The sequence below is a fragment of the Camellia sinensis genome, chromosome 1 (assembly GCF_055761805.1).
Source record: "Camellia sinensis isolate YWXY chromosome 1, ASM5576180v1, whole genome shotgun sequence".
Classification (NCBI taxonomy): domain Eukaryota; kingdom Viridiplantae; phylum Streptophyta; class Magnoliopsida; order Ericales; family Theaceae; genus Camellia; species Camellia sinensis.
Window position 1 is genome coordinate 19,361,283 of NC_138961.1, and position 72,089 is coordinate 19,433,371.

General features: G+C 38.5%; 2 protein-coding genes, 1 non-coding gene and 2 pseudogenes across 4 annotated transcripts; 3 read left to right on the forward strand and 2 right to left on the reverse strand.

Moving 5' to 3' along the window:
* Nucleotides 1-6,239: 6,239 nt before the first annotated feature.
* Nucleotides 6,240-13,924, forward strand: LOC114294128 (DExH-box ATP-dependent RNA helicase DExH12 pseudogene; annotated as a pseudogene). Its single transcript, XR_014363371.1, has 2 exons — nt 6,240-6,270; nt 7,421-13,924. The product of XR_014363371.1 is annotated as a DExH-box ATP-dependent RNA helicase DExH12 pseudogene (transcript).
* Nucleotides 13,925-27,374: 13,450 nt separating this feature from the next.
* TRNAR-UCU (transfer RNA arginine (anticodon UCU)) lies at nt 27,375-27,447 on the forward strand. Its single transcript has one exon. It is a non-coding gene; the product is annotated as a tRNA-Arg (tRNA).
* Nucleotides 27,448-32,784: 5,337 nt separating this feature from the next.
* Nucleotides 32,785-39,036, reverse strand: LOC114294143 (S-adenosyl-L-methionine-dependent methyltransferases superfamily protein). Its single transcript, XM_028238265.2, has 12 exons — nt 38,660-39,036; nt 38,455-38,533; nt 38,164-38,258; nt 36,980-37,051; nt 36,784-36,893; nt 36,440-36,562; nt 36,250-36,342; nt 35,915-35,983; nt 35,050-35,138; nt 34,847-34,944; nt 33,928-34,113; nt 32,785-33,077 (listed from the first exon to the last, which is right to left on the reverse strand). The coding sequence occupies exons 1-11, from the start codon at nt 38,765-38,767 to the stop codon at nt 33,970-33,972; spliced, it is 1,080 nt and encodes a 359-aa protein (XP_028094066.2). The 5' UTR covers nt 38,768-39,036; the 3' UTR covers nt 32,785-33,077; nt 33,928-33,969.
* A 17,777-nt stretch (nt 39,037-56,813) lies between these two features.
* On the forward strand, nt 56,814-59,888 carry LOC114294149 (3-oxoacyl-acyl-carrier synthase-like protein (Protein of unknown function DUF455)). Its single transcript, XM_028238271.2, has 4 exons — nt 56,814-57,164; nt 57,308-57,427; nt 58,281-58,511; nt 59,363-59,888. Exons 1-4 carry the CDS (start codon nt 56,982-56,984, stop codon nt 59,747-59,749), a joined length of 921 nt encoding a protein of 306 aa, XP_028094072.2. The 5' UTR covers nt 56,814-56,981; the 3' UTR covers nt 59,750-59,888.
* Nucleotides 59,889-60,299: 411 nt separating this feature from the next.
* LOC114294127 (bark storage protein A-like) lies at nt 60,300-63,261 on the reverse strand (annotated as a pseudogene).
* Between the last annotated feature and the right edge of the window lie 8,828 nt (nt 63,262-72,089).

The window sequence follows — 72,089 nt, forward strand, 5'->3', positions numbered from 1 at the left end:
ATTAATTTAATTTTTTAATTTTAAAAATGATATCAAATTTAGTCATTCATTATACTTAATAAAATATGAATAATTTAGATAATTTAACCAATTTTTATCGATAATGTTGAAAGGTGTTAGTTGTTATAGACTGGAGAAAGAATGATATGGGCAGTGGTAGCAGGGAAAGATTTGCGTTGAACGGAAAAAAGTAAAGTTAATTTTTATTTTATTAGTTTTTACAACAATATTAGGTAGTTTAAAATTTTGTGATTTAAATAGCTTAAATCACTCAAAAAGACGTCGTTTTGAGTGTAAATGAGTGTAAAACGATATCGTTTTGACAGATTTGAGCCATTTGAGTCACAAAATTTTGAGCTACCAAACATTTTCTTAGTTTTTAAAATTTCTCATATTATGTGGTGTTTTGAAAAGTTGGTAAAAAATTATTTTTTTTGACTTTTTTGGTGATTTTTTTGGCAAAAAACGGGGTTGTTTTGGATAAAAAAACTGTCTTTTTTGCTAAAAAAATTAAAAAGTAAAAAAGATGACTTTTTACCATTGGCCCTGTTTGGTAGAGCTGTGGAAAAGTGATTATAGATTATAACTTAACATATTATGACTTATAGTTGTGAACATATGCTATTAACCTGTTTGGTGCAGCTGTGAGATTATGGATTTAAGCAGTTTGGTTAATAAGCTGTAAAATAGCTTTTTACTATATAATTGTCCTTTTTACCCTTATATAATATAAAAATGATTATTTTGTCATTTTTTCAGTTTTAATTTTCATTAATAAAAGTTAATATAATTAGTATCAATTAATATAAAAATTGATACATTTGCTAAAAATGAATGGAAGTATTATTGTCACAATTATTTTCCATTATAAATTAATTAGTATTAATTAATTGCTTATTTAATATCAATTAATATTAAAATGATTAATTAGTGTCAATTAACGCTTAATTAGTCTCAATTAATACTAAAATTATAAATTAGTATAAATTAATATTAATATTTAATTTTTATTAGTATCAATTAATATTAATAATCAACAATTGTTATTAATTAGTATCAATTAATAACTAATTCATTACAAAAGTATATAATATTAATTTATTAATAATTAATACCAATTAATATTGATTTTTTTCTTTTTCTTCAGAAATATACAATTTTTTATTTTTTAATTAATATAAAAATATACAATATGAATTTATTAATAATTAATACCAATTAATTTTTTAATTAATATTGATTTTTTTCTTTTTCTTCAGAAATATAAAATTTTTTATTTTTTTAATTAATATTAATAGTAATTAATATCAATATTTGAGTATTGACGATAACATTTAAGTAATTTTAGTCCACCCACACTAGCTGCGCGTTTAAGTAAAAAATTTAAGCACCCCCTGACCAACTTTTAGGATAAGTTGAGAAACGGTTTGATTTAAGCTATAAGTTGGTTAACTTAAACTGCACCAAACACAATATTTTAACTTAAATTAAGCTAAAAGTTGAAATAAACAGCTTGTAAGCTCTACCAAACAGGCCTATTGTTCCCAAAAGACTCCTATATATATATATATATAATGGGGTAATTTAAAAAGATTAATTTTTTAACTTTTCTTTTTAAAGATCATATAGCCTCTTACAAAAATAAAAATTAAAAAATTAACTTTTTATCATTTTTACAAAAACACAACTATGTTTGTTCAAATAGTAGCCGCCCAATCAGAAGTCAAATTTTCTTGGCCGCCACTCCATCCAAACTCTTGACGCCAGTGGGACTCATATTTCTTTCTTGGCCATCACTTCAAATCAGAAGCGGCTAACAAATTAATAACAAATTTTCTTAATAATGCTCTTCTAGATTCTGCTTTTCTCTTCAAAATCTTATATATAAATTTCTCAGTATTAGAAGAAGAAGAAGGAGAAGGAGAGTGAATCGATTGCTTCTGAACCCATGTTCAAGAAAAGGCGAATTCAACAACTGAGTGTCTTGAATTCCATTGATGTTGAAAGAAATAAGAGAGTGATATTGAGAGAGTAAGAAAACTCTTGTATTCAATATATCTGAAAGTGTAAGAAGAGACTCCATATATAGGAGCTGCTTATACAACATCATTATGAAAGCAAAACATTATAATAATAGAAAGTAGCCGAAAACGAAGGCAACCGAATATATAATAAGAATCCTATGCTCCTATGCTCTGTCATCCTATAGCTATTAATATATGATACATTAATATATATAATATATACATTAATATGATACATTAACAGTCCCCCTCAAACTCAAGCAGGACAAACATCAACCAACTGGAGTTTGGAGGCAAGTTCAACGAAGCGGCCAGGAGAATGAGCTTTGGTGAAGATATCAGCAGGTTGATCAACAGAAGAGATCGGATGGAGATGGACAGTACCACGAGTGACGTGTTAACGAATAAAATGGCAGTCAATCTCAATGTGCTTGGTGCGATCATGAAAAACATCATTGTGAGCAATTTGAAGAGCACTGTGATTGTCACAAAAGAGGTCAGTAGCACCAGAGGGGGTAACACCCATGTCAGCAAGAAGCCAACGAAGCCAGAGAAGTTCTTAAGTAGTATCAGCAAGAGTACGGTATTCGGCCTCGGTACTGGAACGAGCAGTAAGAGATTGTTTCTTGCTGCGCCAAGAAATAAGAGAATCACCCAGAAAAAAGTAGAACCCAGTAGTAGAGCGCCGGTCAGTAGGATCTCCAGCCCAATCAGCATTGGAGAAAGCATGAAGCTGGAGAGATGAGCGGGTGGAATAATGAAGACCATGAAACAGGGTGCCTTTGAGATACCGAAGGATACGAACCAAGGCAGCATAATGAGGGGTACGAGGAGCCGACATAAACTGGTTGACAATATGAACGGCATAGGCAATATTAGGACGAGTAACAGTGAGATAGACAAGACTGCCAACCAGCTGACGATATAGTGTAGCATCAGAGAGAAGAGTGCCATCAAGAGGTGTAAGACGACTCTGAGGTTCCAGGGGAGTAGAGGCAGTCTTGCAATCCGTAAGACCAGGACGTGTGAGAAGATCAGAGGTATACTTAGCCTGAGAGAGAAAAGAACCCGTAGAATCATGGAAGATTTCAAGACCCAAGAAATAGCTGAGAGGACCAAGGTCTTTCATCTCGAAATGATGGCTAAGAAACTGTTTAAGGCGAAGAATACCATCGATATCATCACCGGTGATAATCATGTCATCCACATAAAGTAAAAGCAGGGTGGTCCCTTGAGCTGTTTTCCGGATAAAAAAAAGCAGTATCATAAGAGCTGGAGGTGAAACCACATTTCTGAATAGTGGAGTTGAACTTGGCAAACCAAGCGCGTGGAGCTTGTTTGAGACCATATAAAGCACGCTGAAGTTTGCAGACTTGATGCGGGGGATAAGCAGACCCAGGGGGAGGTTGCATGTAGACCTCCTCGAGAAGAACACCATTAAGAAAAGCATTTTTCACGTCCAGTTGATAAAGATCCCATTGTCGGGTGGTAGCAACAGCAATCAAGCTGCGAACAGAGGTGAGACGAGCAACAGGAGCAAAGGTCTCCTCATAATCAATACCATATTCTTGATTGAAGCCTTTTGCAACAAGGCGGGCTTTATAGCGCTCAATAGATCCATCAGAACAAGTCTTGATTTTGTATACCCATTTGCAGCCAATGGCAGTCTTGCCAGGAAGAAGATCAACAATGTCCCAAGTATGAGTTTTTTCTAAAGCCTGCAATTCATCAGTCATAGCTTGCTGCCAAAGAGGATTGGAGCGAGGCTCACGATAGGAGGTCGGTTCATAAGTAGAAAAAGCAGTAGAACCAACAATAAAGTCACGAAGACGAGTAGAAGGTTGGGTTACCCGATGTGGTCGGGCAGAGGGAGGAGGAGCCAGAGGAAGAGACTCAGCAGGAGGGGAGGATCCCGATGGAGCAAGAGCAGGACCATCAGAGGGAGCAGGTGAATGGGACAAATCGGTAGGCAAGGCGATCCCGAGAGAGGTTGGCAGGGGCGGTGGAGTAAGCGTATCAGAAAACTCGAGAGAGGCTGGCAAGGGTGGTGGAGTAAGGTCATCAGAAAACAGATCTGTGGAAGGGTCAGTAAAAAAAAGAGAAGGTGAGGGAACGGAAAAACGGAAGGGAGAGAGAGAGGAAAACATTTTGTGTTCCCAAAAGACCACATGACGAGAGATACGAAGTCGCTGGGAGAGAGGATCCCAACAACGATACCCCTTATGTTCAATACCATACCCCAAGAAGCAACAAGGCGAGAACGAGGTTCAAGTTTGGTACGTTCATGAGGTTGGAGAAGAACAAAACAGGCAGAGCCAAAGACTCTAAGGTTGGTGTAAGAGGGACGGATGCCATGCAGACGCGCATAAGGAGTGTGATTATGAATGACAGGTGTAGGGATACAATTGATAGTGTAAGCAGTAGTGAGAGCTGCCTCTCCCCAAAAATGTTCCTGACAAGAGGAAGACAAAAGAAAAGCGCGAGTAGTGTCGAGAATATGCCGATGTTTCCGTTCAGCACGTCCATTTTGTTGAGACGTGCCGGGACAGGATCGATGAGGTTGAGTACCGTGACTCTGAAGGAAGGAAAGAAAGTCAAAATCTTTATATTCCATGGCATTGTCGGAACGGAAAAGCTTAATAGTTTTAGAAAATTGTGTTTTAACCATTGCAGCAAAATTGTAATAAAGTTGTTTGAGTTCAGATCGATTTTTCATAAGAAATAACCATGTAAAACGAGAAAAATCATCTACAAAAACAAAAAAATAGTGGGCGCCGCCCATAGTGGGAGTAGGAGAGGGTTCCCAAATATCAGAATGGATGAGATCAAATGGTGCAAGAGAAACAGAGTCACTTTTATTAAACGACAAAGCAGGTTGTTTGGCAAGTTGACAGGACACACAATCTAAAGCATCAGAACTTACAGGACCTGAATGACCACTAGAAATTAAAGATTTTAAACGACTAACAGAAAGATGGCCTAAACGACAGTGCCAAAGCTGAAAAGGAGATAAAAGAGGAGCAGTGGTAGGAGCTGTGATCTGAGAGGAATCCGGAACATGAAGATGGATAAGTTCGTAGAGACGTCCATGCTTACGGACTATCCCAAGAGTTTGCCCCGTCCAAGGGTCCTGCACCAAACAATCAGTATGGAAAAGGTAACAGTTAGACCATGCTCACATAATTGACTAATGGATATAAGATTTAAGTGAGAGCAGGCATAAGATAGACATGAGATAAAGATAAGTGAGAGGTGGAAACAGAACCAACATGACTTACAGACAGAGGAGACCCATCAGCAGTATGGATAGAAGGGACAGGAGAAGTAGAAGAGAGAGGAGTAAAAATAATAGGGTCAAAGGTCATGTAATTACAACAAGCGGAGTCAAAGTACCAGGAAGTGTTACCTGCGGTGACAGACAAAGCAGTAGATGGAGGAGTACCAGAATTCTGCCAAAAATGGTGAAACATGGCTTTGACATCTGTGTGAGAGAAGACTGGAGTGGAAGGATCTATAGGGACAGAGGCAGGTAAATCCTCTGAGGCAGCAGCAGCAGTGCGTTGAGCAGGCATTGGTTTAAACGGAGTCCCAGAACGGTGAGAGTTGTTGCGGGAAAAATGCCCGAGGGAGGGACCATTGCGAGAGGCACGGGCAGGGTTGCGGAAGCAATCGTGCTGGAGATGACCAAGACCAGTCTTGTTGCAAAACCGACAAAGACGAACTAGACAATTAACCAGAAGATGAGTCGACGGAAGACTGCGGTTTTGACAGTAGTTGCAGATAGTTGTCTTCTATGAGGAAGATGGTGAAGGAGAACTTCGAATATGGGGAGTAGCAAGAACAGAGTCCACAGGGTGCGGTTGGAGAGTACCAAACCTGGTTTCCTCTGATAGTAGTTCAGAAATTGCTTGCTCAAGAGTAGGTAAAGGAGTGCGATGAAGGAGAGATACGCGGACTGGCTCAAAACGGGGAGTGAGAGCCATGAGAAACTGAACCAAGCGTTGTTGGTCACAGTAAGTAGTAAACAAGGCAGCATCCTTAGTACAATCCCATGGAGGTTCAGAGAAAGCGAGTTGATCCCAAACATAATACATTTGTGAGAGGAAATCATTAATGGTTTGAGTTGTGTCTTGGCGCATACGGTGAAGATGACTCAGAAGCTGATATTGGTGAGCAAGGCCAGTAGTCTGATAGCATTCTTGTAAAAAATCCCAGATGGCTTTAGCTGGAGAGAAAGCAGAGTCAAGTTGGAACCGACCAAACTGAAGGCTGATAGAAGTAATAGAAGTATTACGAAGCCAAGTGATGATCTGATAGTTTTTGCTATCCCAATCCTCCAGACGGTCGACATATTTGGCAGCGGAGTTCGTGGTGGCAGCGGATTCTGTGGTGGTTGGGATGGGTTTGCACACATCCCCAGTGATGATGCGCCAAAGTTTCTTTCCTTTGAGGAATCCAGACATAGCTTGTGCCCATAAGACATAATTAGTTCCGTCAAGAACAACAGAAATAAGGTGGTTAGAGGAGTCCAGGCGATCCATGAGGAAAAAGCAGTACTATCGAGACCAAATCTTAAAAATCTGAGGTTACCAGTGAATTCAGAGGGTCGAAATCAGTGGGAAATGAGTGAACGGACCCAAAAAAAAGATGACCAGAAGGCACTAAATTGGCTTGTCAAAGTTGGTTAACAATTCTGGTCAAAGATGACGTCACTGCTGCAGATGGTGATGTCACAGGCGCGGCGCACGTTAGCATAGACAAGCGCGGCGTATGATAGCAGAGGAAACAAGCGGCTCACGGAAACAGCCAGGGCTGACGTCAAAAACACGCGGCTCACGTTAGCAGATGAGGCCGCGCGCGCACGATAGCACGGGACAAGTGTTAAGGCGCGTAGAGCGCGTCTGAGAACGAGGAAGCGCGTGGATGAAAGTTTTGGCGGCGCGTGGTGGCGCGTGGAACATCGGATGAGGATGAATCTGGTGGCGTTGGATTCGTCGTAAGGAGACAAAGGTTCTGGTGTGGTCCAATCTGCAATTTAGATAAGGGCGAGATATGCAACAATCTGCTCAAAATAAAAATGTGATGCAACGGAGGAAGAGATTAGGCAATACACCTGTACTCTGATACCGTGAAAGAAATAAGAGAGTGATATTGAGAGAGTAAGAAAACTCTTGTATTCAATATATCTGAAAGTGTAAGAAGAGACTACATATATAGGAGCTGCTTATACAACATCATTATGAAAGTAAAACATTATAATAATAGAAAGCAGCCGAAAGCGAAGGCAACCGAATATATAATAAGAATCCTATGCTCCTATGCTCTGTCATCCTATAGCTATTAATATATGATGCATTAATATATATAATATATACATTATTATGATACATTAACAGATGTTGATGAAGAATTGGATTGTTACGAGCCCAAGACGAAGAAAACCAGGGTTCCCTATGAGGCCATGCTTAGCCTCGTATAGCAGCAATTGGGCGATGGTCAGCCTCCGGGAACAGTCGCCGCCACTGTTGATGAGGTTTTGGGTGTTTTGAAGAACAGTAACCCTAACAAGAGGGAGGAGATTGAGAAATTGTTGAACCCTACGTCGAATCATGTTTTCGATCAGATGGTTTGTATTGGGAACCTAATCATTGATTTCCAAGAAGAAGAAGACAATGTTATGATTGATGATAATGTGGGTTTTACTGTTGTGTTTAACGAGGAAGAAGAACAAGAGGAAGAGAGTGGTTTTGATGTGGTTGAGGAGTATGATGAGAAGGAGGGAGAAGATGATGATGATGGGTTGGGATTGAATTGTGGTGATGAGATTGACATGGAGGAGAGAGATAATGAGGGCATTGATGTTAGAGATATTGATGCATATTGGCTTCAGAGGAAGATTTCTCAGGTCTACAAGCGACAGATTGATCCTCACCAGAGCAAGAAGCTTGCAGAAGAGGTTGTTGCAATTCTTGCTGAAGATGATGATGATCTTAAAGTTGAGACCAAGCTTTTGGGTCATCTCCAATTCGATAATTTCAGCCTTGTTAAGTGTTTGTTGCAAAATCGGTTGAAGATTGTGTGGTGTACTCGTCTAGCCAGGGCCGAGGATCAGGAGAAGAGAGAGAAGATTGAAGAAGAAATGTTGGATTCTGGACTGGAATTGGCTGCAATTCTTGAGCAGTTGCAAGCCGCAAGGGTGACTGCGAAAGAGAGGGAAAATAATTTGGTAAAATGTATAAGAGATGAGGCATGCCAGTTGAAGGATGGGAGTGAGATAGATTGGGATAGGGATGATGACAATGGTCGGTTGATGGGTAGGCTTCGATTTCTTGATCTTGACAGCCTTGAATTTCACCGAAGTGGTGTTTTAATGGCGAACACGAAGTGTGAGCTTCCATTGGGGTCTTTTAGGAACCCCAAGAAGGGATATGAAGAAGTTCATGTGCCAACTTTGAGGCCAAAACCACTTGCTCTTGGGGAAGAGCTTATAAAGATATCTAACATGCCAGATTGGGCACAACCAGCTTTCAAAGGGATGACTGAGTTGAACATTATTCAGAGTAGGGTTTATGAGGCAGCCCTCTTTACGGATGAGAATGTCCTGCTCTGTGCCCCCACTAGATTGGGGAAGACTAATGTTGCAATGCTAACCATACTCCAACAGATTGCATTGAATATGAATGAAGATGGATCTTTCAATCACAATAATTAAAAGATTGTCTATGTGGCTCCAATGAAAGCGCTTGTCGCTGAAGTGGTTGGTGATTTGTCAAACCGTTTGCAGGATTATGATGTTAAAGTCCGGGAGCTAAGTGGAGACCAGACTCTTACTCACCAACAAATCAAAGAAACCCAGATCATAGTCACAACTCTGGAGAAGTGGGACATTATAGCCTGAAAATCAGGTGATGGCATCTATACACAACTTGTGAAACTTCTTATCATTGATGAGATTCATCTTCTACATGATAACAGAGGGCCTGTTCTGGAAAGTATAGTTGCGAGAACTGTTAAGCAAATTGAAACCACAAAAGAGCATACTCGACTGGTTGGCTTATCTGCTACACTGCCTAATTATGAGGATGTGGCATTGTTTTTGCGTGTGGATTTGAATAAAGGACTCTTCCATTTTGACAATAGCTACAGACCTTGTCCTCTTGCTCAGCAGTTTATTGGCGTCATGGTGAAGAATCCACTGCAGAGATTGCAGTTGATGAATGATATCTGTTATGAAAAGGTTGTTAGTGTAGCAGGGAAGCATCAAGTTCTTGTTTTTGTCCACTCAAGGAAAGAAACAGCCAAAACAGCCCGTTCAATTAGAGATACTGCACTTGCTAATGGAAGTCTTGGTAGATTCTTGAAAGAGGATAGTGCTAGCCGTGAAATACTAAAAAGCCATACTGAACTGGTCAAGAGCAATGATCTCAAAGACTTGTTACCATATGGTTTTGCAATTCATCATGCAGGGATGGTTAGGGCTGACCGGGAACTTGTTGAGACTCTCTTCACTTGTGGGTATGTGCAAGTGCTGGTTTCCACGGCAACTCTTGCTTGGGGTGTCAATTTTCCTCCTCTCACTGTCATTATCAAAGGCACCCAGATTTATAGTCCTGAGAATAGGGAATGGACTGAATTGAGTCCTCTGGATGTGATGCAGATGCTTGGACGTGCAGGAAGGCCTCAGTATGATTCTTATGGGGAAGGTATAATTATAACTCGCCATAGTCAATTACAGTATTATCTTTCTTTAATGAATCAACAGCTTCCTATTGAAAGTCAGCTCATGCCAAGATTGGCTGATCAGTTAAATGCATAAATTTTGTTCTTGGAACAATTCAAAATGCCAGAGAAGCATGCAATTGGCTCACCTATACTTACTTTTATGTTCGCATGTTAAAAAACCCTACCCCTAAGTTGGTGTGGACTCTGATGATCTGATTAGGGATGTAGTGTTGGAGAAGAGGAGAGCTGATTTGATTCATTCTGCTGCAACAATACTACACAGAAATTGCCTAGTTAAGTATGATAGAAAAAGTGGTAATTTTCAGGTGACTGACTTGGGTCGCATTGCTAGCTACTATTATATCACACATGGAACAATATCCACATATAATGAGCATTTGAAGCCAACAATGGGAGATATTGAGCTTTGTCAGTTGTTCTCCCTCAGTGAAGAATTCAAATATGTAACGGTGAGACAAGATGAGAAGATGGAACTGGCGAAGCTTGTAGACCATGTTCCCATTCCCATCATGGAGTCTCTTGAAGAGCCTAGTGCGAAGATTAATGTTTTGCTTCAACCCTATATTTCTCGGCTAAAGCTTGAAGGACTTTCTCTGACATCTGACATGTTTTTCATAACTCAAAGTGCCGGACGTCTCATGCGAGCACTTTTTGAAATTGTCTTGAAAAGAGGATGGGTACAAGTCGCTGAGAAGGCTTTGAACTTGTGCAAGATGGTTAGCAAGAGGATGTGGAGTGTACAAACACCACTTCGGCAATTCCATGGGATTCCAAAGGAAATTTTGATGAGGTTGGAGAAGAAAGACATTGCTTGGGAGAGGTATTATGATCTGTCTTCCCATGAGTTAGGAGAGCTCATTCGTCTCCCCAAGATGGGAAGAACATTGCATAAATTCATTCACCAGTTCCCAAAACTAAACCTGGCAGCTCATGTCCAGCCAATTACTCGAACTGTCTTGAGGGCTGAGCTCAGAATTACTCCTGACTTTCTTTGGGAGGACACAGTTCATGAATTTGTGGAGCCATTTTGGGTTATTGTGGAGGACAATGATAGAGGGTTTATTCTTCATCATGAATATTTCATGCTAAATAAGCAGTATATCAATGAGGATCATGTACTGGATTTCACAGTGCCAATCTGTGAGCCACTGCCTCCTCAATACTTCATTCGCGTTGTGTCAGATAGATGGTTTGCAGTAGAGTTTATTTTGTCTGTTCCTTTCAGACAACTTATTTTACTGGGAAAGTATCCTCCACAGACCGAATTATTAGACTTGCAACCATTGCTTGTGACTGCTTTAAGGCATTTATCGTATGAAGCTCTTTATCCAGCATTTAAGCACTTCAATCCTGTCCAGACTCAGGTTTTCAATGTCCTGTACAACACAGATGACAATGTCTTAGTTGTTGCACCAACTGGGAGTGGGAAGACCATATGCGCAGAGTTTGCTATATTGAGAAATCATTAGAAGGGACCTGAGAGTATCATGCGTGTTGTATATATTGCTCATTTTGAAGCTCTTGCTAGGGAACATTTTAACAATTGGAACAGGAAGTTTGGAGATGGTCTTGGGATGAGAGTGGTTGAGTTAACTGGGGAAACAACAAAAGACCTGAAGCTGCTGGAGGAAGGTCAGTTAGTAATTACCACTCCTGAGAAGTGGGATGCTTTATCCCGCAGCTGGAAACAGAGGAAGCATGTTCAACAGGTTAGTCTTTTTATCATTGATGAACTTCATTTGATTGGGGGCCAGGGTGGTCCTGTCTTGGAGGTTGCAGTGTCTAGGATGAGATATATTGCAAGCCAGGTCAAGAACATGATCCGTATTGTAGCTCTGTCAACTTCCCTTGCAAATGGAAAGGATCTGGGTGAATGGATTGGGGCTACCTCTCATGGGCTTTTCAACTTTTCTCCAAACGCCCAACCTGTGCCCTTGGAATTATGCATTCAGGGCATTGATATAGCTAACTTTGAAGCAAGAATGCAAGCAATGATAAAACCAACATACACTGCAATAGTCCAACATGTCAAAAATGGGAAGCCTGCCATCGTATTTGTTCCTACTAGAAAGCATGCCCAACTCACAGCTGTTGATCTGATGACATATAGTGGAAAGAAAGCACAGTTTGTACAACAGTCTGCAGAAAAGCTGGAGCCTTTCATTCTTAAGATCAAGGAACCAATGTTGAGAGAAACATTGCAGCATGGTGTGGGCTATTTGCACAAGGATCTAACTAGTACTGATCAAGAAATAGTGAAAACACTTTTTGAAACTAGATGTATCCAAGTTTGTGTATTGAGCAGTTCAATGTGCTGGGGAGTACCCATGTCAGCCCACTTGGTGGTGGTTATGGGAACTCAATATGATGATGGGCATGAAAATGCTCCAACTGATTACCCAGTAACTGGTCTGTTGCAGATGATGGGTCGTGCCAATCGATCTCTTGTGGATAACTCTGGGAAATGTGTCATTTTTTGCCACTCTCCACACAAGGAATACTATAGAAAGTTCTTGTACGAAGCACTCCCAGTTAAAAGCCATTTGCACCATTTCTTGTGCGATAATTTGAATGCGGAGGTTGTTGTTGGAGCCATTAAGAACAAGCAAGATGCTGTGGACTATCTCACATGGACCTTCATGTATAGGAGGCTCACTCAGAATCCTAACTACTACAATCTTCAAGGTCTTAGCCACGGACATCTCTCTGATCACCTTTCAGAGCTTGTAGAGAACACACTGAATGATTTGGAAGCGAGCAAATTTGTGGCTATTGAGGAGGATTTCAAAATCACTCCTTCGAACCTTGGCAGGATAGCATCATATTACTATATCAGTCACACAACAATTGAATGTTTTAGCTCTTCTTTGACATCCAACACAAAGTTGAAGGGTATTCTTGAGATTTTGGCTTCGGCTTCAGAGTATGCACAATTACCAATACGGCCGGGAGAGGAAGAGTTGATACGGAGGTTGATTAATCACCAGAGTTTCTCCTTTGAGAATCCGAAATGCACAGACCCACATGTGAAAGCTAATGCATTGCTACAAGCCCATTTCTCAAGGCAAGTGGTCGGTGGAAAGTTGTCTTCGGACCAGCGAGAGGTGCTTATATCTGCCAGTAGACTGCTTCAAGCAATGATTGATGTCATTTCCAGTAATGGGTGGCTTAGACTATCACTTTTTGCAATGGAAGTGAGCCAGTTGGTGACCCGGGGCATGTGGGAGCTTGATTCCATGCTTCTACAACTTCCACACTTCACAAAAGATTTGGCTAAGAAATGCCAAAAGAACCCTGGAAGGAGTATAGAGTCAGTGTTTGATTTGATGGAAATGGAGGATAATGAAAGGCGGGGGCTATTGAAAATGTCAGATTCACAGTTGATGGATACTGCACGGTTTTGCAACTGTTACCCAAATGTTGATCTTATGTATGATGTTTTGGATAGTGACAATGTGAGGGTTGGGAAAGATGTCAGTTTGCAGTTTACCCTTCAACGGGATATTGAGGGCCAGACAGAGGTGGGACCTGTTGATGCCCCTAGGTATCCCAAAGCCAAAGAAGAAGGATGGTGGCTCATAGTTGGTGATACCAAAACAAACCAGTTGCTTGTCATCAGAAAGGTTTCGTTCCGAAGGAAATCCAATGTTGAGCTCGTTTTTACTGCTCCTGGAGAAGCTGAACAGAAGACCTATACTCTTTATTTCGTGTGTGATTCGTATGTAGGGTGTGACCAGGAATATAGCTTTTCTGTCGACGTAAAAGAAGCATTGGCTCATGAAGATGGCAGTGTAGAAGAATGAGTCACATTTTCTGGTGCCTCGACTTTTTTTGGGCTGCTGCCCTCAATTGAACCAGATTCACACAGTCCTCTTCATTTGGTAAATTTTCTGTTGTCGCATTGTGAGTTTTGGTGCATGCTATTCCTACTATTGTTAAGCTTTGGAATATGTTGCTAGTGGTGCATTGTTTCAGTAGACTCTTCAAATATAGATGGTTTAAACGGTTTAAATTTTGATGCTCATCTTAGCTAGAGAGAGAGGAACTGTACTTTGCAGCAAAATTTTTGCAGTACTGTGGGATCTAATCACTCATGTTGCTTGCTTTTCCTATGTTTCTCTTTTTAATAGATAAATAAATAATTGTGGTATTTCTTATTTTGAGTTTTGTTGTACATACTTGAACCTACAATCTATCGTCGTCTTATGTTGCTTCTTTTCTTATGGTTGTCTTACTTTTTTCCTATTACTAACATCCACAACTCATTTGCACAGAGCTTGGTCCATATACCCTAGATTTTGCCTCAAGTGGTCGGTGTATGGAAGTTGCAGGATGTAAGGCCATTGGCTGTCAAAGACTTGAAAAATATGGGGCCTTATTAAAGAACGTCAGGCATGTCACTGCCATCAACGAATCAAAACAAATATCTATGTAGGGCATGATACAAAACAAGAAGAAAAAACCAATGACATATATGACATTTCTCTTTACTTTTACATGAAAATAAAATAAAATTTAGAATACCCTTTTTGTATTAAATTTAATACACCAGTAGTTGAAATTTTAACTTTCACATTTCAAAGACATAAAACTTTCACATTTCTCTTTACTGTGCTCTGTCCCGTTGCTTTAGTTGTAGATTTCCTGAACAACATGAACACCGTTCTCACAAAATAACGTTCCCAATATTAGAGTTCCTGAACGCTTTAAAATATTTTCCATCGCCAAAGGCGGCATGCCTCTGGACTTTGATTCTCCTCCTACTGAGGCACTTTTAGTGAAGAGTTGTCTGTCTTCTATGGCTTCAAGCTCAACCATATCACACATTCCAAAACAATCCTTGCAATCCACTGCAGGGCTAAGACGGGATGTGAAATGAAAATTTCCCAATTCAATGTCAATGACATTGCACTATTTGAAGAAACATCAGTGACTTCAATATCACAGGTGGTTACTCCACCTGTTACTTGATCTTTGTCCATCTTTTCTAATTCCCAAAAAGGAGTTTCACCATGGAGCCTATAAACAGATCCTGACAGAGCATCCTCCACATGTAGGCACTCAAACCATTTCAACAAAATCTTGCATTAAAGTTGGTATCATTTTTATAGTCTCCAATGATGATGAAATTGCTAAATTGATCTTTCATTATAGTTGTTATCATTTTTGTAGTCTCCAATGATTATGAAATTGCTAGATTACTTTAAAAAGCACACACATGACACGACACCGACACATAAATTTTAAAAAAATACAAGACACGACATGTCGAGAATATGTGCAAAATATATAGTTTTATTTATATATTTGTGTATGTCTTATACAAGGTTAAAGACTTATTATATGTCATGTATCATTCTATTTAATTCAAATACAATAACAAAATGCTATGTAACACTCATTTTTAAACTCTAAAGGAGAAGATTAGATATAAATTTACGTTGTTTTTATTTTATAATTGGATTTCAAGTTATTTTATTAAATTTGTGTATTTTATGTGTTTAACTGATATGCACATGTTTTTAAAGTGTTTTTAAAGTGTCTTAAGTGCGTCCAAATCTAAGAAGAAAAAAAATGTGAGCAATTAATTACCTTTTATAATATAACATGCATGTGACTCTCCACCATTATTACTAGGCTTCTGATATTTTATTATCTGTTGATGTTGAAGACATGTATTGTGTTGTTTGAATTGATAGGCTGTATTTGGTTTCCATATAGTGGCAGTCAAAGTTTTAAAAAGCGGTCATAATCGGTTGTGGTGGTTACTATCACTCGTTACGGTTACTTTTATAGTGTGATTGAGATTCACAAGTGTGTCGGCCGGAGCGGTTTCCGTAGCGGTCATAATGTTGTCGTAACCACGCACCGTTACGTAACGATTCTGAACTACTTCTTTCGGAAAAAAAAAAAAAAAGAAGTTGAAAATGGAGGATAAGAGATAGAGAGAGAAGAGGGAAGATGAAGAAGGAAGATGAAGGAGTAAGAGATAGAGAGACAGAAGAGGGAAGATAAAAAATATGTTATTAATTTGTTGAAGCTGTAAGACCTATACTATTCTATTCAGCTGCTATTACTCAAACTATTTTGTTTTTGTGTGTCTATTTATATATTGTTTAATAATAATAATAATAATAATAATAATAATAATAATAATGTGGTCATTATCTATTTGGCTTGATTAATATATATATATATATATATATGTAGGCTCTTATTTATTCACTTACTTTTGTCATTGTTAATCTTATATATAATAGTTAGTAACTGATTTTTTTTATAAAATATCTAGAAAACATAACACTTATAATTATATATTAATACATATTTTATACATGTCAATTTTTTTTGATTAGTTTATCTTATTTTTATTTACAGGTTATCCAAAAAGAGAATGAATATTCAAGTGATCCAAACCAAAAAAAAAATAAAAAATTTTGTAATTTATTTTTTAATTTTTATATAATTACATTAGCATGTATAATTTATTTTTTAAATTATTCAAGTTAAAATTTGCATATGCTTCCACAAGTATAATAATTAGAAAAAATAATTTTATACATTTAAGTCCAATAAATTTTTTTTTTGCCACAAGTGTAATATGGATTTATGACATATAAAGTCATTAATTATTAAATAAAATATAAAAAACTCAGTTTATAGTGATTTAAAATATGAAATATATTGAATCATATTTAAAAATTTACAAAAATTGATCAATATTTATTTTAAAACCCAATATATATGATTATGGAAAAAAAATATGCGTATCGGTAAGTTTTTTTCAAATTGTGCAAAAAATAAAAAAATTCACAATTCCGGTTATCGCAACCGTTATGCTACGGTCTTTACACCCGCAATTGCGCCACCGCCACCGTTACGACGACTGCAATTGCTTTTTAAAACCTTGGTGGCAGTACAAGATTTGAAATGTTCTTTATTTATCAAATATATATATATATATATATATTTGAACTTTTCTGCTTTGTTTAGGGACATCCAAAAAATATTAAGGGTTTGTTTGTTGTGAGGAGGGAATTAGAAAAAGATATGAGGGATGTAAATGTACATAGAAATGTTATATATTATTGATTTTTATTTTTAATTAGGATTTTTATTTTCGGCTCCTTATTTAGAAATAATCATTATGAAAATAATATCTTGCTATATAGTCCAGCAATATAAAATTGTAAAAATAAAAAATAAAAATTTGATGATATATAACAATTCTCAAAAGAAAGAATTTTTTGAGAATTGTTGTCACGACCCAAACCCGGCCCTATGGGTTTAGCACCGTAACCGGCCAGTAATCCGGGATTACCGAAGGCCTGCAGAACAGTAATACAGTAAAACAGAGTACAGGGCCTGGCGGAAGCCAATACAGTAAGTAAATAGTGTCCATTGAGCTGTGACAATCTGAATGCCAAAAGATTTTTCATGCATTCACATACAACAGTACAGTCTATACAAAATTTACAGTCACACAGTACGGGGACCTAATCCCCTGATAACAGTACGGTAAGCAGTCAGTCTATACAGAACAGTTAGACAGTATGAAGACAGGCGGGGGAAAACAACAAAACGCCCCCGAGCCATAGCATGGCAACTCGGAACCTCGCAGTGAGGCACATAGGCTGGCTTGACAAAACTGGAGTTACCCTGACGCTCCTAGCTCCGATCTGGTGCCTGTACACCTACATATATATATGAGCAGTGAGCTAAAGCCCAGTGAATAACATAAAGCGTAAAGGGGTTTAGAATGAATGTCCTCACAGTAATGAAAACAGTTCAATTCAATCAGTATTTCAGTTGTTCAGGACAGTAAACAGTCATATGTGGTACATCCATTAGCATAACAGTAACAGTAGGTCTTAAAAGACCGAACAGTAATGATGGCCATCAGTCAGTAAACGGTAGTGGTTCCACGAGGGAACCGACAGAGAATTCTGTCGCAGTAACAGTAACAGTAAACAGTAAGTACTAAGGATGCCACAGTACAGTTCAGAAATAAAGGACATACATTCATTCAGTAAATAATACCAGTTCAGTAAACAGTTCAGTTCAGTATTCAAAAGATATCAGTTGAACATATCTTTACACAATTGTTACTCACAGAGTTTGGGCTACGGTATGCTAGAGCGTGTCTCCCCAGTCGCCAACCCTACACAGTTCACAGGTTGAACACACACTAAGGTATACAGTTGGGAAAGATAACAACTTAATCCCTAATGCCTCGGTGTGTTCTACATCTATATCCTCAACAAGATGCCTTAAACTAGGCCTAAGAATGCCTAGAACGGGATGAGGATGCAAAGATGCACATTTAAAAGCATTTTCGGAAAAACAGAGTCCCGCTCGAGCGCACGTTTCCCCGCTCGAGCGGTCATGCAACAAAGGTACACGCTCGAACGTAAACTTTCCCGCTCGAGCGTACTGTAAAAGTACTGGATGGGTGAAATCTCCGCTCGACGCCCGCTCTAGCTTGAGACTAGACTTCGCTCGAGCGCCCAATCCTCCGCTCGAGCGGACTGTAAAACAGTGCAGAGAGATGCTGGAAGCTCGATTTTCCCGCTCGAGCGGCACTTCCCCCGCTCGAGCGGACGACTGAAATCTGGAAATCCCAGATTCGAGCTCCAGGTTCAAAACCAAGCTCAAAAGCATCAAAGCCAATCCTCTTGGGCCCATTTTCTGGAAAACATTTATAAACACATAGAATATCATGTTTCAAAGCTCAATTTTAAGAAATCAAAGCCCAAGGGTGTTTAATTCAAACTCAATTTAAACCATTTTTCAAGCACAAGATGAACATGCAAACATGCATGAATTCAAATCGTTTCAAAGCTTTAATGCTGTTTCAAAAGAGCTCAAACCTTCAAAAACAAGATGAACTCATGGAGTATAACCAAAGGATGGACATGCATGTTAGGAAGCATAGACTACAACCTCAAAACTTCAATATATGTACATGCATGCAACAATTAAGCTTCAATTCAACATCTAAACCATGTTTTGGCTCTACACTCCATCAATATGACATGAACCATGCAAGAGTCAACTTAAAACATGAACAAGAAGACAATGGAGCTACCTTTAGTCTTGTATTTCAAGAAGGGAGCTCAAATTAACAATCAACCTCAACAATTTCTTCAATTTCCAAGCAACTCCTCAAGATGAAAACCAATTCTCTCTCTCTCTCTCTCTAGGTCGGCTAAGCACAATGAGAAATGGCTGATGAAATGTTCTTCAAGTGTGTACATAAGGCTCAAGTGTGTGTATTGAGATAGTGGCCCACTCAAGGGCATAACGGTAAATAAGTCCAACTCTTTAATTAGCTTATTTAATCTAATTTAATCATACCTAATCAATTTTCAGATAATTGTACAATAAAATCACATAATTTACGAGGGTCATAGAACACTAATCGGTTTCGGATTCGGCCGCCGATAAGGCCTTCAATTAGCAGTTTAAACATATAAGCATGAACAGATAATCATACAGTCAAACAGATAGAATGCAATTTAACTAACATATACTCGATCCATTCGGTTTCCAATTTCAGTCAGTCAGTTCAGTACTTTTAATCAGTTTAATTATCAGTCAGTTATCAGTCCTTATCCGTTTCGTTTAACAGTAATCGGTGATTATCGGTAATCAATCAGTCATAAATCAGTAAACAGTATGGGGGTTGTTACAGCCTCCCCTCCTTATAAAGAGTTTAGTCCTCTAAACTCGAGTTACCTTCATTCTGGAAGAAAACAGGATTCAGTGGAAACAGTTCAGGATATCGTTTGGCCATGTCATCTTCCCTTTCCCAAGTGGCACACACACCACCATGGTTCTGCCAGTCAACTTTCACTAGCGGGATCTCTTTGTTCCTCAGTTTCTTGATCCGTCTGTTAACAATCTGTATAGGACGTTCCTCGTAAGTGTAGTCATCACTCAGCACTATACGAGTAGGCTCTATTACATGGAAGGGATCCCGGAGGTAGTCTCTCAACATGGAAATGTGGAAGACGTTATGCATATGCTCCATTTCAGGAGGTAGCGCAACTTGATACGCCACCGGATTGATTTTCTCAATAATCTCATACGGTCCGACGTATCTTGGTGCTAACTTGCCCTTGACTCCAAAACGAGTCTGGCCTTTCATTGGTGTCACTTTCACAAAAACGTGATCACCCACTTCATACTCTCTGTCTCGCCTTCTGACATCTGCATAGTTTTTCTGTCTACTCTGTGCAGTTTTCAGTCTCTCTTGTATCAGTTTCACTTTCTCAGTCGTTTCATACACAATCTCGGGCCCAAGCAAAGGCCCATCTCCAACTTCTGCCCAGCAAATCGGAGATCTACATTTTCTGCCATACAATGCCTCGAAGGGCGCCATACCAATACTCGAATGGTAGCTGTTATTGTAGGCGAATTCAACTAAAGACAGATGACTTTCCCAGTCTCCCTGAAAATCAAGGACACACATTCTCAGTAAATCCTCCAGAGTTTGGATGGTCCTTTCTGATTGGCCATCTGTCTGAGGATGATAGGCACTACTCAGCCTCAATTCGGTACCCAATGCAGTCTGTAGGCTTTGCCAAAACCTCGATGTAAACTTCGAATCCCTGTCAGAAACAATAGACACAGGCACTCCATGCAGTCTCACAATTTCATCAATATAGATAACAGCCAATTTGTCCGCATTATAAATCGTCTTGACAGGTAAGAAGTGAGCAGATTTGGTTAGTCTATCAACAATAACCCAAATTGAATCCATACCTTTTCTGGAGCGAGGTAATCCAACGATAAAATCCATCGTGATATGCTCCCATTTCCACTCTGGTATGGGTAGGGGTTGCAATAATCCGGCAGGTCGTTGATGTTCAGCTTTGACCTGTTTTGCAATGAAGACATTTGGATACAAAATCAGCAATTTCTTTCTTCATTCCCGGCCACCAGAAATTCTGTTTCAGATCTTGGTACATTTTCGTATTCCCCGGATGGATAGACAATTTCGAATTGTGGCCATCATGCAGAACTCTTCTTTTCAGTTCAATATCATTCGGTACACACAGTCTTCCTTGAAATTTCAGTACAGTATTCTCAAATTTGAATCCCGGTCTCGGTTTGGATTCTCTTTCCTCGATGATCTTCTTCAAGAAGTCATCCAGTTGCTGTTTCTCTTTAATCTCTTCAATCAGTGCTGGTTGGGCAGAAATAGCAGCTAAGGTTCCACCTTGTTCTCGTAAAACAATTTCAATTTCAGATCTTTCAAGGTCACAAAGCAACTCTTTCTGTCCTGTAAGCAAACATGCTAAGTTCCCAATCGATTTCTGACTCAATGCATCGGCAACGGTATTGGCCTTTCCCGGATGGTACAATATCTGTAGGTCATAGTCTTTAATCAGTTCTAGCCATCTCCGCTGTCTCATGTTTAGTTCTTTCTGTGTGAAGAAATATTTCAAACTCTTGTGGTCGGTATATACTTCACATGTCACCCCGTACAGATAGTGACGCCAGATTTTCAGTGCAAATACTACTGCAGCAAGTTCCAGATCATGGGTCGGGTAGTTCTTTTCATGCGGTCTCAGTTGACGGGAAGCATAGGCAATTACTTTCCCATTCTGCATTAAAACACACCCCAAACCCTTATGAGAAGCATCACTAAATACAGTATAGCCATCCGTACCTGAAGGTAAGGTAAGAACTGGTGCAGTCACTAATCGAGTTTTCAACTCCTGGAACGCAGATTCTCTTTGGTCAGTCCAGTCAAATGATGTCCCCTTCTGAGTTAACTGAGTCAATGGTAGAGCAATTTTGGAGAAATCTTTGACAAATCTTCTGTAATATCCAGCCAATCCCAAAAAGCTTCGGACTTCAGTCACATTTGTTGGTCTAGGCCAGTTCACTACAGCTTCAATTTTCTGCGGATCAACAGAAATCCCATCTTTGCTAACAACATGCCCCAAAAACATAACATGGTCAAGCCAAAATTCACATTTAGACAGTTTAGCATACAGTTTCTGTTCTCTTAAGGTTTGCAGGGCAAGTCTCAGATGATGTTCATGTTGTTCTACACTTTCGGAGTAAATCAATATGTCGTCGATAAATACAACAATAAAGTCATCAAGGTATGGTTTAAAAATTCTGTTCATGAGGTCCATAAAAGCAGCAGGGGCATTCGTGACTCCAAAAGGCATAACCAAAAATTCGTAGTGTCCATACCTTGTTCTAAAAGCAGTTTTATCAATGTCTTCCGGTTTAACCTTCAGTTGATGGTATCCTGATCTGAGATCAATCTTGGAAAACACTTGTGCACCCTGTAACTGATCAAATAAGTCATCAATACGTGGCAAAGGGTATTTATTTTTCACAGTTACCTTGTTCAGTTCACGGTAGTCTATACACAACCTCAACGAGCCATCTTTCTTCTTTACAAACAAAACAGGCGCACCCCATGGCGAAGTGCTAGGCCTGATGAACTTCTTATCCAGTAGTTCCTGTAGTTGCACTTTCAACTCCTTCAGTTCAGTTGGAGCCATTCGGTAGGGAGCTTTAGAAACTGGTTGTGTTCCGGGAATCACATCCACGGTGAATTCAATCTCCCTGTCAATCAAATCCCCTGGCAAATTCTCTGGAAAAACGTTTGGGAATTCTCTGACTATAGGAATACAGTTTATATTAACATTAACATCAGTAGATACAGTCAATACAGAACACAAATATCCTTTACATCCCTTTCTAATCAGTTTAACAGCTTTCACAGACGAAATCAGATACGGAGGAGGTACTACTCCACTCCCATTAAACACAAATTCAGGCAAACCAGGTGGACGGAAAACAACTTGCTTGGTCACACAGTCAATAGTGGCATGATATTTTTGTAACCAATCCATCCCCAATATTACATCAAAATGATCAATGTTCAATGGCAGTAAATCGATAAACAGATGTGCATCTTCAACAATAATTTCACAAGCAGGATACATATAGGCACAGGTCATAGATCCTCCTACGGGTGATGATACAGCTAACAGGTAGTTCATGGGTTCCAAGGGTCTATTCAATTTTCGTGAAAAGGCATGCGACACATATGAATGCGTAGACCCCGAATCAATCAGTACATATGCATTTTGAGTACAGATAGAGAGAATACCTGACACAACGGTCTCGGTATTCTGCACATCTCCCGGTACTAGTGCGAACACTCGGCCTTGCCTCACAGGCTCTTTCCCGGTAGCTTTAGGGTTCGGTTTTGGTGGAGCGTTTGATGCTGCGCCGCTGGCTGCAGCTTTGCCACTGGCTTGTGGAGCAGAGGGGCAGTCTTTAACCATGTGGCCCACCTTGCCACACCTGTAACAGGCTCCAGATATTCTGTAGCAGACCCCCTTATGCTTGTTACCACATACAGAGCAGGGTGGAATAAACCCACTCCCTTGGCTGGGGCTAGTTGTTGACCCCGTATTCTGTTTCTTGTTGGCTGGGTTGTGCTTGCCTTTCTTAAATTTGAAACCCTGCCTTTTTCCATGCCATTCAGTTGTTGGTGTTTCAGATTGTTTCACTGCTGCAATGTTCGACTCAGCCATCAACGCTCGGTCGAGAACACCCACAAAAGTCGGTAGTTTCAAGACATTTATTCGGTCAAGGATTGCAACATTAAGGCCACCTTCAAATTTTCTGGCCTTCTTATACTCCGTATCCACCATATGCGGTGCATAACGGGCAAGCTCAGTAAATTTTGTTTCATATTCCGCAACGGACATGGTGCCCTACTTCAGCTGTTCGAATTCAGTCACTTTCCTATCCCTGACACACTGTGGGAAATATTTTTCAAAGAAGGACTCCTTGAACTGAGCCCAAGTCAAAACAGTATTTGTGTCGCGGATCAACATCCACCACCTTCTAGCTTCTTCTTGAAGGGTGAAGGTAGCTAACAATACTTTATTCGCTTCTGAGCACGGAAACACTTCAAATAGTTTTTCTGTCTCAAGCACCCAAGCTTCAGCCTTTAGCGGTTCCAATCCTCCCTGAAAGGATGGTGGTTTCATCTTGCTGAATTTATGGGTGAGAGCAATAATATCCCCATCATTCACATTCACATTAGGCTCCGGCTGTACCGGAGGAGGAGGAGGTGGGGGCGGTTGGTTCTGTTGTTGTTCAAGTCTAGCAGTTATCAGTTCTATCATTCTTTCCATTCTTTCCATTCTTGCCTCAGTAGATGAGGACTCAGGTTCATTTGCATTGTCCATTTCACTATAAGCAGTTATAACAGTTTTAAACATAAGCAGTCATTTGTTTACCAGTTTAACACATTAGCAGATATTCAGTCATAATTTTCAAGTTCATGAAATGCCCTAATCACTTTTCTAGGACACCCTATAGCTCGTTTGGACACGTGTGTGCAGTATAACTCGTGGTAAGTATCGCTCTGATACCACTCTGTCACGACCCAAACCCGGCCCTATGGGTTTAGCACCGTAACCGGCCAGTAATCCGGGATTACCGAAGGCCTGCAGAACAGTAATACAGTAAAACAGAGTACAGGGCCTGGCGGAAGCCAATACAGTAAGTAAATAGTGTCCATTGAGCTGTGACAATCTGAATGCCAAAAGATTTTTCATGCATTCACATACAACAGTACAGTCTATACAAAATTTACAGTCACACAGTACGGGGACCTAATCCCCTGATAACAGTACGGTAAGCAGTCAGTCTATACAGAACAGTTAGACAGTATGAAGACAGGCGGGGGAAAACAACAAAACGCCCCCGAGCCATAGCATGGCAACTCGGAACCTCGCAGTGAGGCACATAGGCTGGCTTGACAAAACTGGAGTTACCCTGACGCTCCTAGCTCCGATCTGGTGCCTGTACACCTACATATATATATGAGCAGTGAGCTAAAGCCCAGTGAATAACATAAAGCGTAAAGGGGTTTAGAATGAATGTCCTCACAGTAATGAAAACAGTTCAATTCAATCAGTATTTCAGTTGTTCAGGACAGTAAACAGTCATATGTGGTACATCCATTAGCATAACAGTAACAGTAGGTCTTAAAAGACCGAACAGTAATGATGGCCATCAGTCAGTAAACGGTAGTGGTTCAACGAGGGAACCGACAGAGAATTCTGTCGCAGTAACAGTAACAGTAAACAGTAAGTACTAAGGATGCCACAGTACAGTTCAGAAATAAAGGACATACATTCATTCAGTAAATAATACCAGTTCAGTAAACAGTTCAGTTCAGTATTCAAAAGATATCAGTTGAACATATCTTTACACAATTGTTACTCACAGAGTTTGGGCTACGGTATGCTAGAGCGTGTTTCCCCAGTCGCCAACCCTACACAGTTCACAGGTTGAACACACACTAAGGTATACAGTTGGGAAAGATAACAACTTAATCCCTAATGCCTCGGTGTGTTCTACATCTATATCCTCAACAAGATGCCTTAAACTAGGCCTAAGAATGCCTAGAACGGGATGAGGATGCAAAGATGCACATTTAAAAGCATTTTCGGAAAAACAGAGTCCCGCTCGAGCGCACGTTTCCCCGCTCGAGCGGTCATGCAACAAAGGTACACGCTCGAGCGTAAACTTTCCCGCTCGAGCGTACTGTAAAAGTACTGGATGGGTGAAATCTCCGCTCGACGCCCGCTCTAGCTTGAGACTAGACTTCGCTCGAGCGCCCAATCCTCCGCTCGAGCGGACTGTAAAACAGTGCAGAGAGATGCTGGAAGCTCGATTTTCCCGCTCGAGCGGCACTTCCCCCGCTCGAGCGGACGACTGAAATCTGGAAATCCCAGATTCGAGCTCCAGGTTCAAAACCAAGCTCAAAAGCATCAAAGCCAATCCTCTTGGGCCCATTTTCTGGAAAACATTTATAAACACATAGAATATCATGTTTCAAAGCTCAATTTTAAGAAATCAAAGCCCAAGGGTGTTTAATTCAAACTCAATTTAAACCATTTTTCAAGCACAAGATGAACATGCAAACATGCATGAATTCAAACCGTTTCAAAGCTTTAATGCTGTTTCAAAAGAGCTCAAACCTTCAAAAACAAGATGAACTCATGGAGTATAACCAAAGGATGGACATGCATGTTAGGAAGCATAGACTACAACCTCAAAACTTCAATATATGTACATGCATGCAACAATTAAGCTTCAATTCAACATCTAAACCATGTTTTGGCTCTACACTCCATCAATATGACATGAACCATGCAAGAGTCAACTTAAAACATGAACAAGAAGACAATGGAGCTACCTTTAGTCTTGTATTTCAAGAAGGGAGCTCAAATTAACAATCAACCTCAACAATTTCTTCAATTTCCAAGCAACTCCTCAAGATGAAAACCAATTCTCTCTCTCTCTCTCTCTAGGTCGGCTAAGCACAATGAGAAATGGCTGATGAAATGTTCTTCAAGTGTGTACATAAGGCTCAAGTGTGTGTATTGAGATAGTGGCCCACTCAAGGGCATAACGGTAAATAAGTCTAACTCTTTAATTAGCTTATTTAATCTAATTTAATCATACCTAATCAATTTTCAGATAATTGTACAATAAAATCACATAATTTACGAGGGTCATAGAACACTAATCGGTTTCGGATTCGGCCGCCGATAAGGCCTTCAATTAGCAGTTTAAACATATAAGCATGAACAGATAATCATACAGTCAAACAGATAGAATGCAATTTAACTAACATATACTCGATCCATTCGGTTTCCAATTTCAGTCAGTCAGTTCAGTACTTTTAATCAGTTCAATTATCAGTCAGTTATCAGTCCTTATCCGTTTCGTTTAACAGTAATCGGTGATTATCGGTAATCAATCAGTCATAAATCAGTAAACAGTATGGGGGTTGTTACAATTGTTGACACTTTCTTTGTATTTGGCTTGTCCTTATATATATATATGTGTGTGTGTGTGTTTCTGTTCTCAAAAAAAAAAAAAAGATACATAATTTTTGTTCCAATATTTAGTAGGGAATTATACATATTAAAGAAATGGTATTAATTGAAGGATAAAAATGTAAAATGAGATTGCTTCCTTGTGCTTAATTATTGAGTGTTTTTAAGGTTATGTTTGAATTATGAATTTTGAGATAGATGTGAATGAAATATAAATTAATTTTTTTCTTCCTTTTTATTTCCAAATCCTTATTCAAATTTGTGAAGCCTAAATATATACCACCTCAAATTTCTCTTGACATTCAAGCATATGAAAGCGCAATTTCTAATACATGTGAGAGGAAGGTGGGGCAATTATTTACTCACTTATAGAAATGAGCTGAGTTGAAAAAACAAAATAAAACCTAAATTGCTATGCACATTAAAGAAAAATAAATAACTAAAGAAGATTATAAGCACAATATAAAAGATTGTTTATAATTAATCTTGCCAGGTTTATATATGAATATGATTGATTGGTTTGAATATCTCTGATGGGATTTTAGATATTTGAATTTTTTAATCATTTTTTTTTTTACATATGCATTCCTACACTATATTCATTCTTTAAACTAAAAAACTTTAATTAAAAAAAATGTTATATTGAATAAATGAAATAAAAATTTAAAATAAAATAAAACAAGTGAAATCTTTAAACTAAGGAGCGCCCGTGGCCTAATGGATAAGGCGTCTGACTTCTAATCAGGCGATTGTGGGTTCGAGTCCCACCGGGCGTGTTTTCATTTTTCTTCTTCTGTCTCTGCCTTTTTTTTTTTTTTTTGATTTACACAAGATTTTAAGTGAAAAATATTAAAATATTATTGCACATTAGTTAAACCATATGCATTTTTGTCATTTTCCTTAGACTCAAAATGCAATTTCTTGTGGTTTGTTATACTACAGACAGTTTGTTACTGAAATTTTAATATGAGCACTTAATTTACGTGTTTTTAACTTATTATTAACTAACCTATTATCTGTGCTATTCATGAGGTTAAATTTTAAAAAAGTTATTTATAATTACGTTAAATATATTTTTAAATTATTAGCATAAAGTCTATGTAATTTTAAAAGAAAATATTGACATTTTATAATTGAAGTAATACAAAATAAAAATTTATTACATTTGATAGAAATTCACTGATTAAATAAAATATATTATAACTAAAATCTAAATTGTTGTAAGTCTTCTGTCAGTGTTATTACATTGTCAATATGATAGTTAGTATTATAATTGATGAACAACACATACATTATATATTTATAAAATATTATTAAATAAAAATGTTATACTTACATATTATATATATATATATATATATTTTTACCTTCTAAAAATTATAGACATTCTTCAGACCAATCTATATTTAAAATAAAAGTCACGTACGGTGCACAATCTAGTCGACGACAAACAATGTGACCATAATGATATTTAACTTTTTGATAGCAACTTTTGCACAAATCAATCTAAAGATTGACAATATCAATTTGTTCGAATATGGTATCATAAACTTCTAATTGATCAATATTTAAATTAGAATGTAATTCATTGAATAATTGTTTTTCCGAAACACTATCATACTTTATCTCTTCTCTGATGAGCCTGTTTGCCACAAATTGAGCACCTTGCAAAGATGACAATGGCATGGGAGGGAAATCTTTGAGAGATCTTTACAAATATTATATTTTTTAAGTTTATTTATGTTTGGTATATCTAAATTTTTTTTTAAAAAATCTTAAAATATTAAAAAAATTTAGTGAAAATAAAAAAAATACGAAAAATAAAAAATTTTAATTTCTGAAAAGTGAATCCTGAAAATCCAAACCAAAAAATTGAATTATTATTTTTTTTTTCAAAAAAATACAATCAGTTAAAAAAACACAAGGACAAATTTTTTTTTAAGGTAATATTATGTTTTTTAAGTGTATTTATGTTAGGTGTATCTAAAAATTTTAAAAAAATTGCTTAAAATATTAAAAAAATTTAGTGAAAAGAAAAAAAATACAAAAAACAAAAATTTTAATTTTTTGAAAAGTGAATCCTAAAAATCTAAATCAAACAAACTGAATCATTTTTTTGAAAAAAAAAAACACAATCAGTTGAAAAAAACACAAGCACAAATTTTTTTTAAATGATTATTACATATGTAATGAGACAATGTATCTTTAAATTGCAAGAGTTGGCATTAATGAACTTTTGTAAAATAATACAATGAGAATAGTAATGAGATAAGTATAAAATTATGAGTCATGTACAAATAATATGGAAAAATAAATAACACAATAGTTTATTCTTACCTTATTGTGGAACTAATATTTGTTGTCATTGTGACTTCTGAGATATCTCCATGCAACTGAATGTCCTTAGATATGATGGGCATGACTATTCCATCATCTAAAATAATTTATAAATTAATATTTAATTTAAAGGTTCGTGAATATCAATTATTGACAATTATAATTTTAAAAATTATAATTAAAAATATTTATATATATATATATATATATATTAGCGTTTACCTTATGGTAGGATAATCTTATTATTCACCACCCTTGTAACTTCCGAAATATTTTTATGTATGTGAACACCCTCAGATATTGGAAACATAACAATTCCTTTATTTGAATTTGTATGAATAAAATATTTAGTGTCAAATCATTTATTATTTGAAGTTATGATAATATTGTCAAATAAATCATAATTCTAAAATTAATACAAATAATAATTATTACTTTATTCTTCTGTGACAACATTATTATTCGCTATTATAGTTTCCTGTAATAAATCTCCATAATGCCGTCCAAATTTTGAGACATGACTATCCCGTCATCTAATTGGATAAAAAAATAAACAATATAAGTATCGGAAATTATAATTTTAAAAAATCATAAGTATAAAATCTATATATATGTTAGTGTTTACCTTATTGTAGGATAATATTATTATTCATTACCATTGCGACTTCTGAAGTATCGTTATGTATCTAAACACCCTCAGATATCGGGAATATAACAATTCCTTTATTTAGATTTACATGAATAAAATAATTAGTATAAAATCATTACTTTTTTGAAGTTATAAGAATATTGTTAAATAAATCATAATTGTAAAATTAATATAAATAATATTTCGTACCTTCTTCCTCAGTTTTGGGAGGCATGACTATTATATCATATAATTTTCATGAAAAATATAAACAATATAATTATTAGCATTCGTTATGAAAGTAGCAGATATTAGTATTTACAAGTTATAATATAAAAGAATCATAATTAAAAAATATTATTACTTGAGGTTCTTACCATTTTGGACATTAGTATTGTTTGTCAATGTGGTGACTCTTGAAACGTTTTGGTAGAAGTGAACACCCTCTTGTGTAAAAGGAACAACAACTCCTGTGTTTTAAATTGTAACAAAATATATATATATATATATATATTTAGTATAAAAATTAATAAGAAATCAATATATATGAAAATGATAATACTTCAAAGCTAACTTGTGACATTCTGAACATTCGTTCTATAATGCAATTGTTTGTCACGTATAACACATACTTTTAATCGACGTGCTTCTTTTTTAAGTTGTCTCAATTTATCCTTGAATATGGGATCATCATGATCAGTCTGGTGTGAAATGAGTAATTTTTTTTTTTCAAGATAGTCGATTGATTTTGGCAGTAACTGTATCACGTTCCATCCTGTAAAAACATAGAGATTGTCACAACGCAAACAAAATTTTTTCCTCATCATGTGATCGAAATGGAGTGTAAAAAAACACAATCAGTTAAAAAAATTCACCGTGTGATCAAAATTGAGTGTAAAAAAATACAGTCACATTTTTTTTCATATTAAAAAAAAAAAAGCGATGAAGTCAATTAGTAGTTAAAAAGCACAATTATTATTTTTTTTTTCAAAAAATACAGTTAGTTAAAATCCTAATCACAAATTAAGTCAATTGACAATTAATAAAACACAATCGTTTATTTTTTCAAAAAACACAGTGAGTTAAAAAAAAAAAACCAAATTATAATTTTTTTTTCAAGACAAAATACAATCTAATTATCATTAATAGTAATGAATACAATCCATTTTTGTTTCAAAAAACGCAACGATTGTCACAATCCAAACAAATTTTTTTTCTCTTCATGTGATCAAAATAGTGTGTAAAAAAACACAATCAGTTAAAAAATGTGATCAAAACGGAGTGTGAAAAACACAATAATATTTTTGCTCATAATAAAAAAATATAAAAAAGCAATGCAATCAATTGATAGTTAAAAAACACAATATTTTTTTTTTCAAAAAATACACTGAGTTAAACAAACCAAATTATAAATTTTGTTTTGCTAGACAAAATACAATCATTTACAATCATTTTTTTTTCCTTTAAAAAACACAGTGAAAAAATCAAATCACAAATTAAGTCAATTGATAGTTAAAAAACACAATAATTTTTTTTAAAAAACACCGTAAGTTAAAAAATCAAATTATAAATTTTTTGTTGCTAGACAAAATAAAAATCACAATTTTTTTTTTTTTTTTTTTTTAGTGTAGATATGCCGAACCAATGGAAAGAATGATTGAGTATTTGAGTTTAAATTTGGTTGTTTTACAATTGTTATGCTATCTTTGTGACGGTTCATGTTTATCTAACTACAATCACATTTTTCGCATAAGAAAAAAAATAAATGAAAAAAACAAGAACTATTGAACTAACGACAATACAATTACATTAAAAAAAAAAAAAAATTGAACTAATTACAATCATATTAAAAAATCAAATTATAAATTTTTTTTTTGCTAGACAAAACACAAACCACTACTTTTTTTTTTTTTTAAATATAGATATGCCGAACACTTGAAAAGAATGGTTGAGTATTTAGATTTAAGTTGGATTGTTTAACAGTTGTTATGTTATCTTTGTAACTATTTATGTTTATCTAACTATAATCACATTTTTCTCATAATAAAAATAAATAGATGAAAAAAAACTTTTAAAAAATAAATGAAAAGATTACTTACAAGCTTTCAAACTTCCTTTTCATCTTTATTTGTCATGACTTGGTTTGTCTTTCTAGTATAAAACATACGTGAAGAATTATGTGTTATAGATAGAAGTGCTACCGGTAAAAGTGGAAAAGGTTGCAATAAGTATGGAAGAAGTTAAAAGTGAAGAATTATGTGATAGAAGTGAAAAGGCTGCAATAAATATGAGAGAAGTTGAAAAAGATGTGTATGAGAGAAGTTGAAAAAAATGTGTATGAGAGAAGTCAAAAATGCTTAAGCCTCCGTTTGGGAAGTGAGTTGGCTTTTTAACTTTTTGGCTATTTTAGCCTGAGCTTAAAAGCTTGGTTTGGGAAGGACTTTTTGACTTGTTGGCTTTTTTGAGTTTTTTTGTGAGAGAAGAATGTAATGATTATGGGTTGGATGTGATGTTTTGTTTGTTATGGCTAAAATAGCCTATTTTGTTTTTTGTGGTTAAAATAGCCAAAAAAGCCTGCAAACCCACTTGCCAAACATGGGCTAAGAGAAATCAATAAGTGCTGAACTTTTTTTTTTTTTAACCAAAAAATTAAAAAATTAAGATTGAAATATTGAAACTTTCATAAAATTTGTGAGTTAAAAATTCCTTTTTTCTTATATAATATATAAGATATAGATTTAGATGAGCTACATATTTAGGCCAAGTTTGGCATGATTGAAAAAAGATAAAAAGTTAAAAAGTCACTATCCTATTTAAGTCATATCATCTTATTTAAGTTACATCACCTCTCTAGCACATCACTTCAAACCCAATCCAAACCCAACTTATATTTCATAAAAAGTCAAAAAATACACTTATTTAGTCTTCCCAAACTAGGCCTTATTTCCAAATTCAAATGAAAGGCAATCCGTACATGGATCCCAAAGCGAAAAAAATTAAAGGCTAGAAAATGCTGGCCATTAATTAAGATACAAATTTATGTTTCATTTAGAAAGAGTGATTTACAAATAAAAATAATGGGTATTTTGGTTTTGAAATAAAACAACCATAAGTAATCACATATGAAATCAAGTTCAGCCAAAACTCATAAAACTAACCGTGGATACATTTTCAAATTAAGATAAATTGTTTCTATAACTGAATTAATCTCAAACAAAATTTTAATTTACAATAAATAAACAGTTTATTTTACGGCACTATGTATGACTAAGCTAAATTTGAATCAAGGAGTTCGCGACCACGATTTGTGCATCATGCAGTAACCATAAGGAGCAGACGAGAATCACAACCATCGGAGTCAAATTCTGACCCCCAAAAAATCCGAAATAGCGTCAACCACCAACCATGGACTGGACTAGTCACCATCATCAAAATCAGATTCTGATATAATAAAAAATAAAAAATAAAAAAATTGAGTTCTGATGATACACCATTTTCACAATTAGTCAGCTAAAAAAATGGTTGGCTATCATCAATCTATGTCTTTCTTGAGTTCATCTTGATCAAAGTCATAGAAAAAGAAAAAAGAACAAAGAAAAAGAAGTCCTATAATATTGAACATCAAAAGCAATGTAATTCTAGCAATTGTCGGTGCATTACTTGGTATTTCCTCCTCCCTTCTTTCGTGTGTGCGCACATGCGAGCATGGGGAATTGCAGTTACAAACTCCTTAGCACAGAGGGAGAATTCATGCAGAAAATCATGTAATCTAGCACGGTGAGGAGGAGGGTGCACAGGGGTATAAATCCCCAAAAGCAATATTGATTAATTGAACTTGGGGCAAAGCACTCTTTACAGGGTATCAACAAATTTTCTTTTGGGATAAATCAAAAGCAATTAAATTGGAGGGAGTTATTTTCTCACTAATAAGCTTGTGAACACGAAAGGCTGACATGTCTTCTAAAAATTGCAATAAAACAATTTCGCATTTACAATAGCAAAACAGAGTTGCAGATACAGAGTGGAGAATAATATTTACAAACACGACATAGGAATCATGCTTTTTGTTGAAATCTCAAATGCAGAAAGCTCCCGTCTCTTTATTGATTCATTAAAAAAAATGTGTGGCTTCATATCAGATGCACAATTAAGCTAACAATAAACTGATCCTTTCCTACCCCTTCTACAACTACACATACATGATTAGTCTACACAAGCAACAATGGAAGTAAACAACGATTAGCTACATGATTAGTCTACACAAGCAACAACGGAAGTAAACAGCAGTTACCTCCCTCCGCTTTTATCCCATTAGCTTCAAGCCACAACCAGGTCAGAGAGCCTCTGAAAAACGTAGATCTGCTGGTCCTGGACCTAAAATCCCTTTCTGCTCAGTTATCTTGCTCAGTGCAAGTGATGGCGGCTCTGTTTGTCCATTCTTCTCATCATCTCTCCAAACACTACCTTGCCACTCTCTCTACAACATCAAAAGCAACAAAGAAATGAGAAGGGGTCAAACTTCAGCATCAAATTTCAATTGAATATTGTCTTGTGAAGGAACGATTTTGCTACCACATGGAGAAAGTGGATCATGACAATTGTATACCAATTATGCTGTATTTATTAATATGGTGCACCATAAACTTCTTGTGGTGCTAGCATTTCTTATCATTGAGGATTTAAAATGGTAGTTAAGTCACATAGAGGTCATAGAGGCAATATTGTAGGTGTTCTACAAAACTTTTGGTTGGTCAATGTATCATGAAAGTGATACTTAACCCTTCTTCATTGTATGAAGTTCAAAAAAATTTTGAACGTTGTGCTCTGTTTGGAATGAGTGATAGGAAATTAGAAGGAAAGGTAGGAGGGACTAGGACGGGTATCCCTACAAAAAAGAACTCTTTCCCAATGTTAGGATGAGCAACAAGGAACAGATTATTGTTTGATTTTGCCACTATACCCTTCTATTAAACAAAAGGGTGTTATTTCAAGGGCAAAACCATAAAAGTAGCTTTCCTTCCTTGTCCATGTTTCTACCCATTTTTTAGTGGACAAAAAAATGTCGAGCCAGTGAGAAATCTTCCTCCTTTTGTTTCTCTTTCAGTTTTACTGTTTTACTTAGAGGATAATTAATTGGTTATGAGAAAGCTATGCCTCTATGCATTATGGCACGCTCACATCATAGCCTTCCTATTAATGTTAAGACTTGCCTCATCATGATTATGACTCCCATCTTGCAGTAAAGGAGTCATGAGAGGGGGAGCAATATCTGGATCCGGCTTTTGAAACACAAATGTGGTATAAAGACCTGCAAAAACAAAAATACCACAGGAACGACAACTTAAGAATTAAATGGTGACATGTTCAAGTTTGATGGAATTATGCATGTACAAAAGATGGCGAGGGGCATCACCTAACACATCATATGATCTAGGAAGAAGTCTTCCTCTGGGATCCACAAGACTGGGACCAGCATCAAGTAGCATGCCTGCAAACTGTGCTCTTTCGAGCCAAGTAAATGAGGGTAAAAAAGTCAGCAACTTCGAACTTACATAAAGTTAGGAAAAGGTAATGTGTGTTGACTAGCTTAATATACATTATTAGGCCCATTTCTTAACAGCTTAAACTTTTGAGACAATTGGTGATCTAACATGGTATTATATTAGGGCACAGTTTGAGAGAGGTCTTGGGTCGAAGTCTTTCTGTTGGCATATGGTATTTAGTCCCTATTTGGTTTCTTTTTTTTTTTTTTTTTGTTGTTTGATCAGCAACAGAAAAATTTTATTGACAAGAAAGCACTGTTTGGTTTCTTCTTTAGTTGTCCGCTTATCGTTCTGTTTGGTTTCTTCTTGTTGTCTGATTCTCTTTCTGTTCGGTTCTCTGTTTACATCTCAACGTGCGAGATGGGAGGGTGTTGAATAGCTTGATATACATTGTTGTTGGGCCAATTTCCTAACCGCTTCAACTTTTGGGATAATTGGTGATCAAACAATGTGGTCCTTAATAATAAGTCTATTGCAAGAGCCCTTGATGCTTCTGGGGACACTATAGTTTCCAGTTTCAGCACATTTGACTAGTAAAAGTAAAATCGATTAATGAAGCTTGCAGTCACTTCTTTAGTTGACCAGGCTAGTTTTCAGTTACAGGGAATACGAGTTGCTAAGGCACAAAACTATAGTAAAGGGATTAGGACGAAAGCATGAAACAGAAGTAGACAACACCTTGTAAGGACTAAAGAAAAGCCAGATGATTTCCAAGTGGATAGAAGAACCGTTTACCTGTTGTCATCATAAAACTCAGTTAAGTTTTGTATCTCCACATACTCAAGACCAGCCTCCCTCGCCAACCTGGAAAACATATTATGATCATTAATTATCAGATCTTTCAAAGGTCAGAATAACACTAATAAACATACAGACGGGTATTATTTCAACGCCAAGAATTCCACATTTGGAGCCCCTATAAGCATTCAACTTTGGAAACATTGGAAGAGAAATTACCTAAACAGCATGGAAGCTTGACTTGAGGCCTCCAAATGGTATGGCCCTAACCGGATGTGGCCATCAATGATATTGATACATTAAAAAAGTACGTTAGAAGATAGAAATATGACCTGATCAAACTAGGGAAGTGAACCAAGCAATGGGTTTCAGCAGAAATGTCACTAGCAAATTTCAACTGGTATTTCTTTCCAAAAAACGGGAACCTGGAAAGAATCACACATTTGATGTGACCAAGTTAAACAAATGTTGGTCAACTTTTTTAAGAAAACCAAGCATGCTAATGAGCTCAATCTCATATACTTCTCTTCCTCGACTTCAAAAGTGATCATATAGCTTTCTGATCGAATGCAATTTGGGACGAGGTTGGGCTTCATGCTACTGCTCTTGTTGTGGTATGCTTCCACATTTTTCTGGTACTTTGCCCTGCAAATGGGAAAACACAGTTTCACAAAGCATGAATGAAATGGCAAATTACAGTGACAACAGAAACTTGCACTCTGATCAAAAAAGGAAAGTATATCTCCACATACATTTTTTCATTAAACCTTGTTTCATACAGCTATCATGACAAGATAGGAAAAATTCCAATGTCAAGAAAAAGATCGAGAGGAGGTAAAAGATATCATTTGCAAATCATGTCATACCATATAGTAGATGAGTCAGGACAAATACCAAAGAAATAGCCCCCTGGTTTTAGCAATAATGACACATTATGTAAAAGTCTCCTTGCTTTCTCCTCAGTTTCAAAACACAACTGCAAGTAGACATAAAGTTTAAAATTTCATTTTTTCTTAAAAGAAATATAAGGAAGAAACACTAAAAAGAAAGTGCACTCGGAACCTGCAAATGTTGCATGCAGCAAACAATGTCAGCCATATTGCCCTTGTCCTGCAAGCGCGATTCCATATCCTCCTGCAAAAATTATAAATTGTGAAGTACAGAAGAAAAAATTATAGAAATCGAACTTAAAACACAGTTAGTAATTTTAAATCTGTATTAACCAGCAGAAGAATCATTAAATGCAGCTACCAAAATACTTGGGGAAGTCTAAATCATTGCATAAGGTGCGCCGAAAAATAACCAAGATATCCTAGATCTCTAATAAATGCTCATCTAATTAACAGATAAAAATCACACCAGAATCCATGCAAACACATCTGATACCACTGACTGTAAGCAATAAGCTGGGTTCATAAGATCTCAAGGGTAGTTCACTAAAATAATTTTGCTTGCCTAACTCAATATGCAAGATGTAACTCAAGCACTTTATTTGGTTGTGTATAATGTTTGGGCCTAGCTCAATGGCTATGGTTTTAATTCATTCAGCCTCCAACCCTATTTACTTTGCATTTATATTATGACTAAAATGCCTCTGCTCTTGTCAACAACCAAAAAATTAATGATAATGCCAACAAGTGTAATTTCATCTGATTGTTATTTTGAGCATATTTTGATCTTCAAATGATGAACAAGACCAAGTGGCCACTTTTTTTTAGGAGAGAGGGAGAAAAAAAAAAAAAAAAAAAAAAAACTGTGAAACTTCATCTCATTGCTATGAAATGTCAGTAATTTATGTACACGACATATATATACCAGTGGTGGGTGTAAACCCGATGCATTTGTAATGCTACATCTAAGTTTTTTAATGATTTGATGAATGAATAAGATGTGTTGAAATTGATAACTAGTTTTTGAGGCAGTTAACAATATGGGTATTTAAAAGAATTAACAATTACAAAGTTTCGAAAACTTTAGACTCAGTGTTCTTAATATAATAGAGTATACAGTATATATATTAGTAATGTTGGCACACAGTACTTGTGGGAGAGTGAAACAAATTTTTTTGATCAGCGAAAGAGTGAAACAATTAGATTGACAATTACGAATTAAAACAATTAAATAAGGTCAGAAACTGCTCCAAGTAGTTACAGCATGAGCCGGCTTGGTCCACACCACCGTGACTGTTTGCTTTATAATAATATGTATATATATATATAGAGAGAGAGAGAGAGAGAGGAGCTCACAATGCAGGGATCAAGTTCAAAGAACTCAGAAGTGTAAGCCTTCCGTTGACTTTCCCATGCTTCCTGAACTTGACTAATTCCAGATTGCGCAACATCTACCAACATTTCCATCAACAACAGTTCAGCATTGATCAAAGAGAGTGGGTATAGAGAAAAAGTAAATAGAGAAAACAAAAACCCACAAAAAGAAAACACATAAATCGAACAAAAAATTGAACCCTTTTCTATCTTATCAAAAATTGAACCACAATTTGAATTTGAAATTGAAATTGAAATAGTGATAGTATATACCAATGGCGATGTAGTGGCCGATTTGAGCTTCGTCCCATTTGTCTTCATCAGGTACACCACCGCAATACAAATCACACACCTTCACAGCAAATCACAACCACACAATTCACTCTCATCCAACACATACACAATACATATACATACATATATATATATATGAGAGAGAGAGAGAGAGAGAGAGAGAGAGAGAGAATAGGGCACAGACAGTGGCGTAAGGCGAGACGAAAATCTTGATGAGAGCAGTTTTAGCGAACTCGAAGAGTCGGTGGTGAGTCGACTCGGTCGGCTTGGGAACGGGTATGGCACTGATCATGTCTTCGCTCGCTCTTTAAACCCTACCCGGTTTTTGCCAAAACCCCCCCTCCCTCTATAGAGAGAGAAAAATTACAAGTAAATTTTGAGGGACTGTTTCGCTAATCTGAATTTCGTTCAAAAAAGGTTTTAATAATCTGAGTGTTTTTTTATCCTCCTCCTCCTTTCTTGTCTGGAAAAAAAATCCTCCTCCTCCTCCTTCCTTGTCTGGAAAAAAAAAAAATTAATTCCGTTGAATTCAACTTCTTTCAACCAGATGACAGTTTATTCAAAATTTTATTCAAAATTATCAATATATATTCTAAATTCATTTATATTACAATACAGTAATTCAATTTCCACCAAATGCTTAAGGCCCATTTGCGGACTTACTTTTTTAGCTAAAAAAATCAAAAAGTTACCATTTTAGCCAAAAAAACCAACAACTCATACCAAAAAGTCAAAGATTCTCTTTTCTCTCTATTTTTTGCACATCTTTTCGTAATTAGTCAAAAAGTTATCCCAAACATATAAGCTTTTTTTCCTACTTTTTTAGTCAAATAGTCAAAAAATTACTAAATTAGTCTGTTCCCAAACGAGGCCTTAGCAAAAATCGACCCTATTTTAGTTGGATAACCAAAATTACTGTATTAGAGTTAAGAAATTTTTTTTTTGTTTTTCATTAATCATATCATTTTTTTATCTTATTAGAAGAGAAATCAATCACTACAACAAAAATAGTCTTTAGAGACGAAAACTAATGATGAAAATAAATTTTGTCACAAAATACGTATCTTTCCATGACGAAAATAATATTTCGTCTCCAAATGTACCATTTTTAGAGACAAAAATAAAATTTCGTCACCAATCTAAATACATAATAAAAAAATTAGGTGACGACATTATTTTTCGTCATTATTTATATTTTTTTTGTCACCGAAGATTTTCCCGCTATTTTTTTGGAGGGTATCAAAATTTTGAGACTTTTGGTGACGAAACAATTGGTCACCAGTTATAAAATTATTAATGACGAATATATTTTTGTCACCAATAATTTTTAATATTTTAATATCATTTAGTGACAAAACTATTTTTGTGGCCAATATTTTTATTTTTGGTGAAGAAATAATTTTGTCACCAATAAATGATTTAGTTGCTAAATATTTTAGAGGGAAATGAAAATATATTGGTGCCTATGGAAGCAGATTTATTCATCTTTAAAATAAAAAATAAAAAATAAAAAATAAAAAACCTATTATGCCTGGTTGTACACACAGACCTCTCACACACACACACACACACTAATTTCTCCATCAAACCTAATTTCACACACACACACCTTATACTCATTCACGGGACTAAGTTTCCTCACCGCCGCTGCTAACATTTTATCGATTCACACACATCGCCGGTATGCGAGGCTCACCGCCGACAGCCTTTCACTACAAAACTGATTTGATTACATAGCTATCGATATCCGATCAACGTGATATTTTATAGGTATATAGTACTCGACGAATTCTACAAATTAACAGTTCGAATTATCAAAACGAGACTCATAGTGGCCCCTACGAACCCAACAGTACACTCCAGTCCTAAAGCCCCATCCAATTTTTTTCATTTTTGTTATTTTGCGAAGACCTTTCAAACCGTTGCAAAAAATTAATCTACTAATATTCCACCAATACTACAATAATACATATAGGTCACACCTAAAAATTAAAAACCATCCCACTTTTAATTCAATATGTGATAAAAAAAAAATGTGTGACGTAACTTTTTTATTTTTTATTTATTTATTTCAGCAGCCCACACCACCCCCCGCCAACAAAGAAACAAATCATTTTTTATTTTATTTTTGAGATTCCAAACATATCTCTCAATCCTCTCTCTCCCTCTCTCTCTCTCTCTCTCTCTTCAAGCGCTAACCCTAGCCTTCTGCATATTCTAGATCGCCCGGCACCCGTTCGACCAGCTGAGAGTGACCAGCGGCAGCGATCGACGAGCAACAACGACGACTAAGGTATTTTCTTCTCTTCTATTTTCTTCTTCTCTTATCTTCTTCTATTCTTCTACTATTTTGCTAATTCAATTTTTGTTGAAATCAACCCTTGATTTTCGATTTTTGTTGAAACTAGCCCTTGATTTTTGTTGAAATCAACCCTTGATTTTTGCTCTATATATCTCTTTCTCTCTCTCTGCCCCCTCTCCCCCAATTTCAAACCCTAACTATAATTTTCGATCTCTCAGATCTCAGCCCCTTCTCTGTTCTATATCACAAAAGTCATTTTGATTTCATTTCGCTTATTTTGAAGTGTTTCATATGTTAAAAATGTTAAATGTTCGATGCGTTTATTTACATGTTTGTTTATCTGCATTTTGTTGATCTTTACCTCTCTTTCTCTCTCGTTCACTCATCATATTATTTTCCTTGTGGCCTTCACTATGTGTATTTAATTCAATTCAAAATATGAAACCAGGTGCCATAGTGATTCTCTTATGTTTTGAATGACTTACAATTGAAATTTGCACTAATTATGGCCCAGCAATTTAGTAAATTAAAGACAATCTTGGAAGCATAAAGATTTATGGGCCGTGAGTATCTAAAGGAACAAAAAGTCATGGTACAAAAAGTTTACTCTTGGACTACCCTTAAATTTGAAATTGAAGTTTTATGGCTTTCAGTACATACCCAAGTATATAATTGTTGGAAAAATATATAAATTTGACAGAGCCCCCTTCTATTTGAATGTTCTATTTCCTAATGATGGCATTGCAATTTAGATATAATTAAGAGTGCACAGGTCGATAAGTTGGCCTCTGGACAAGCCATTTTACACTTCAACATTTGTAAAACAAATTTTTTTTTTTTTTGGTTGAGATTTTACAGTTAAAGAATGGATGGAGGGTTGGTTATTCTTTAAGTGGTGCATGTATAATTCCTGGAGTGTGTGCAGTGTGATGGTCTTTTTCTTTGCCTAAATGCATTGTACTCACTGTCCTTCTGGAGGATATTTTATTATGTAATGTTGTTATTAATTGTTAAAGTGATGAAGAGCATATAATACACACACACACACACACACACACACACACACACACACACACACACACACACATATATATATTATCAACAACCTACATTCCTGAAAGATGAGAATCCATCACCTGAACAAACCTCCCTTCTCTGTTCTGACATTTCAAAAAAAGATTCTCCCTTTCAGTGCCTTCTTCCTCAACTTACTGCTCAATCGCTTTGCTTCAAAACAAGTAAAAGAGAGAGATGGTAGAAAGCCTTCCCTCACTTTCCACCACCACACAACAATTCCCATCACCTGCATCAACAAACTCAGAAGTCTTTCAACCCTGTTGAAGGAATTTCTTCATCCCCTTTTAATACCCTTTGATTTTTGTTTAATGTATTTGCATTGGTTTTTTTGTCTCAATGCACCATATTCATCGCTCATAAAAGGAAAGTTCTACATTTAGTCTGTTAATCATTTTATGTGGATTGTTATTTTATTTATTTTATCCACGAAATTCTTCTTCATTGTGTTTAGATTCAGATTTTTTGATTTAGACATGATTGTTCCCACCAAAAAAAAAATGCATAATGTTTAATTATTTTTTTCAAGAAGCAAATTATCAATATAAATTCCGAGTTGCAATAAATTGACTTGAGGAATCAAAGTCACTAAGGATCAGGAAGCCTAAGGTAATATGTCAATTCTGGTGTCTGGACTAGCCAAAAAATTTCAATATGGTGATGAATCAGATGATTGTCTTTGTTGCATCAATCTTTTGGCAGTTTGATCATTCTAAATTTCTTAGTGCAGGTTACTACTCCATTGCTTTTCAAGCTAATACCTGCTGTGGTACATCTTCGTGTCCTACTACGCTGGTTCTCCCCTGACAGTCCGAGTGAGGTAATCATTTATGTTGATATATATATACCTCCACTTTTAGTATTTGTCTGTTGCCGGTGAGAAGGGTTTTGATTCTATGTAGATTTGCCATAATCCTTGCTATCTTTATTGAAATTGAAATGCTTCTTGAACATGTCCTTGACCTCCAGATTGGATTCAAAGGAGAAAATCTCAACCAAAAATGGATGGAGGGTTGGAAAAAGTTACCTAGAAAAAAGGATTCTAGTTTTTCTCTTTGAGCAATTGGTTCCATACCTTAAGTTTACTTGTGTACTATTGCAAACTAACGCAATTGTTGTTTGAAGGGAAAAAACATTAGAGGAAAAGGTATATCCCTTTATCTCCTGCTCACTTTGGGGCAGGAAGAAAATAGAGAGCAGGATGGAAACTCTCCCCCTCTTTTATTTTCCTGTTCTCTTTTGCTGCATATAATGGGACTGTTTAAATTGGAATCTCTACTATCCAGTCATGTTTTCGTATGAAATTGCAAACATCAAATGGGAGATTTGAGTTATTTGGTAGGGAGCTTTTTTTTTTTTTTTGGTGCATATTACTTATATTTATTTGTGTATATATACATTTTGGTTTTGGAGGTTGATGAATTCCTAATATTCTTTTGTTAGTTCTATGGGAAATTTGAGTTATTTGGTAGGGAGCTTTTTTTTTTTTTTTTTTTTCCGCTCATCTCAATGTGCACATGGTGGTTTGCATCCTAACAAATTTTTTTTTTTTTTTTTTTTTTTTTGTGGACTTTTCTTGCTATGGAAAGTGGCAAGGGGAACTGTTTCACTATAGTCTCTAGTGAATTTCTCCAGCCAGTTTCCAACTAAGGCTTTGGTCTTAAGGAATGCATTCTGCAAAACAAGACCACCCTAGTATTCCACCACACACAACTTTGACTACCAGAAGGTGCCTATTTGGAGGAAATAAAAACAAAATTAAGATGGTTATTTTCTATTTATTATATGTATATATATATATATATAAGCAGGGAGCTGCCGTAAATGCCCTTGATTCTCAATTTGCATTGGATCAAACAATGCCTTAGACTAATGGGGCCTTAATCTTTTACTACTTGTCATAATATGTTGTATGCGTTTCTTTTTCTTATTTATTTTTTTATGTGATGTGAAGCTGTAATTACCCTTTCTGTATTATTTTGGTAATGACAAACATAAAAAATTTATTGATTTTGGTGAAGATACTTCTTTTGATGAGAAAGTTAGGTTTCCTTGTTCTTTTTTGTCATGCCCCGTTTTTTTTCATCGTTCTATATATGATAATTCAGCACCAAGGCACATTATTTCCTTTTGACACTAGAAAAGTTCCAGTGTCATATATTCATTCAAATTCACTTCTAAATGTTCCAAGGTACTTTGTGTTTAACATTGGCATTTTTACATTTATTCCATGGTTGTTAAACTAAGCTAGTGAATTATGAAACCCTTATTGCGGAACCATGTATTATTAGATTCATATTGTCATTGACTGTGATAAAGTTTTCTCCTATTTTAAAACTTACTATGTTAATTTCTACTTTATTCCGTCTTTTAGGATACTGTTGACAGTCCTCCACCTGATGAACATGTAAATAGCACAGCAAAATGAACAAATTTAGTAGGGGAGAGTGGGGAAAGTTCAGATTCTGATGGACAAGCTTCTTGGGTAGTATGTTATGTTTATATATTAATTTAGTAGAACATTTCTTCTTCAACTAGGGTAGAATAAAAAACTACTTTTGACATTTAGGCACAAGGTCCCGGAAAAATAGTGAAATATGCATCTAAAGGCCCGAAAAACATCACAAATACCTTGAGATTATCAGAAACTATCATGAACACTTTGGGAGGGATCAACATAAGTTTTAAACTTATAGAACAATCATAGGACTTTCGGTTGGAAAACATTTAGCCTTGAAAATAGGCCGTTAGGGAGTAAAATCTTGAAATAGTCGTTAAAAGGCCGAGAAATATCATGAATACCTTGGGAGGAATTAATGTAAGTTGTAAAAATTTACGAAATAAGCACGGTAAAATTTGGTTTCAAATTTACTTTGAAATTTTTATTCTCTCTCTTCTAGGTTGCATATTAACATATTTAGTGAATGGTTACTTTAACCTTTTGTTATTGTTGTCGTTTTTTTTTTTCTTTTTTAAATGGCAGATTGGAGATGAATGAATTTGGGAACCTGCATAGCAAGAGTTTTTTTTGTTGATATTACCAGACACATCCATCACAGTGTAGTTGTATTTTTTGTTGATATTACCAAACATGTATTTTGATTATGTTGTTGTGGGTTATGATTATATTGTGACGGATCTTATCTTTTTGTTGATATTTTATTGAATAGATTAAAAGAACAGGTTTTTGTTGATATTACCAAATGAACAGGTTTTTGTAATGATTTGTAATGGGTATTATATTCAGCAGGTTATTAAAGTGCACAAATTATTTTGATTGTTTTGTAGTTTTTGATTTTACTAGAATAGATGTTATAGTTTGGATGTTATATGTTAATTCCTTGATACTATGAGACATGTATGAACAGTTTAATTTTATATTGATTTGTATTAGATATTTTATTTAATAGATTGTTAAAATGTACAGGTATTGTTTATTGAAAAAAAATATATGAATTGCAAATATAACCCTCCCTCTCAATTTTTAAAATTTATTTATTATTGGCGATGAAAAAAAATTGACACAAACTTTCTAATCCCAACAAATAATTTCGTCACACATATTCACTATTTCATCACTAAATTAAAATATTTGTTGACAAAAGTTTTCGTCACTGAAGGGTCTTTTTTTCCATCTTTTGGTGACAATATTTTTGTCACTAAAATTCTATCACTATTTTTAATGACGAAATATTTTGTCACCCAAAACAAATATAATAAAATTTTATTTAATTTTAGTGACGAAATGAATGTTATAGGTGACAAAATATTTAACATTTAGTGACGAAATATTTCGTCACCAAATACCAATAATAGGTGACAAAATAAATTTTCGTCATCAGGTACTTTTAGTGACGAAGAATTGATGACGAACGTGGTGACGAAATTATTTCGTCACAGATCAATTTGGTGGCGAAAATTTCACTATTGGAGACAAAGTGATTTTGTCATTAAAGAACCATTTTGTTGTAGTGAATGTAATTAAGTAAAAAATATAGAGCTAATTGTAGTTTTTTCAAGTCTTAAGAGAGTTGAGTAAAATTTATCTTAAGAAAAATGATATAACAGTCCCTCTCATATCTTTTATAATTATCAACTAATTATATCATTTACATATTTTGAGCCTATAAAATGTGTACGGGAAAGAAATAAACCTTCTCGTATAATCATGTTGATCAAGTCTGCGCTCCTCCGAACGTCGTCGCTTTATTCCCTGAAAACACAAACGTGAGCTAGCCGGCAGGTGTGTGCCGGATACCTCTTCGATGCCTAAGTCAGCAAACAGACAAATAGGCAAAAGCTCTGTGTCTTCAAGAATCAAAGTTGTGTTACCTCTCCATAGGTGATGTTATGAGCTTTTATAGGTTCTGTGTGGCACAATCTTAATAGGACTCTTACTCCTCCATGTAGAGTCCTCCTAGGATTCTCACTCCTGAAAGATAATGCTTATCCTTCAACACCCCCCTCACTGCTTAAATCAAGTGAGATGGTTTTACCTCGCCAGGATGACCATACGACCGAGAAAACTGTCAAATCGGCTTTTACTTCCTCACTTCTACCTCGGCTTTGCATACCAAGACCGAGCTATCCGTAGAAGAGTTGGACCGAGCTAACCAAGAACAAAAGTCCCGAAGAAGGCTAGGTATACCTCGGTTAAAGATTACGACCGGGCCAACCAATTTGGCCGTGGCGACCGAGATAACAACAAGGCCTTCTTGGACCGAGCTAATGAAAAAAGCCATTTTACTCCGCCTTTCTTACTACTGCCCAAAGCGGCCCATTACCCAATCTCGGCCCAATTTATTCATATAAATTACCCTCTCAATTGCCCATTAATTCCATCTGCGCAGCATGATGGGATTACCTTGTCTTCCAGCCGAGCTAAAAAATTTTAATCTTACTACCGAGCTAAGCCTTCAAGCTTTTCCAGCCGAGCTAAAACTCTTTTAGCCTTTCCAGCCGAGCTAGGCTTACACCGGTCTGTACCTGTCCGATTCGAATGTCTCTTCAATCACAGCAACTGAATCGCTTGTTATCCCAAGGACACGTGGCATACTCTTATTGGCTGAAGGTAGCTGTCACGCCGTCATCGTACCTCGTGTTTTTTGAACAGTCTCGCCCAAATTTTGGGCCTCGCATCAAAACAAACTCTTTTTGTTTCTCTTTTTGAATCACTCACACCACTATTCATCTCCTTCTCTCTCTTCGAGCCTCCATTGTCCTGCAACTAAGGAAACTTCGTGGTTTTGCTGTCATTGCTCCCATCTTTAGTTTCCTTCCTTTACTTTGGTAAGTGACTTGATGCTTCCTTTCTGTTAATTTGATCCTGTTACGTGGCTCTTATTTCGTGTGTATTTGCAAAACATTTTGTACTTCCATTTTCTGCCTTGTCTTTGCATCTTCTGTAAAAACTCAGTAGTAGAGCCCCTATGATTCAAGAAAAAACATGAAAAACACTAGTTTTGATCCAAAATCACCATATAACCGAACTAGGAAATTGTTTGTAGTGGATGTCGGTCTAGCCGGACCAACCAACCGAGCTAACTCTGCTATATTTGTAGTTCTAACAAGTCAAGCCTTGAAAACCTTAACTACGCCCGAGCTGAATCTAGGGGCTAAACCAACCTTCCAAGTTCAGATCGAACTAAGAAAGCTGCCCCTTGAGGCTCAACCGGGCTATCAAATGCCTTGCTCAAACTGAGCTAACAGACCCCTTGCTGAAACCGAACTAACATCCGTAGTTCACATAACCGAGATAGGACTTCATTTATTTTACCTTGATTTCTTTTTAGCACGGTCCATCGATCTGTGCATAACCCTTTTTTTTTCACTTTGCAGACTTAGGTTGCCAGGCACTCCTTCGTACGCTCAACCGAGCTACTCAGCGTCATTTTTTAACCGATCTAACACTCGGCTTTAACTTATTTATAACTTAAGACATAAATGGGGAAGTATAGGTTTTTAGTAGAAACACCTGGTGGCCTGGCCGAATTCCGAAGGGAATATAACATTCCTGACGACGTCCACCTCACCTTAGCCGAACAAGACATCATACCTTGGGGAAACCCTGGTTTTGTTCCCTTCACCCTCCTCTCCATTGTAGAAACCGGGCTAAGATTCACTGCACATCCCTTACTTTGTGAATTCTTTAGGCAAACTAGGATATGCCCAACTCAGCTTTCCACAAATTCATACCGTATAATAAATGGTATAGCCGAGCTAAACCGTCGAGCTGGCATTAACCTCGGCTTAGCCAAACTGTTCCATCAATATTCAATAGGATTCAAAGAAGATGGCTGGGTCTATTATCTAAGGATACGCCGTCGTCGAGAGAAAATAATAACGGACACACAGGATAAAGACTTGAAATACGATGATTTTTTCTGGGTTTCTAGGAACTTCGAAGACCAAGAAGCCTAGATTCCCGGTGACCGAATAAACTGGAATAAAGGGACCCCCGGTATAATTACCTCGATTTTTTTTTTTTTTTGCATGCTTCTGTTTTGGTTTGGTATTCTATTCCTTAACCGAACTGATAGTTGTCTTCTTTATGCAGATTTAGCCCACCTTAAGTCACTGTACAGTTACCCTAACGTACACACACTTCGCGCCGCACTTCGGTATTCCGAAAGAAGTTGGGCCAAGCTACTGAATTTTGAGCCGACGTACAAATACAGCAGCCGACGTAAAGCCAGAGTAACAGACTTCTTACTGGAAACCTCTCCCGAACCGGACCCTAACTTGCCACAAATTAACCTGGTTCGCACTATCGAAGAAGAAGAAATGGCGAAGCGGAATAGAGTGAAGGCCCTCTTAACCGAGACCAACCGATCCAAAGTAACACCATCCAACCAGACTCAGGAAACAGTGGTGGCCCTTCCATCTCAACAACCTTCTTCATCACACCGAACTAAGCGCGCCCGTACTACCCAGACCGAACAACGCTTAGTTGATGAAGACGAAACCACTCTGCCGCCAAGCCCTCCACCGAGCTCGCAACCAGAGCATGCCGACCGAGCCAGCTCTTCCAAATGGGCACCCAAATTGACTTTCCAGAACCGTGATATTCAGGACACTGATTCAGTTGTCGTTGAAAAAGACCATCTGATAGCTTTCAACCTTGCCAAGAATGTATGTCTCCCAGCTGACATGGAGCACCACAAGAACTTGACCGAGCTAAGGGCCATCCGCTCAGCCGCTAAATCAATGATCTTGGTAAGTTATTCTTCTTGTCTCTCTAAATATTACCAACTTTCTATTCGGTTTTGTCATTAGTTTCTTTTTCAGGCCGGAGCTTAGGAACACAGCAAGGCAAGCCATGGCAGATGTTGAAGCAAAAACAACTGAACTGCGGGAGTCCTACCAGAAAACAACCGAGCTAGAGGCTGAGGAAGTTCGTATGACCGGACTAGTTACCTCGGCCAATGCAGATAAACAGAGGGCCCTAACTGTGATGAAAGATAAGTACCTTCGTAAGCTGGTCAAGCTCGAAGGTAAGAAGGACGCCGAGATAGCGGAGCTGAAGAAGAAGGCAGAAGACGCCGAGCTCCGGGGTTTCAAGGAGGGCGAAGCCTTTTATATCAAACAATGTGAAGCAGCAAAGGATTTATTCTTTAAGTGCGGCTGGAGAGGTACTGTGGAGCAGCTCCGTTGTGGGCCCGAAACCGAGGTCTACAATGCTCCTCAGTATTTCATTCCGGCCTCACTAGCGGAGTATGCTGCCGACCTTCAAAAGCAATTTCTTGAAGAAGGTGGAGATGAAGGCTCTTCTTCTGAAGATGACTCCCAACCCGGTCGCCAGCCTACTCCTCCAATTCCAGTGATCTCCAATCCCCCAGCACCTGATGCTATAGTCGTGTCTCCAGCTGAGCTGAACCCAAAGGAGCTTGTTTCAACCAAGCCCAACTGAGTTCTGGCTGCAACTGAACTTCCTGCTGAGATCGGACTCAGAGTTGAGCTGAATGCTGATCTGGACGATCTCTTTAACTGATTTTGTATCTTCTTTTTTCTTTTTTCTCTTGTAACCGGACTGTGGCCCCTCCTTTGTACTTGTTTTGAATTTGATTAATGAAAATCATCTTTTCTGCTCAACACTTATTCCGGTTTGATCTGTATGCTTGTACCTGTAATGACTTTTCAATAACTTCTATTGCTCCAACTGTTATCTTGGTTTACTTTCCTGTTTGAACATGCTTTCTAACTGCAACTTGAAACATACTATTTTTCGGCCTAGATACTTTATGTCGGTCTTAGCTGTGCCATCTGACTGCTTACTAGCCAACCACTCTTTAGCCGATATACTTACCTCGGCTGAAGAGTACCAAGAGTTGGTTTAATCCAGCCAACCACTCTTCAGCCTATACCCTTACTTCGGCTGAAGAGTAATAAGAGTTGGTTTAATCCAACCAACCTCTAAGTTGGTTTTTCCAGCCAATTTAGAATAAAATGTTTGGTTATTTCGACCAAACGTCCTGCAGCCTCGATCCTTATCCTAGGCTTAGGAGGGGTGTCGGTTTAATCCAGCCAACCTCTAAGTTGGTTTTTCCAGCCAGCTTAGAATAAAATGTTTGGTTATTTCGACCAAACGTCCTGCAGCCTGGATCCTTATCCTGGGCTTAGGAGGGGTGTTGGTTTAATCCAGCCAACCACTCTTTAGCCGATGTCCGTACTTCGGCAAAAGAGTACTAAGCGTTGGTTTAATCCAGCCAACTACTCTTTAGCCGATGTACTTACTTCGGCTAAAGAGTACGAAGAGTTGGTTTAGTCCAGCCAACCACTCTTTAGCCGAAGTAAGCCGATATACTTACTTCGGCTAAAGAGTATGAAGAGTTGGTTTAGTCCAGCCAACCACTCTTTAGCCGAAGTCCTTACTTCGGCTAAAGATTACGAAGAGTTGGTTTAGTCCAGCCAACCACTCTTTAGCCGATGTCCCTACTTCGGCTAAAGAGTACGAAGAGTTGGTTTAGTCCAGCCAACCACTCTTTAACCGATGTCCTTACTTCAGCTAAAGAGTACGAAGAGTTGGTTTAATCCAGCCAACCTCTAAATTGGTTATTCTTGCCAATTTAGAATAAAATGTTTGGTTATTCCGACCAAACGTCCTGCAGTCTAGATCCTTATCCTGGGCTTAGGAGGGGTGTTGGTTTTTTCAGCCAACCTTTAGATTGGTTTTTCCAGCCAACCTAAAGTAAAGTGTTTGGTTTATTCCGACCAAATGTCCTGCAGCCTGGATCCTTATCCTGGGCTTAGGAGGGGTGTTGGTTTTTTCAGCCAACCTTTAGATTGGTTTTTCCAGCCAACCTAAAGTAAAGTGTTTGGTTTATTCCGACCAAACGTCCTGCAGCCTGGATCCTTATCCTGCGCTTAGGAGAGGTGTTGGTTTTTCCAGTCAACCTTTAGATTGGTTTTTCCAGCCAACCTAAAGTAAAGTGTTTACAATGTTCCTAACTTCACTAAAACTAACTTTTACAAAAAACAACTATGCTGAAAAGAATTGACTTGTTTTATTGAGGAAAGAAAAAATTACACATGCTTGAAAGAGGAAAGCTAAAAATAAAATAACTTGAGATTGGCAGTGTTTCATGGCCTAGGGATTGCTTTGCCGGCCTTGTCTTCTAGGTGGTATGCCCCTTTGCCAGCTAATCCGACTACTTTGTAAGGTCCTTCCCAATTAGGCCCTAACTTGCCATCTCCTGGTACCAAGGTGTTACCCATCACTCTGCGCAGGACCCAATCTCCGATCTTGAATTACCTTGGATGCACAGTTTTGTTGTATTTCCTAGATAACTCTTGTTGGTATGAGGCAATGTGAACCAGTGCTATTTCTATTCTTTAGCATGGTTCGCTTCTGCCTTACTCTCTTTATTCTGGTCTGCCTTGGGGTCTGACTGAATATCCTGCACCAGGGATTGCGCTATTCTGGCGTCAACTTCCATCCCTGGTTTGGTTGTATCGGTCAGGTCGACTGGGCAGATATGATGACTTCCAAGGGTGAATTCTGCGACAAAGTTTGCCAAAGCCTGGGCCTTTATCGCGGTTCTGGGTTGGAACTTGATGTTGAATTGTCCCAACTCTACTGGCCACTTCAAGATTCGCCCAGAAAAGTTTGCCCTCTCAAACAAAGCTTTTAATGGGAAAGCTGTGAGGACGACTATGGTGTGGGCGTGAAAGTAGTGCGATAACTTTCTCGAGGCCATCATCAAGGCCAATGCCAATTTTTCCAGTGGCAAATACCTTGTTTCGGCACCCAACAATGTCTTGCTGACATAATAAATGGGCAGATGTTGGATTCCTTCCGCACGAACCAACACTGCGCTAATTACGTGCTGAGAGACTGCCAGGTACAGGAAGAGTTCTTCTCCAGGTATTGGGGTTACCAGTAGTAGTGGAGAAGACATGTATTCTTTCAAGCTTTCCATAGCGCGATCGCATTCTTCGTCCCACTCGAACTTAGCTTTTAATGCTTGAAAAAACGGTCGTAGTCTGTCTGATGACCGGCTAATGAATCGGTTGAATGCAGCTGCCATGCCGGTGAGATGCTGTACTTCTTTTACTGAGTTTGGCCTCTCCAGATCCTGAATAGCTTTGATTTGGGAGGGGTCTGCTTCTATACCCCGGTTGGTCACCAGGAAGCCCAAGAATTTGCCAGATCCTACACCGAACGCGCACTTAGATGCATTAAGGCGCAACTTGTGTCTCTTCAAAATCTGGAACATCTCACCTAGGTCCCTTAGATGGTCGTTCTCGTCCTTGCTTTTGACCACCATATCGTTGATGTAAGCTTCCATTGTTCTGCCTAACAACGGCTTAAACATCTTGGTGACCATTCTCTGGAATGTTGCCCCTGCGTTTTTTAGGCCAAAGGGCATGACCTTATAGCAATACAGTCCTCTTGGAGTAGTAAAGGACGTGACCTCCTGGTCTGGTTCGTACATGGCGATCTGATGGTAGCCTCTGTACGCATCTAGAAAGCTAAGCCGGTTGTGCCCCGCCGTCAGGTTTACTAATTGATTTATCCGTGGTAGGGGGAAGCTGTCTTTTGGGCATGCTCTGTTGATTGTCTTATAGTCGACGCAGATACGCCATTTGCCATTCTTCTTTGGTACTACGACTGTGTTGGAAATCCATCTGGGGTAGTGCACCTCTCTGATAGCTCCTGTCTCTAGCAGATTTCCCACCTCTTCCGCCACTATCTCGGCGTGGTGGAGTGCTGATCTGCGAGTGCGCTGAATGATTGGTCTGGCAGATGGGTGGACATTGAGTTGGTGATAGATGAAGTTTGGATCAATGCCTGGCATGTCGTAGGGTGTTCAGGCGAACACTTTGATGTTAAAGGTCAAGAATTCCAAGACCTCTAATCTTTCAGTGCTGGACAATGACGAACCGAGCAAAAAGAACTTATCCGGGTTCTTTTCATCTATTCTTACCTCTACCAAATCTTCCACCGCTTTTTGATCAGCTGCTCTGTCGATATCTGCGAACAATTCATTACTCTCGGGTTCTTCCACCGAATGAACACATCCCTTGGCAGCACGACTGCCATTAGCCGTGACAAAGCATTGCTTAGACATAATCTGGTCTCCAAAGACCTCTTCAATTATACCAACTTCGTTGGGGAACCGCATTACTTGGTAGTAGGATGACGCCACAGATCGCATGGCATGCAGCCACGTTCTTCCCAAGATTATGTTGTAAGTGGAAGGGACCTTTAACACACAAAACTCCACTTGTTTTGTCACGCTTCCTGCCCTGACTGGAAGAATGATTTTGCCGACTGGCCATTCTGGCATTGAGTTGAATCCAATCAGGGGGGATACAGCTGGTGCCAGGTCTTTGTCCTCTAATTTCAGTTGTTTGAAGGTTTCATAGTACATTATCTCACATGAGCTACCTTGGTCAATCAGAATTCGCTTGACGTCATAATCCTTGACGCGGAGGGTGACGACCAGTGCATCGTTGTGAGGGCAATATATTCTTTCCAAGTCTTTGTCTGAAAAAGACATGACGTTCGTGGCTTCTGTCCTCCCCTTTTTGATGGTAGGTTGGGCACTTAGTATCTCCCTTAAGTGCTCAGCCTTCTTGATCAACCCTCTGAGCTCGCATACACGCTCAGGTTCGAATACTCCATGTATCACATTGATTACTCCTTGAGGTGGGGCATCAATTGGCATTCCATTGGGGTTATTGTGGTCCTGGGGGGCTGGTTGCGTCCCTCCTTCAATGTATTTATCCAGGTGACCGGCTGCCACCAACTCCTCCAGATGCTGTCTCAATGGCATGCAATTTTCAGTGCGGTGCCCCTTCTCTTTGTGGAAGGTGCATCGCGACCTTTCGTCGTAGTCTTTCTGTGCTTCTCCTAGCTTTGCTGGCCATCTGACGAAAGGTTCATCTCGTATTTTGCTCAGAATCCGGTAGATCGGTTTCTTGAATACCGTGGTTATGGCTGTGCGGATTCTCAACCATATTTTATCCTGGTCCTCTCTGTTGTCTTGCCTGCCACGTCCGTTTTTGTTTGGACGTTCTACCGCGTTGATCTTTGTTGTAGTCTTTTTATCTGGTACTGCGGTCGTGCCAGATTTTTTTTTGGCACGGGCGCCATCCTCTTCCATCCTGATGTGCTGATGCACTCTTTCCATCAAGGCCTCTATGGTGAGGGACGGTGTCATGGTGATTGAGTCTCTTAGTCTGTTTCTGACTGGAAGGCCTCTTTTGTACTGTGCAATGGCGAGATTGGTGGGGCAGTCCCCAATCTGGTTGAATGTCTCCCAATAGCGACTATTGTAGGATCTTAGTGTCTCCTTTTCACCCATGTCGATGGAGAGTAACTGGTCAATCTCCATTGGGGTTTTGGTGTTCGTTCTGAACCTCGTGACGAACGCCTCTGCTAATTGTGCCTAGGAGGCTATGCTGCCTTCTGGAAGTTTTTCGAACCAAGTCAAGCCTAGGTCACCAAGGCTCGATGGGAAGAGGATGCACATCAAGGCCTCGTTTCGCCGATACACCGCCATAACCTGGTGGAAGTGGCTTAGGTGTATGTAGGGGTCCGTCTTCCCCTCGTACGTGGTGAATTTGGGTTGAAGGAAACCTGAAGGAAGGGGCGCGTTTTCAATTACCGGAACGAATGGTGAGGTCTGCAGCCTTGCTAATGCTTTGTCCGTTGGCTCGTAGGCAGATCGTGGCAACGACATTCCGACCTCGACGTTTCCATGCGTCCGAGGAGCCAACCGTTGAAGGGCAGATACCTTGTGAGGGTTGCGCACCCTAGTACCCTCCTTCCGTCGTGCCTTTTCTTCTAACATGTTCTGCAAATCGGATGATCTTGGTAACTCCGTCTGCCTGGATGATGTTTGGTGCGAGCGCGAGGGTTGATAGGTACTTCCCTCCGTGTAAGACCTCAATGATCTCGTTCTCTCAGACCTAGAGAAACGAGTTCTGGAGGTTCTGGATTGAGTATCGCCTGTCCTGAGGCTTCTACTCTCCGCTTGTGATGGTGTGGAATGCTTTCCACGGTCTTCTGAGCAGCGAGGGGGCGTCTTGTTTTGCGCCCCTCTCTTGTCGCCACTCATTTTCCCTTCATCTGGCGTTTCGTCGCCTCCATGTCCGCCACCATCTTCCTTATTAATTCATCTTGCTCCTTCACGCGGTCCTCCAGAACTTGAGGATCAATCCTCCTCCTTTGTCTGTCAGGACTTCGTGAACAAGAGTGACGGGGGCTGTTAGTCCGCCTCCTCCCCCTTGTATCCCTCCTAGGATTTTGTCGCTGTGGCTCTAAGTCCGTCATGGGAGGGATAAAAGGTAGGCCTTCGCGTCTTGCACTTCCCTCCGGTGTTTTTCCGTCGATGGCGGACTGGGGCAAATCTTCGTTGTGCGCCATTGCTTCTAAAGAGGAGAAGCTTGATCAAGAGGTTTTGTTCTTGTCTGAATTCCCACAAACGGCGCCAATTGTACGGGAAAGAAATAAACCTTCTCGTATAATCCTGTTGATCAAGTCTGTACTCCTCCGAACGTCGTCGCTTTATTCCCCGAAAACACAAACGTGAGCTAGCCGGCGGGTGTGTGCCGAATACCTCTCTGATGCCTAAGTCAGCAAAAAGACAAATAGACAAAAGCTCTGTGTCTTCAGGAATCAAAGTTGTGTTACCTCTCCATAGGTGATGTTATGAGCTTTTATAGGTTCTGTGTGGCACAATCCGAATAGGACTCTTACTCCTCCATGTAGAGTTCTCCTAGGATTCTCACTCCTGAAAGATAATGCTTATCCTTCAACCACCCCCTCACTGTTTAAATCAAGTGAGATGGTTTTACCTCGGCAGGATGACCATACGACCGAGATAACTGTCAGATCGGCTTTTTACTTCCTCACTTCTACCTCGGCTTTGCATACCAAGACCGAGCTATCCGTAGAAGAGTTGTACCGAGCTAACCAAGAACAAAAGTCCCGAAGAAGGCCAGGTATACCTCGGTTAAACATTACGACCGGGCTAACCAATTTGGCCGTGGTGACCGAGATAACAACAAGGCCCTTTTGGACCGAGCTAATGAAAAAAGCCATTTTACTCCGCCTTTCTTACTACGGCCCAAAGCGGCCCATTACCCAATCTCGGCCCAATTTATTCATATAAATTATCCTCTCAAAATGGATTTAAAAAATAGATTTATATATCATTTTTCTTAAAATAATAGATAGATGTTGAAATAAACAAAAATAACTATATATTTTAATAAGAAAAGATATTACAATATTATATATTTATTTATAGGATTAACAAATTATTGATGAAAATTATTTAACTGTAATGTAATTAAAATCAAATTGTATTTTTTTTAAATATCAAAAGAGGTGGGTATAATTTATCATTTTTTATTAAATTTTTGTTGTTTCTCATATACTAAAAAAAATGAAAAATAATTTTTTTTATCAATAAAACCGAACTTCCATCAAAATTTTTGTTTTTTTAAATTATTTTCAAAATCAAAGAGAGGAAAGTCATTTTATTTCTCAATTTTCTTCATTCTTTTGTGCAAAAACCGAATTAGAGACTTTCCTCAAGAAAGAACAAAAAAAAAACAAAAAAAATTCTCTTCCACATGTACCAAACACAACATTAGAGAGAGAGAGGAGAGAGAAAATATGGGCGGCACGGAAGAGGCATTGGTTGCAGCGGCGCTACGAGTGCTGAACACTGCGGACCCAGTTGAGAAAGCCCGACTCGGTGACGAAGTAGCAACGAAATGGCTACAAGGTCTCATCACCCAACCCTACGACCCTTCCCTAGACGTCACTGTACCTGATCGCCCCTCCAGACTCACCAATGTAAAAGCTGTGATTTATTCATACTTCAATTCCCATTCCATGTGTTCGATAAAATGTCTCAATGAAACTCATATATGTCTGTAATACCCAGAATGAAATTTCAATACTTGTGTAAGTATATAATGTGTGTGGGTAATTTACAGGTGAAGCTGGTGCCACCCAGTCTGATGCCAAAGCTTGGGAAAGCAGGTAGCTTGCAGAGCAGACAGGCCATTGTGCATAGTCTTGTTCATACTGAAAGCTGGGCTATTGACTTGTCTTGGGTATATCCCTTTTAACTTATTTCTATCACTATCAAAATGCCCTACAAGACAATCAGATTGTGTGTCACAATGGCTATATGAAATGAAGTACTTTTTTGGAATTGATGGAATGCTATTGGACATATATTGACATGAAATGAGGCCAAGAATCCTTTGTATATTGTTTATGATAAATTCAGCTGAACATTTTTAATTTTTTAAGTATTTTTTGGAGTCCATTGCCCAAATCCAGTTTTGTCATTTAGCAGTATTTAGAGCCATGTGGTTTGTTAAGTTGAGGGTTGTTAGAGCATATCCAATGATTAATGCCAAAACGATAATGTCAAGGTCAAATTTTGACATTCTACAGTGCCAAAATGCTATTCAATGGTGCAGATGCCATTTCTTTTATTTTTCTCGCAAAATGACAAATAAAATGCTATTTGTGGATCCTATTGTGAAAGAAGTGGAAAGAAAGATCTTTGTGAAATTTTGGCAATTGCCAAACCTAGTGCCAAATTTAGCATAAGATTTGGGAATGTTATAATTTAGCGTGTGAGGAACGACACATCATTGGAGGTGGGTTTTGGAGAGATGTTGCCAAATTTTGGATTTGGCTAGTGTTTTAAAGCACACCATTGGAGATGCTCTTGTCTGTTTCTTCTGATTGCCTCACCAATGTTGTTTTGGCCATCTTTTTGTGTTTTTCTAGTACCTGTAGTTTGATATACTTACTACAGTCACTGCTACAATTGCTGCTATGCTTTGCAGATAACTACTTTGTTATACGAACACATTTAGTGTTATTCTATTTTGTCTTATATTGCTTTTTTCCCATCACAAAATTCTTATTGCTGTCTTCAATTACTTTCAGGATATAATTGCTCGTTTTGGCAAGCAAGAGGCTATGCCAACGGAATTCTTCACTGACTTTGTGAAGGTAGCTCAAGAAGAAGGTCGACACTTCAGCCTCCTTGCAGCACGACTTGAGGAGATGGGTTCCTTCTATGGAGCATTGCCTGCTCATGATGGTCTCTGGGACTCCGCCACTTCCACTTCCAAGGACTTGTTAGCACGTCTGGCAGTTGAACATTGTGTTCATGAGGTGGGCTTAAGTTTCTTTAAATTTGCTGCTGATTTGGTTTAGATAAAGAAGTGAATAGATATTATATGGATATGAGATCATTCCAGGTTACAATCAGTAGCATTTGAATGCATAGATTAAATGCAATATCAAGTGCATACTGCCTTTCACTGGTGTAGTTAAATAAAAATTTGTCAATAGAAACAATGGTTAAATTTTTGTTAAAAACAATGATGAATTGTTGAAATCTATGTTACACAGACTCTTCTATTTCCTAGATAGTACCCGTGTCCACTGGATGGGACAAGGGTAAGGGTGTGGGATATGTGTCCAACACCTGTACTTAATTTAGACAATTGAATCTTCTAATTTTTTACGACGTTTGAAGAGGAAGAAACTCACATTTGCTAATAAATAAATATTTCTAGCCTCTCATATGGATAAGAGATAGAAATTCTATATTTTTCTTAAGTCCTATTTAATTTCAAGGACATTTCTACATAATTTACAACATCTTGTCTAAGAATATGATATAAATATGCAATATATATGTGTCCATGACGAGTCTTCATAGCCATATCTAACTTTTTGAATACATATCCTAATATTCTAACTTCTAAGGTTTAAGTCTATGAAAGTGTGATGCTTGGATACACACCCACAACTGATACTCATACCCAAGTCCATTGTAACATAGGTTGAAATGACATCTTCTGAACTCCAAGGAGTCATTTTCTTCATGCTTTGGAGTTGCATGGTTTTTAAGATCAAGAAAAACAAAGACAATACTCAAAAAATGCTATGTTTGATAACCTTGAACATTTATTTTCATTTAGTATTGAATTTGATGACTTCACAGAGTATAAACACAGGCTAGAGGGCTTGACGTGCTGCCCACAACAATCTCTCGTTTCCGCAATGGAGGCGATAACCGAACAGCTGATCTACTGGAGACGGTGGTTTACCCGGAAGAGATTACCCATTGTGCTGCTGGAGTAAAATGGTTCAAGTATCTTTGCTTGAGATCTAGAGATCTAGTTTCAGGTGGTGACGCCAGATCCTCTCAAGAAGTTGGAGATAGGGAAAGTGATGCCATGATGGAAGAGAATGATGTGGTGATTCGCAAGTTTCACGCAACTGTGAGAATGTACTTCAGGGGGCCACTGAAGCCTCCCTTTAACGAGGCAGCTAGAAAAGCTGCTGGTTTTGGCCCCCAATGGTATGAGCCTCTTGCGACCAAAGAGGGCTATGTAGAATGATAAAGCAAATCGATTCTAGATACCAAGAGCTTGGATTGATGATAAAGTTCTTATGTTTTCCTGTGCTCTTAACTAGGGAAAAATTTGTCTGCATTTTGATTATTATTATTATTATTATTTAAACACTGTTAATTTTCTACATAGTTCCTTCTATCTGCATTTTTGTTGGCCTTTACTACCGAGTAGGTCGTGTCGTGGTGTGCATCTTTCCTTGGGTTTTGGCAGGGAACAGAAAGTTTTGATATGCTTGGTTCAATGTGGCACATGAATTCTCAAGATGTGAAGTTTGTGAACCCAAAATTTATAAGAATTGTCAAATGCTTTTAGGGCCTCATTCCATGTCTCACTGAATTTGAATGCTCCATTATGTTTTGTATGGATTTTGAAGGTAATTTGTTCATCATCCAATGTATTGAGTCTCACAGAGTGGTTTTCTCTCGCTATCTCATTATAAGTAGAATTATCATTCATGATTGACTAAAACATAAACATTATATAACAAGGTTCAATACAAAATTAAGAGACATTTATTTTAATTAAAGAGACATGACTATTTTAAAATCGGAAATTTAATTTCCAACATATCCCCATCTTGTAGAGAACCCATATAGATTGTGATGTTATTACATTTGAGAAGCATGTCCTGGTAGAATTTTGACAAATTGAGAGCTGCAAGAGGCCCAAATACAACAATCAAGTTCTGATCTGTTGCCCCAGCCAAGTCTGATAGTCCTCTGGCCCCGTTTGTTTCCAGAGATGGAATGGAGGGGATTGATAGTGAGGGGATTAATAGTGAGGGGATTGTTAGTGATGGTCGTTTGTTTTCAGAGATAGAATGGAGGGGATTGATAGTGAGGGGATTAATAATGAGGGGATTGTTAGTGAGGGGATTGATAGTGAGGGGATTAGTAGTGAGGGGATTGATAGTGAGGGGATTAGTAGTGAGGAATTGTTAAATTATTTTTATATAAAATAATAAAACAAATAAAAAAATATAAAAAATTAAAAATTATATTTTAAAAAAAATTTCCAATATATAAAAAATAAAAAAATTTCTAATCCCCTCACTATTTTTCTAATACCATCTCTACCTCCTCACTATGAATCCCCTCCCCAAGGGTATTAGTAATACCAAGGTATTAGTAATACCCTCCCTATTTCTCAAAACAAACAAGGTATTAGTAATACCAAGGTATTAGTTAGTCCCAAGGTATTAATAGTCCCAAGGCTATCTCTCAAAACAAACACCCCATATACTAATCCCAAGGTACTAGTAATCCTAATCCCCTTACTATAACCCAAAACAAACGGGGCCTCTGATCACAATCACAGGGAACCCATTTGACAAGCTTGTCTGTCAATCACAAATCTATGAATTAGTTTATGTTTGAGAAACTAGGTGAGAAAAGAAAAGAAATGAATATCGTTTACCAAGATGAAGCTTGTGTCTTTTTATTTTCTTTACTTTGTGTTTAAAATGGATAAAATAATTACTCAATTTTTTCACTCACAAAAGAGCGAAAACTACCCAACTTTCCCACCACATCAGAGAAACTTACCATGACTATAGCTGGGCTCTCCATATCAAGAGATGAAAAGTTTTAAAGAGGAAAGCCCTACAAGCTGCATTATCCACACAAGTGTTGGGAGTTGAGCCCTTGAGTCCAAGCACTAGTTTTGGCTTTTTTGGAAGGCACTCACTTGAGTTCAGACATTGTTCTAGTTCCATTCCCTGCAATTTCAAAGCTCACAACTTGTGAAAAGTTTAAGAAAAACAAAAACAAAGATTTACGATATGCAAATAGAAGCTCCCAAAATATAGCGATAGGGTCTGTTTGGTGCAACTTATTGTAAACTGAAGGTTGATAATCAAAAAATAAAAGCTAAGAGCGCCTGTCTCTCAACTTCTAGATAATCAACTTTTTTTCAGCTTATTCAAGTTGTTTCTGCCTAATAAGTTGTAGGTAGAAGCCGCACCAAACAACGCAATAAAGGGAAATGGACTTGGCATTGGGGCTTTCCTCTAAGTTGGAAGCAAATTTAAGCAAATTGGAGTTTATCTCAGCCCAAAGCAATGATTGAGGATTGTTTGGCTTCCCTGATTCTGAGAAGAATTGCTCTGTGCTATATCCCATGCGACCCAACTCATTATTTACTTCTCCTTCTCCTTTTGCTTCTCCTTTTGGTAGATTATAGTTTCCAAACTCCAAGTGAGCTTTATCACTAGTTCCCAGTGTTCCATTGGGTTTCTTTCCACAATCATCAAGCTTTCATTCAGTGCTTAAAACACAAAATTAAAAATAAATAAATTATACTTAAAAAAACTAGTGTAGTTTATTAAAAAAGTAAAAGAGTACCAACCAATCCCACAAGCCACAGTTAAAATATTGCTTAGGAATGGTGACATCTCCAATGGACTTGGAATTGTTGGCATTTCCAGCAATGCGAAAATGTACTACTCTTATTATCTTAAACACATCCAACATTTGCTGTGCTGCCGCTGCTGCAGCAGCATTCACCTGTTCAATCACACTCTCTCATTCATTTAAGTTGTTATATATATATGCTAGTCATGTCTAGAATGAATCTTATCTACATATTTCAATTCATAATAAAATTTTGATTTTTTTTGTTTTTTATTTTTTTGAATAGAGCATACCAATCCAATTCCCCATCTCACATAGATGACACTCTTCCCACGCACCTTTCCAACCCTGAATCTTCTACCTGCAAAACCCAACAAATTAGTTTAGCTATGAATTGTTCTAGTTGATCATGGCATGACTTTTCATGGGTTCGAACTTTAATGCTGTGTTTGGTTGGAGGATTTGGGAAGGAATTTAGAAAATGAATGGGAAAAGGTGTGCGAAACTAGGTGAAATATAGATATGTTTTATTCACATTTCACCTACCTTTTTCATTTCCCTTTCCAAATTACCCAACCAAACACAGCATAACAGATGGAAATGGTTAAAATTTCCGTTTTCAGCTTCTCTTGAGTTCACACACTCACCACTTAAAAGAAACTCACTCACTATTCCTAAGTTGTGTTTGGATAATAGATTTGGAAAAACAGAAAGGGTATCCAAATCTGTGTTAGAGTTCCACTGTGACATATGCACATGGTATTCCCGACCAATGAAGCCATACAAAAGAAGATGAATGGAGCCGACCTTGTCACCAAACCAAACAAGGTGTGCCAAGTTAGCTCCACTTATTTTATTACTAGTGCATTTACTGGTTTGGGAGTATTACATTAGCCTGCTGAGTTAGTACTCCGACTTGGCATAAAAATTACCTGGTATATGTAGGATCCAGAAATTAGTTGGGAATCAACAAATAAAAAAATAAAAAAAAAATTTGATGGGGAAGAGTGAGTGTGTACCAGAGACATCAACAGAAGGGTGAATTGGATCAGGCCTAAGGCGCTAGTTGCAAAGAAGGCATCTTCTTCAGGTTGATAGACAGCGAAGATATGGGCATTTCCTATTCACTCCCTTCATAGCTTCCATAGATTTCCACCCTTTCAATGTTGTTTTTGTGGCTAACACACAAGAAAACTGTGCGTGTCAATTTCCAACCACACTGCCAATCAAGCACTCAGCTGGAGAACACTGGCAGAATAGATTAAGCCCGAGCGACCTGTCACAAAAAGAAGAGATTCCGGTGGTGGTTCGTCCACCCGGGGACACTCCGACGATCAAGTCAGTTATCTCTCAAAGATAACAAAAGTGCTTAACTCACTATTCAGATCATAAAAAACATACCTTAGACCCATGAGGGTGCCTCTCTTTTATAGCCAACACTTACTTAATCCCAATAGAAACCTAGTTTCAATGGACTTAGGATTACTGCTAATCTTGGACTCCTAGTAGAATTGGGATAAACTCTCTAAGAGTCTTATCTTTACCTAAACTGAAGTCCTCTCTCATTCTAGGACCCTTGTCCCTCATTCGTTTATCCCGGATTTCGTTATCTTCGCAGATAACCTCAGCCTAGTTGAGATCATCTCGGCGTCATGACCAAGACACGTGACACCTCGGCTGGCACTTCGGTGCCACCTTGGCCACGTGTTGTCATTCAAAAATTATGTCCCCACAACTGCCCCCTAGGTTCTATTACCTCGACATCCTGAGGTAATGGAACCTATATCATTCGTTTCATTTAGCACATCGGCTAAGTTCGCTTTATCCTTCATTACCGAGGTCATCATTCGTCGGCTCAAATATGACCAAGACTTAGTCTGTTTTCATCGATGCCTTAGAACCAAAAAACCAAGTTTTGTTCAAGTTTCACAACTGAGATCGTCCTCCTAGCCGAGGTCCTGCTCCATTAAATTAAGAACTCCAAGAGTTTCATCACGCGTATGAGCTGTCACGCACAACAACTCAACCGTTTTTGCCATGCATCTTTCCTCTACTGAGTCGTACCTGACACGCGCTGTCAAGTCCCCTTGCGTCTGTGTGCGCTGTCTGACAAGCACGTCATCCAATGCTATTCATTGCAGTTTTGCCGCCATTTCATGGTTTTGATCAAAACCACTTCTCTCTCTCTGTCTCTTCACTTTTGTATCTTCGTTCTCGTGGAAACTCTCTCTCTCTAACTTTCTCAAATCCGCCAATGTTCCAAGCTCTTCAAGCTCTGCAATCACCACCGTTCACCTCATCCGGCGAGCTCTTGCTAATCTTTTCCGTTTGCTGCCATCATCTGACTCCGGCGTACTCAACACCGGCTTCATTTGCCTTCGGTGAGTCACTGTTTCTCTCTGATTTAACTTCTTGTTTCAGTTTCTTATTTCTCTTCAATGAACTCCACTGCTCATGTATTTGTATCTTGAGTTCTACCATGTATTGAACATGTTTGTTCTATGATTCTATTTGTGCCCAATCCATTCTTGACTATACACACACTGCTCACAAATTTATTGATTTTCTGCCACTGTTCTTGGCCTTACACATCTGCACAAACTTTGCCACTGTGCTTTTGGTGGTTGATCACGATTCCTGATTTTGAATCACTGTTCTTGTTTTGTGTTTTCTCCAGATTCTTGCCTTTAATCTTCGTTTCCATAGATCTAGGTTTGGGATTTGTTTGTAGAACCCACGATTTTTAGGAAAACTGAAACATACTCCCCGTAGATCTTTACAAACTCTTGCCCCAGCATACCTCTAGGTTTTAGCCGAGGTCATCCAAACCTTCACAGAACACTTCTTCTTGAAATCATACACCCTCCCCTTAAGCTGACATCATGGGTATGTGGAGGTACATGGTAGACACCCCAACTAAGTTAGAGTACTTTAGGTAGGAGTTTGACATCCCGGCCGACGTTCACTTGAGGTTGGCCGGGGAGGACGACTCCATCATGCCTGATGGAAACCTCATGCCTTTCCCTGTCATTGCCTTTACAGAATGTGGACTTAGGTTTCCACCAGACATCCTTTTCCAAGAAGTCCTCCATTATTACAAATTGAACCCAATGCAGCTTGCCATTAACTCTTACCGAGTTATCAATGGTATAATTTCCTTAGCCAAAAAAGAAAAAGCCAGGATTACCCTTGCCGACATCCAGTATTGCTACACCATGTGTGGCCTTAAGTTAGAAAAAAGGCTACATTTACTATCTTAAACCGAGGTCCACAGAATATAAGCTTGTTGCCGATCTCCCAAACTCCAACAAGGGAGCCGGGGACAATTACTTCATTGTCTCGGGCAATTGGGAGTTCGCTCTAGATGAAGACCTTCACCTCTACCCTCTTAGCCGAACAGTATTCGTAGAGGGTAATGGTAAGAACCAAGTGTTACACAGACTTATTTTTCAAGTCGTTTAAAACTTTATTCTTTCTGTATGTTCTAACGTCTGTGTTCTTTCGTGCAGCTTTTCCACAGCCACCAAAGGACTTCCGTAAGTCCTTATTTCCCAGCAAGGATCTTAAGAAGTTGTTGGATCTGCCAATTCATAGGCAGAGAGCTCCTCTACTAATCAACTTCATCCTGACTTACAAGTCGGTACTTCCTGACGTCCCAAAGAAGCAAAAAAGCAAGTCTCGTCCTTCCGCCACAACTCCACCAACAACTTCATCCTCTCAGCCAGATCAGGGGTCAACCTCAGATCCAGCAGAACAGCCATCTACCTCGGCTCCACAGCTGATCCTACCATCCCAACGCCGATGCCAATGCTGACGCCGAATCGCAACTATCGCCGAGATGGGTCGCAAGAAAGCAGTTGTAGACGATCTTCTGGCCGACATCCCTGACACAGTCAACGCTCAACCCTCTCCTTCGCAATCTCAGCAGAAGCCAAAGCCCAAAAGACTAAAGAAGGCACAACCTAAGCCAACGGTGACTCAGATTGACACTGAGGACACCTTGTCAATTTTGAAATTGGCTGAGAGTGAAAAGACCCCTTCTGCCTTCGAGAAGAGGCCTGCCGAGGCCGAGCCATCCCAATCAACTCGGTCGAAGAGGCCGAGGTTCGAGTCGGCCACAACCTCGGGGTCCATGAAATCAGATGCCTCCTGGGCCCCTCCCATTACCATAGAGGACAAGCCGGTCAGAGTTGGTGATAGCGCGACTGATCTTGAGGTTGGCATTGCCCTTTCTACGGCTTTGCTTCTACTGAACGATCTCAATCGCAACGCCGAGATGAGTAAATATGAAAATTTCACTCTAATGTTGCAGCATTCCGTACAAGTAAGCCCCTAACACTTGGAATTTTACTTTCTTTATTTTCTCATACTTAGAAAATTTCACTAACTTGTTTTTTCCATTTATGCTAGGCGATTCAGCATGGCCACTCCCTTGCGATGCAGGCCTTTGCCATCAACAATGAGTTGGTAAATAAAACCAAGGAGGTTGCAAGCTTGCAGAAGGCCCTTAACAAGGCTGAGGGCAAGATGAAGACTTTAACAAACCAGGCCGAGGAAGCCATAAAAGCAAAAGATGAGGCCGAGAAAAAAACAGATGCTGCAGAAGCCATTAAGAAGGTCCTTGAGGTCGAAAATAATGAGGCCGAAGCTAAGATGGTTGAGGCCCAAAAAGAGCTTCAAGACGCCCTAGCCACAAAAGAGGACGAGATCAAGGCCGCCGATGAAAAAGCGTACGCCGAGGGGGCGGCCGACGTTAGGGAGGACTACAGAAAACAAGTGAAGCAGGCATGCAACAAGTGTTTCACCCTTGGTTGGATGGCTGCTTTTAAAAAGTTGGACATCCCCGAGGACTCTCTCCTAAAAAATGCCGGCGACCTTCCCCTGCCATTCCCCCCTACTCCAAGCCAATCCGACGACGATTCTGAATCCGAGGAGGAAGCTTTGGTCAAGAAGAAGAAGGAAGCTGCTGGGGCCAAGTCCCCTACTCTGAATGAGCAAGTCGTGGACTTGTCTCAGGATGAGGACGGTGAGGTCTCTAAAGATGCCTCATCTTAGAAGCCAAACTCCGAGGTGCCAATCGCCGAGAAGAGCCTTGATCAAACTCTTTAGGAGATTGATGCTGAGCTCGCGGCTGAGAAGGCCGCTGAGAAGTCTTCCCAACTATCTTCTGGGGGTGAGACACAACCCGCCGCCGATGTTGAGTAGTTTATTTTGATGTTTCCTTATTTATTTCTCGTACCTTGTACTCTGTTTATGTAAGCTTTTAGCTGGCCGATGTGCCTTCTTTTGAATGTAAATACAACTTCCTCTCTTTTGAATGCTTGTATGTTTTCCTTCTTTAATGCCTCTATACTTAGAATAATTTGGATGTCTTCAACATACACCTTAACTGTGCAATCTTCTTGGGGTGATATACCCCGGTTATACAAACAACGTTTTTATCTCGGCAAGTACGTAAGTACTTCTTTCATTACAACCTTGGCTTAACTTGTAAATTTTTCTAAAAAAATTTCAACAAGTGTTTAAACCAATCTTCCTTTAACACAACCTTGGTTTAACTTCAACTTGTAAATTTAAAATTTCAACAAGTGTTAAACATGACCTCAGTTTAACTTCAACTTGTAAATTTAAAATTTCAACAAGTGTTAAACATGACCTCGGTTTAACTTCAACTTGCAAACTTAAATTTCAACAAGCATTAAACATTACCTCAGTTTAACTTCAACTTGTAAATTTAAAATTTCAACAAGTGTTAAACATGACCTCGGTTTAACTTTAACTTGTAAACTTAAATTTCAACAAGCGTTAAACATCACCTCAGTTTAACTTCAACTTGTAAATTTAATATTTTAACAAATGTTAAACATGACCTTGGTTTAACTTCAACTTGTAAACTTAAATTTCAACAAACGTTAAACATTACCTCAGTTTAACTTCAACTTGTAGGTTTAAATTTCAACAAGTGTTAAACTAATCTTAGCCTGTAAATTCCAGCTCCTAAGCATCATTCTCCAGCCCTCTACCTTTAATGTGAACTTAAGTTGTACTTGGGTTCTCATTAAGCATGTGGCTTTTGAACTTGTTGCCGAGGTCAAATTTAAACAAAGACTGGCCGAGGTTTCCAACCTTGGTCTCTTTGTTAATCTGATTGGCATGTACTGAGTTCAAGTCTGTGTTTGACTCTGCCGAAATGGCAAATCCATGTTAGTCCAACTTAGTTTAACTTTATTATATGCAAGTAGGAACTCTGCCCTATAATAAGTCTAAGTTATTCGTCATGTTTCGATCGGAAACATCGTCAAGTTACTGAGCAGTCATACTCCACAAGTGTAAAAAATCAAGCTAAAACTTTATTATTACTTCGGCTAATAACAAAGAACAAGAAAATCTAATGATAGAAAAACTTCAGATTGCAAGTATTTCAGGGTCTTGGCAACTTTTTGCCTTCACTATCTTCAAGCCGATATGCCCCGTTGCCCAATACCGAGATAATTTTATAGGGTCCCTTTCAATTTGGGCCAAGTTTGCCCTCCCTGGGATCCTTCTTATTCCCGATAACTTTTCTTAAGATGAGGTCCCCAACTTGGAACTCTCTTAGGTTGACTTTCTTATTGTAAGCCCTAGCAAGTTGCTGCTGGTATGCCCCCAGCTGAATTGCTGCATTCTCTCTTCTTTCTTCCAGCAGATCCAGATCTCGGGCCAAGAATGCTTCATTGGTCCCATTCTCTACTCCCTGGGTTCTGATCCCTGGAATGCCGACCTCCAGTGGAATGATTGCTTCTGTGCCATAAGCCATGGCAAATGGTGACTCCCTAGTTGATCTTCTCGGCGTAGTCCGATATGCCTAGAGTACATTGGGCAACTCTTCCACCCACTTTCCCTTTGCTACTTCCAGCCTCTTCTTGATCATATCTAATATAACCTTATTGGAGGCTTCTGCTTGACTATTACTCTGGGGAAAGCTTGGGGTAGAGTAATAGTTCTTGACTTTGTACTTTGCACAAAAACTCTTGATTAGCTTACTGTCAAACTGTGTACCATTGTCAGCTATTATTGCTCTTGGAATCCCAAACCTGGTGATGGTGTTCTTCCAGATGAAGTTCTTCACATCAACGTCCTGAATCTTTGCAAGGGGTTCAGCTTCTACCCACTTGGTGAAGTAATCTGTTGCTACCAGCAAGTACTTCCTTGTCCAGTTGCTTGGGGCAATTGCCCAACAAGATCCATGCCCCATTAGGCAAATGGCCAAGGGCTGGACACCGGGTTCAAGTCTGCTGCTAGTTGATGTATCAAAGGTGCAAACCTTTAGCACTTCTCACACTTCTTGACATAGGCTTCAACGTCTTTCTGTATGTAGGGCCACCAATACTCCTGAGTAATGGCTCTATGAGCAAGTGACTTGCCCCAAACGTGACTTTCACATACTCCTTCATGTATTTCATACAAAAAGTCTTTGACTTGTGAAGGATGTACGGATATACACATCTCAAAAGGGGTCCAGTAAAAGATCTTCTGTAAAGATGTCCTTCTGCTGTCAGAATGAATCTTGCCGACTTCAGTCTAGTCTTGTGTGTTTCTTTATGGTCGTCTGGAAGCTTTCCATCTTTAAGGAATGCTATTATTACATCCATCCAACTTGGTCCCATCTCCACACACATTGTTTCACGCTATGTGTTCAGTGGTTCTATGCTTGGACCTGATAGGTAGTTAACCATTATCGTTCTTGCCTCTCCAGGCTGCATTGCACTAGCCAGGTTGGCCAGAGCATCAACACGGCTGTTGTCATCTCGGCTAACCTGCTGTAGTCAGCAGTTCTGAAATAGGGCTACCAGTCTACCCACCTCCTTTACATAGGCCGACATTCTTTCATCTCGGGCTTCATATTCGCCTGTTGCCTGGTTAACGATAAGCTGGGAATCACAGAAGACAATTACCTCTTCAGCTTCTATTGCTACTGCTAGGTTTAATCCTGCGATCAGTGCTTCATACTCTGCTTCATTGTTTGAGGCCTTGAACCCCAAATGAATGGATTATTCCAGTATCTGCCCATCTGGGGATACTAGCACTACTCCTGTCCCCACTCCCTGTCGGTTCGAGCTCCCATCAATAAACAGTCGAAAGGAGTCACCGATGTAAATGCTGCAGGGTCTGAGTTTCTCATTCTTCCTCTGCTCTGCTATCCCCAGTTGGGTTTCTCCTTGTTTACCTGGGCGTCATACACCTCGGCTCAACGGAGCCCGATGTATTACGACGTCTGGTGTGAACTCGGCCACGAAGTCGGCCAAAACTTGGCATTTGATTGATGTTTTGGGTCTGAATTCTAGGTCATATTGGCCAAGGCCACTGCCCATCTGGCTATTCTACCTGTCAGGTCTCCCTGTTGCAGTAGGGACTTCAAAGGATGTTCAGTTAATACCACAATTTTGTGGGCTTGAAAGTAATGATTCAGTTTTTTGGAAGCCATTACTAAAGCCAGTGTTAACTTCTCTAAGGGTAGATATATGGTCTCTGTATCTGCAAGGGTTTTACTTACATAGTAAACAACCCTTTGTTCTCCCTTTTCCTCTCGGATCACCACTGCACTTACTGCATGCTCTGAAACTGCCAAGTATAAGAACAACTCCTCTCCAGGTACTGGATTTGAGAAAACTGGAGCCGTGGTTAGATACTTCTTTAAGTCGGCCAAGGCGACTTTGCATTCTTCAGTCCATAAGAAATCTGTGGCTTTCTTCACTAATCTGAAGAAAGATTTACACTTGTCAGACCTTCTGCTTATGAACCTATTTAGGGCTGCAGCCCTTCCAGTGAACATCTGCACTTGTTTTGCTGATGTTGGGCTCTTCAATTCTAAGATGGCCTTGATCTGATCCGGGCTGGCCTCAATGTCCCTTTTGGTAACTAAATACCCCAAGAACTTACTGGACCCAACTCCAAATGCACACTTCGATGCATTGAGTCAGAGCCGATATGTTCTAAGGATGTTGAAAACTGCCTTCAAGTCTTCCAGATGATCCTCAGGTTCCTTGGTCTTCACAACCATGTCATCTATATATACCTCTACTGTTCTTCCAATTAGATGTCTGAACATCTTGGTCACCAACCTCTGGTAAGTTGCTCCTACATTTTTCAACCCAAAGGGCATCACTCTGTAACAGTATAGCCCTTTTGGGGTGATGAATGCAGTTTTCTCTTCATCTGGGGGGTACATGGCTATCTAATGATACCCCCTGTAAGCATTTAGGAAGCTCATCCTTCCATGCCCTGAAGTGGCATCCACCAATTGGTCAATCTTGGGTAATGGGAAGCTGTCTTTGGGACAAGCTTTGTTTAGGCTGGTGAAGTCCACACAGACCCTCCACTTTCCACTCTTTTTCCTCATAACCACCGTGTTTGATAGCCATGTTGGGTAGTTTACCTCTCATATGGCTCTGGCCTCCAGAAGCTTGCCCACTTCTTCTTCTACTGCCTCAACATGCTCCAACGTCGGCCTCCTTGCTCGTTGGACTACAGGTTTGGCTGACCTGTCCACATTCAGTCTGTGGCAAGTGACCTCGGGGTCGATGCCAGGCATCTCGTAAGGCATCCAGGCAAACACTTTGATGTTTGCTCTCAGGAACGCCTCTAGCTTTTTCTCATCTTCCTCGACCAAGCCCGAGCCAAGAAGGAAGAAGCGTTCTTCATCTCCTTGCTGGACAAGAACTTTCTTCAGGGCTTCCTCACTCTTCTCGGCTGGCTCTTTGCCGACGTCTTCCAAGACTTCCATGTCTTCTTCCTTAATTTCTGCTGTTTTTACTTCTCGTATCTTGCAGGTAGATTTCATTGCTGCCATGGAGCAATTTTTTGCCTGCACCTGATCTCCTTTGACCTCCTCTATTCCATGCTCCGTTGGGAACCATAACAGCTGGTGTAAGGTTAAGGGAACAGTCCCTATTGCATGCAGCCACGGCCTTCCCAGAATAGTATTGGAAGGGAAG

Coding starts and splice junctions, on each gene's coding strand:
- LOC114294149 (XM_028238271.2), top strand. CDS start 56,982: ATGGGCGGCACGGAAGAGGCATTGGTTGCAGCGGCGCTACGAGTGCTG. Junction 57,165..57,307: donor GCCCCTCCAGACTCACCAAT/GTAAAAGCTGTG, acceptor GGTAATTTACAG/GTGAAGCTGGTGCCACCCAG. Junction 57,428..58,280: donor GGGCTATTGACTTGTCTTGG/GTATATCCCTTT, acceptor AATTACTTTCAG/GATATAATTGCTCGTTTTGG.
- LOC114294143 (XM_028238265.2), bottom strand. CDS start 38,767: ATGATCAGTGCCATACCCGTTCCCAAGCCGACCGAGTCGACTCACCAC. Junction 36,894..36,979: donor GCTGCATGCAACATTTGCAG/GTTCCGAGTGCA, acceptor GTCTACTTGCAG/TTGTGTTTTGAAACTGAGGA. Junction 34,114..34,846: donor GGAGTCATAATCATGATGAG/GCAAGTCTTAAC, acceptor TTGATGTTGTAG/AGAGAGTGGCAAGGTAGTGT.